General features: G+C 43.6%; 1 protein-coding gene and 1 long non-coding RNA gene across 5 annotated transcripts; one reads left to right on the top strand and one right to left on the bottom strand.

Annotated features, from left to right (window-relative positions):
* Positions 1-10,103: 10,103 nt before the first annotated feature.
* Positions 10,104-51,578, top strand: C3H2orf42 (chromosome 3 C2orf42 homolog). 4 transcript variants are annotated; one of them, XM_060187153.1, is made up of 9 exons: positions 10,104-10,366; positions 13,366-14,199; positions 14,882-14,992; positions 25,688-25,795; positions 34,636-34,740; positions 38,878-38,985; positions 44,649-44,749; positions 47,482-47,644; positions 50,905-51,578. In XM_060187153.1, exons 1-9 carry the CDS (start codon positions 10,321-10,323, stop codon positions 51,111-51,113), a joined length of 1,785 nt encoding a protein of 594 aa, XP_060043136.1. In that variant the 5' UTR covers positions 10,104-10,320; the 3' UTR covers positions 51,114-51,578. The 4 variants fall into 4 exon arrangements, with proteins under 4 accessions (XP_060043136.1, XP_060043138.1, XP_060043137.1 ...); XM_060187155.1 differs by lacking the exon at positions 47,482-47,644; XM_060187154.1 differs by lacking the exon at positions 25,688-25,795.
* A 7,644-nt stretch (positions 51,579-59,222) lies between these two features.
* LOC132537658 (uncharacterized) lies at positions 59,223-61,199 on the bottom strand. Its single transcript, XR_009549121.1, has 2 exons — positions 60,072-61,199; positions 59,223-59,583 (listed from the first exon to the last, which is right to left on the bottom strand). It is a non-coding gene; the product is annotated as an uncharacterized LOC132537658 (long non-coding RNA).
* Between the last annotated feature and the right edge of the window lie 10,411 nt (positions 61,200-71,610).

Below are 71,610 nucleotides of genomic sequence, written 5' to 3' on the forward strand. Positions count from 1 at the left end.
AGCTAAGAAAATATTCAAGAAGTCCAAAGTCCACATTAAGCTACCAAATACCACCATGTGAAGAGATCAGTTTGGAGCTACACCAACAGGAGAGTGCCATAAGGAAGGTAATCTAGTCAAGAGAGTGACCTGTTGCCAGTCCTTGCTTATATGGTCCCTGCACCCACATTCCCTTGTGAGTGTGCTCCTCTCAGGCTGATGTCATTCATATGCTAATTGTCCCAAATTCCTGTTGGAGTCACAACAGATGTTGTTGAACCTGAGTTCTGTATGTCTTTTTTTTTTTTTTTTTTTTTTTGCTTCCAAGGTGATTGCTGGGGCTCCTTGCCTGCACTATGAATCAATCCACTGTTCCTGAAGGTGGCCTCCTCCATCCCTTTTTTATTGCCCTTGTGTTTATCGTTGTTATTGGACAGAGAGAAATCGAGAGAGGAGGGGAGACAAAGAGGGGGAGAGAAAGACACCTGCAGACCTGCTTCACCACTTGTGAAGCGACCCCCCTGGAGTTGGGGAGTCAGGGGCTTCAACCTGGATCCCCTACAAAAGTCCCTGCTCTTAGAGCCATGTGCACTTAACCTGCTGTGCTACTGATGGGCCCCCTTTGTTATGTTTTATGGAAGTGCTGGGGATTTTGAAGTGCTGGGGACTTTGAAGCCTCAGGCATGGGAGTCTTCTTGTATTACTCTACTTTCTTCATCCTCAGAAAGGGTTGTGTGCTGGCTCCTTGGTGCCTTTCAGTATCTCCCAGCTTGTTTTCTGAAACTTGTCATCTCTGAACCCCCTAGTTATTTAACACACCTTTCTTTCTTTTCTTTTTTAAATTTTTAAAAAATATTTATTTTGAATAGAGACAGAGAGACATTGTGAATGGAAGGGGAAATAGTGCGGGAGAGAGACCGAAAGACACCTGCAGACCTGCTTCACCACTCATGAGTCTTTCCCCCTGCTGGTAGGGACCAGGGGCTTGAACCCAGATTCTTGTGCACTGTAATGTGTGCGCTTAACCAGGTGCGCCACCACCTGGCTCCCACACCTTCCTTTCTTGCCTTCCCCAGAAGTCACACATTTGTCCCCCCCCTTTTCTTTAAAAATTATCTTTTATTTTTTTTTATTATTATTTTTTTTTCCTCCTCCAGGGTTATTGCTGGGCTCGGTGCCTGCACCATGAATCCACCGCTCCTGGAGGCCATCTTTTTCCCCCCTTTTGTTGCCCTTGTAGCTTCGTTGTGGTTATTATTGTTGTTAATGTTGTTCGTTGTTGGATAGGACAGAGAGAAATGGAGAGAGATGGGGAAGACAGAGAGGAGGAGAGAAAGACAGACACCTGCAGACCTGCTTCGCCGCCTGTGAAGCGACTCCCCTGCAGGTGGGGAGCCGGGGGCTCGAACCGGGATCCTTACGCTGGTCCCTGCGCTTTGCGCCACATGCGCTTAACCGCTGCGCCACCGCCCGACCCCCCAAAATTATCTTTATTTATATGTTGGATAGAGACAGCCAGATACCAAAAGAGAAGAAGGGGTAGAGAGGGAAAGAGACACTGCTTCACCACTCCTAAAGCCTTCTCCCTGCATTTGGCGACCAGGATCTTGAACCTGGGTCTTTGCTCATTGTAACATGTGCATTCAACCAGGTGCACCACCACCCAGCCCCTATTTACTTATTTATTGCCTCCAGGGTTATCACTGTGACTCAGTGCCTGCACTATGTATCCACTGCTCCAAGAGACACCCCCCCCCCCATTTTTGTTGCCCTTGTTGCTGTGGGATAGTACAGAGAGAAATTGAGAGAGGAAGGGAAGACAGAGAAGGGAAGAAAAGGACACCTGCAAACCTGCTTCACCGCTTGTGAAGTGACACCACTGCAGGTAGGGAGCCAAGGACTCAAACTGGAATCCTTGAGCTGGTCCTTGCACTTCACACAACGTGCACTTAACCCACCGCGCTACCGCCTGGCCTCTTATTTATTTATTTATTTATTTATTTATTTATTTATTTATTTGTTTATTTATTATTTTATTTATTCCCCCCGTATTTATTTATTTTAAATAATTTATTTCTTTATTGGGGAATTAATGTTTTACATTCAACAGTAAATACAATAGTTTGTACATGCATAACATTCCCCAGATTCCCATTTAAAAATACAACCCCCACTATGTCATTCATCATCTTTTATGGACCTGTATTTATTTATTTTTAAGGAGAGCACTGCTCAGCTCTGGTTTATGGTGTTGGTGGTGATGGGGTGGGGGTTAACTTGGGGCTTTGGAGCCTTAGGCACTAGAGTCTCTTTGCATAACCATTATACTATCTACCCATACCCATTCGCCCCTCCCTTTTCATCATACCGTACTCCACTAGTAGTGGGTTCAGTAAATAGTCAATTCTGAAGTCAACCACATCAGCCTTTCTCCAAACTCCTTGTTCTTTCTCCACTACATTGTATTGGCCTCCCATCCAACTCCACATTTAATGTGAAGTGTGTTCGTAGAGGACCATAATGGTGAGAAAAGTTAGTGGATAATTATTGGTATTAGGTAAAAAAGAACTGTGAATATTTGCTTTAATGTTCAAATAGCAGCCTTCAAAAAAGAAGAAACTACAACTCCCATCAGACAACGCGAGTCAAAGTGGGCGGGTAAGCATCGCGCGTGGACAGCCCTGACCAATAACGATCATTGTTACAACGAACTGCTTGGGCCCGTTTGTAAAGGGCCGTGGCAGGCGAAGAGAGAGGAGGTGAGGGTGGTCTTCAGCTTTGGACTTTGGGACTACAGTGGGTGTGTGTGTATGACAATAGTGGCTGTGTGTGTATGTGTGTGAGAGCCTACAGTGGCTGTGTGTGTGTGTGTGTGTGTGTGTGTGTGTGTGTGTGTGTGTGTGTGTGTGAGAGAGAGAGAGAGAGAGACAGTGTCTGTGTGTGTATGCGTGGGAAGAGTCGGGGGGGCACCAGGCAGGTAAAGGGGCTGAGTTGACTTAGCACGGGGGAGGTAGTGGCACAAGTTGTATAGAAGTGGAGATCGCTTTGGAGAACATGTCCAAGAAGCAGGGTGTAGACCAGGTGATGTTTCTGCTTGGGCCATATTTAGGACCGGAAGTGTGCGGTTGCGCGGGGAGCATGTCGGGAAGCAGGTCGCCCTGCGGTATGTCTGCGGGCTGTGGAGACCCGGAAGCGGGGTGGTAGGTACGCGCCCTGTGGGGGCCCCACCGTCTCGCCGTTATTCTGAGGCAGTGAAGGGATAATTAATCACCCTAGACCAGGGCTCTCTAGTTGCAGTTTAGGCCCCGCCCCTTGTAGCTTGGAATTCAGTCGATTTCAAACTTAAGTGAGGTCCCTTGCCGGTGGTGGATGTGAGGCATTTAGCAAACCTCTGCTTTCTGAAGTGGTTTCTTTATCCAAGAGCTGATGATGTCTAAGGTGGGTAAATAGTACCAACTTCACAGGATCGTGATGAGAAAACAATGCCCAAATAATAAGTGTGCGAGATGTCGTCATGCAGAGTGCACTCAGTCAATGTTTTGTTCTTTCTGTGGTGAACATTTCTCTTTACTTACTGTGCTTCACAAGTATAAACAGTATCTACCACACGTGATGGCGTTGTAGTCATAGTCAAATGACATCTGGATGAAAAACCTCCAGATCTAAGGAGCCTTCATGGTTAGTTCCACAGAGAGCACCTGTCCCTTTACACTCTTGATGAATGTTCTCGTAACTTGCCAAGGAGACATTGTTCTATATAAGCAGATTAAAATACAGGTTCTTTACCTGTCATCCTTCTTGATTGTTTTATGCTTTCAGTATAGAATTTGTAATAAATGATAGTAATACAAGTCTAAAGTTCATATAATACAGGGTGGAGGAGATAGCATACCTTTTATGCACAAAGACTCTCAAGTCTGAGACTCCAAAGTCCCAGGTTCAATCCCCCACACTATAAACCATACCTGAACAGTGTTCTGGAAAACAAACAAACAAACAAAACCACATATAGTTCAAGAATAAAATGTTACATCTCCCACTTTCTACTTTTCACGTTCCTTGTATGTCTTTTCCTTTTTCCAAACCAAGAATATCATTCATTAAATACTAGACCTTTTTTTTTTTTACATATATATATATATATATTTTTTTTTTCTTTTTTTAACCAGAGCACTCATTAGTTCTGTCTGATAGTAGTGCTGGGAATTGAACCTGGAACATGGGAACCTCAGACATGGAAATCCTTTTGAATCATGCTCTTTCACCTGGTCGGTGGATAAGGTTTCGGACTCTCAAGCATGAGGTCTCAAGTTCAGTTCCTGGCATCAAATGTGCCAGAGTGATGCTCTGGTTCTCTCTCTCTTTTTTTTTTTTTAGTATTTTATTTATTTATTTATTTATTTATTTATTTTGTTGCCCTTGTTGTTTTATTGTTGTAGTTACTGATATCGTTGTTGGATAGGACGGAGAGAAATGGAGAGAGGAGGGGAAGACAGAGAAGGGGAGAGAAAGATAGACACCTGCAGACCTGCTTCACCGCCTGTGAAACGACTCCCCTGCAGGTGGGGAGCCGGGGGCTTGAACCAGGATCCTTAACGCAGGTCCTTGCACTTTGTGCCACCTGCGCTTAACCCACTGCGCGACCGCCCAACTCCCTTGTTCTCTCTTTTATACATAGGTAAGTTTTTTTTTTTTTTTTGCCTCCAGGGTTATTGCTGGGGTTCGGTGCTGGCACCACAAATCCATTGCTCCTAGAGGCCATTTTTTTCCCCTGTGTTACCCTTGTTGTTTTATCTTTGTTGTGATTATTATTATTGTTGTTGCTGTCGTTGGATAGGACAGAGAAATCGAGAGAGGAGGGAAGTCAGAGGGGAGAGAAAAATAGACACCTGCAGACCTGCTTCACCACCTGTGAAGCGACTCCCCTGCAGGTGGGGAGCCGGGGGCTCCAACCGGGACCCTTACTCCGCATCCTTGCGCTTCATGCCATGTGCGCTTAACCCGCTGTGCTACCGCTCGACTCCCGATAAGTATATATTTTAAATTAGAGACAACTAGAAGTCGAGAGGGGAGGGGAAGATACATAGCGAGGGAGACAAAGAGACACCTGCAACAGTGCTTCACCACTTGCAAAGCTTTACCCCTGCAGGCGGGGATCAGGGGCTGGAACAGGGTCCATGGGCATTGTAACATGTGTGCTAAAATACCTAGGCCACCACCCAATCCCTAAATATTTTTAAAGAATAATAATTATTATGCTGTGGCTGGGGCAATAGAACAACTGGTAGAACATTTGGACTTTCATGCCTGAGGTTCCTGTTTAAATTGCTTGTACCACACATGCCGTAGTGTTGTTCAGCTTTGTCTCTCCTCTCTGCTTTATGTGAAACTCATGTAATAGATAAAATTAATCTGGGGGTCGGACGGTGGCACAACAGGTTAAGCACACATAGTACGGAGTGCAAGGACACTTGCAAAGATCCTGGTTCAAGTCCTCCACCTGTAGGGGAGTCGCTTCGCAAGCAGTAAAGCAGTTTTGCAGGTGTCTTTCTCCTCTATCTTCCTCTCCCCTCTCAATTTTTCTCTATCCAATAAAACAGAAAAAAAAAAAAAGGCCACTAGGAGCAGTGGATTCGTGGTACAGGCACTGAGCCCCAGTGATAACCCTGGAGGAATAATAATAATGAAATTAATATTTAAAAAAGCCAATATGCTATCTTTCCAGCCCTACTTTGTAATATATCTTGATACTACTGTCCCTTAATTTTTTTTTTTTTATTATCTTTATTTACTGGATAGAGACAGCCAGAAATCGAGAGGGAAGGGGTTGATAGAGAAGGAGAGACAGACACCTGCAGCCCTGCTTCACCTCTTACAAAGCATTCCCCCTGTAGGTGGGGACTGGGGGCTCAAACCTGGGTCCTTGTGCACCTATCATGTGCACTCAACCAGGTGTGACATCACCTGGCCCCTTACTGTCCCTTATAAAGTCATATATATCCCATTCTTTTTTTTCTTCTTTACTACCAGGGGTTTGGTGCCTACTGCTCCTAGCATCCTTTTTTTCTCTCTCTCCTTCCTTTCCCTATTTTTCTGATAGAAGCAGAGAAATAGAGGAGCAAGGGGCGGGGGGAGGGGTGGGGGTGGGGAGAGGTAGAAAGGTATTGTAGCACTGTTCCATGACTTTTGTATGTGCAGACTTGGGGCTTGAACCTGGGTCCCTGTGCATGGTATTGTGCACCCTGTCCTGTGCACCACTTGCCCTGTCACATTGTTTATTTATAAGAGAGAGACATCAAAACACCACTCTGTTCTGACATATGAATGCCCAGGGATTAAGCCTGTGCAACCTGTGCCCTCAGGCATGAAAGTTCTGTGCTTTTAATTTACTGAACTATTTTTCTGCTCTGTCTGATTGGTTTTTTGTTTTTTTTTTTTTTGCTTCCAGAGCTTCAGTATTCCCAGTGACTTTTTTTTCTTTCCCTTGTAGAGGGTGAGAAACAGGGAGAGAAGACCAAAAAGAAAAATACCATAGCGCTGCTCCGTCACTGGTGAAGCTTCCCCTTTGCTTAGGGCTCCCATGGGATGGGTGGGTGTTGAACCTGAGGGATCATGCACGGTGAAGTATGCACTCTACCAAGTGAGCTGTCTCTTCACTTCCCTATCTCATTCTTTTTTTTCTTCATCTGCCAGAGCACTGCTTTGCTCTGGCTCATGGTGGTGCAGGGGATTGAACATGGAACTTTGGAACCTCATACATGAGAATCTCTTTGCATAACCATTATGCTATCTTACGCACCTCATTCTTTTTAATGGCTTTATGGTGATATATTGTGTTATACTATAATTGTTTGTTCAACTCTTACACTTTTTGTATTCTTTTTTCTTTCTTTTTTTTTTTTTTAAACAGCTCTGGCTTATGGTGGTATGGGAGATTAAACCTGAGACTTTGGAGCCTCAGGCATGAGAGTCTGTTTGCATAACCATTATGCTATCTACCCTCTGTCCTCTAGTCTTTTTTTTTTTTTTTTTTTAACATTTTTAAAAATTTATTTATAAAATGGAAATATTGACAAGACCATAGGACAAGAGTATATTGCCCAACTTCCCTTTGGAGAAAGGAACAGCCCCTACCATTGTTGATCCACATTGAGGGGAAGGTTCTGTAGGGGTCCAAGAGGGGTCCATTATGTTGTTCCTGATGGAGATGACCGGTGGCACTGGAGAGAGGGATCTGTTAGAGGTCTAGGCCCATCATGTCTGTGTGGGAATCCCAGAACTCCCTGACTAGGCCCCAGGTAATGTGGATTTTTTCTATTCTTTTCCAATATAGATGAACAACTTTTGATTGCATACCTTTATACATACTTCACTGGACTAGCATACTGCTTTGCCATGTGTACAACTCAGATTCAAGCCCATCCCCCAGCACATTGAAGGAAGCTTTGGTGCTGTGGTCTTTCACTGTGTCTATCTCTCTGCCATAAAAAATGTAACCATAATATCTTAAATGTAGATTTACATTTATTTTATTTATACCTCTTTGAAGAAGATGCTGTAGTTTACGCTTCTACCAACCATCTAGGATTCCAGTTTCACTTCATTCTCATAAATACATTTCATGGTAACAGTTCACCAACTATTTTACATACCACTGTTTTCTTTTCTCTCTCTTTCAATCCTTTGGCATGAAATTCTTTTGCACGCCATTATGCTGTCTTCCCTACCCAATACTTTTTTTTTAAGTATATTTTTTAAATATTTTATTTATTTTATTTTTGAGAGAGATGCAAAAGACAGAAAGACTGAGAGAGAAAAACCAGAGCACTGCTCAGCTCTGGCTTATGGTGGTACGGGGGATTGAACCTGGGACTTTGGAGCTTCAGGCATGAGAGTCTCTTTACTTAACCACTATGCTATCTACCCCCACCCTATTTTTCATTCTTTTTTACTTCAGAGATCTAAAGACAGAGAGGGAAATAGAGTCAGAGAGAGAGACATCATAGTACTTCATTTTTAAAATCTATTTTTAATTATTTCCGTTTGTTGCCCCCCCCCTTTTTTTGCCTCCAGGGTTATTGCTGGGGCTCAGTGCCTGCACCATGAATCCACTGCTCCTGGAGGCCATTTTTTCCCCCTTTTTGTTGCTCTTGTTGTAGCCTTGTTGTGGTTATTATTATTGTTGTTGATGTCATTCGTTGTTGGATAGGACAGAGAAATGGAGAGAGGAGGGGAAGACAGAGACGGGGAGAGAAAGACACATGCAGACTTGCTTCACCACCTATGAAGCGGCTACCCTGCAGGTGGGGAGCCAGGGGCTTGAACCAGGATCCTTATGCCAGTCCTTGTGCTTTGCGCCATGTGCGCTTAACCTAACCAGATGCGCTACCGCCCGACCCCCTCCCTTTTTTTTTTAATGTTATAGTTATTTTTGTTGTTGTTTTTGGATAGGACAGAGAGAAATGAAGAGAGGAGGGGAAGACAGAGAGGGGGAGAGAAAGACACCCGCAGACTTGCTTCAGCGTTTGTGAAGTGACTCCCCTGCAGGTGGGGAGCCAGGGCTTAAACCAGGATCCTCAAGCCGGTCTTTGCGCTTAGTGTCACCTGCGCTTAACCACCTGACTCTCATCATAGTACTTCTTTGCCATAAGTGGGGCCTTGCATGCAGGAAAGTGAGCCCCACCCTAGAGGTTCCAGTACTGGGGGAAATATAGTCTTCATAGAGGAAGCGGGAGGTTCCTGCTGTTTTAGGATTTAAGAAGACAATAGATAGTTATTGCTATAATCACATTATTTGGAAATTGGGTTAACTTTGAAATAAATATTCCTTTGTTAGGATTTGCTGTATCATACACAACACCACTGTAATTTATGTCCTTTGACATTATTTGTATAAATCTGTGCTGCCAGTTGCTTCTGTTCTTCTTGGTCTAAGCTTTTAACAGAGTCAACATATCAAAGACTCAGCCTATGTATTAAAAAGACTCAGTCTGTGATTTTAAAAGTTTGAGACAATCAATTTTTCCCCTCTCATTAATTAGAAAGTAATTAATCTGACTACAAATTGATAGGAGTGTACATAAACAACATTCCCACCACCAAAAGACTGTGTCCCATCCATCCCCCCATCCTCCCCCCTCCCATGAAGCTGAACATCCACCTTCACACTCAACCCAGGGTTTTTACTTTGGTGCCCTACTCCAATAATTTTTTTTTAAGTTAAAAAATAAAAAAAAGAAAGAAAGAAAGATATGGTGGTCTGGGAGGTGGCGCAGTGATAAAGCATTGGATTCTCAAGCATGAGGTCCTGAGTTCGATACCTGGCAGCATATGTGCCAGAGTGATGTCTGGTTCTTTCTCTTTCCTCCTATCTTTCTCATAAATAAATTAAATCTTTTTTTAAAAAAGAAAGATATGAGGAGAACATGAAAGAACCAGTCACTCTGGTACATGTGCTGCTGGGGATTGAACTCAGGACCTCATGCTTAAGAGTCCAATGTCTGGGAGTCGGGTGGTAGCACAGTGGGTTAAGCGCACGTGGTGCAAAGCATAAGGACCAGCATAAGCATCCTGGTTCGAGCCCCTGGATCCCCACCTGCAGGGGAGTCACTTCACAGTAGTGAAGCAGATCTGCAGGTGTCTGTCTTTCTCTCCCCCTCTGTCTTCCCCTCCTCTCTCCATTTCTCTCTGCTTGTCTAACAATGACGACATCAATAACAACAACAATAATAACTATAACAACAATAAAAAAACAACGGCAACAAAAGGCAAAATAAATATTAAAAAATAAAAGAGTCCAATGTGTTATCCACTGTGCCACCTCCTGGACCGCCCTATTCTGATTTCTTAAAAAGGGGGGAGAGAAAAAAAATAAATAAATAAAAGGGGGGAGAGAAGAATCAAAGTATCACTGTTGCACATCTCAGTGCCTGGGATTGAAGCTGGAACCTCATGAATTCAAGTCCTGTGCTCTAATACTGAGCAATTTCCCTGACCTTTAATCTTTCTGGTTTCTTGGCGCCACCCCCAATCTTTCTGGTTTCTAAGAGTTTCCGATTATCCAAACTTTGCATAAGTTTAATTTTTTTTTTCTCTTGCTTTACTTATAGACTGCAAGATCTTCACTGAGGGCAGTGGGAATCTTCTTCCACTATGGAATGTTGAGCCGGAGCTTTACCATTGGTTGGCCCAGGAGGTAGCAGAATGTCTGCATTGTTACACCATAGAGTTCAAACTTCAACAGACACGAAGTTAAGGAGTATCATTTACTTCGCAAATGAGTATGCCTTCGCCTGTCATCTGTGATCATCACAAACTAATGAAATATCTTTTAGATTTTACATGTTCAGATTATACTGTTTTGGACATGCTGTGGCAGCTGATACAGGTAGGAGTACACTGAGTTTTATGAGAAATAGTGGAAGGAGAAACATCTTACCTTTCTTACTTTCTAATTTTTACTCAAATTAAACGTGTATGTAAAGATTAATTTCACTAGTCTAAGGTAGGGGTAGATAGCATAATAGTTATGCTAAGAGACTCATGCCTGAGGTTCCAAAGCCCCAGGTTCAGTTCTCCCACACCACCATCAGCCAGAGATGAGTAGTGCTCTGGTAAATACAGTATATTTAAAAAGAAAACATAACTACTTTGACCTATTTCTCCCCTTAAATGAATCTGTTGAATGATAATAATAACCCAGGGTGTGGGAGACAGCATGATAGTGATGCAAAATGATTCTCATGGGAGTCTGGTGGTAGCACATGTGGCACAAAGCTCAAGGACCCGAGTAATGATCCCGGTTCGAGCCCCGGCTCCCCACCTGAAGGGGAGTCGATTCACAAGAGGTGAAGCAGGTCTGCAGGTGTCTTTCTCCCCCCCTCTCTGTATTCCCTTCTCTCTGTCCTATCCAACAATAATAATCACGCTAACAAGGGCAACAAACTGGGGAAAATGGCCTCCAGGAGCAGTGGATATGTGGTGCAGGCACCAAGCTCCAGTGATAACCCTGCAGGCAAAAAAAAAAAAAGACTGCTTCACCACTCATGAAGCTTCCCCCCTGCAGGTGGGACCAAGGGCTTGAACCAGGGTCCTTGTGCACTATGATGTGTGTGCTCAACCAGGTGTGACACCAACTGGCCCCCTGAAGTGCTAATATCCCTACACCACAATCACTGGCTGCCTTCACCTTTTCAGCCTCCTTCCTCCCCTGATAAGTTTTTTGCAGATACAGTTTGAAAGTAGTGGATAGTCTGTTTTTTGTTTGTTTTTAATTTGCTAGGGCCCATACATGTACCACCACTGAGCGAACTCCCTGAACCAGTTCTTTCATTACTTTAAAGAGAGTGAGAAACAGAAAGAAGGGTTCACCACAGCACTGCTTCACTATGCATGGAGCTCCTCAGGTGCCAGCAGTAGTGTTTTTGCCTTTTTTTCCCCAGACAGGCAGAGAGAAAGTAAAAGTTCATAGCACTGAAGTTTCTTTCAATGCAGTTAGGACCAAGCTTGAACCTGGGTTGCACACATGGTAAAAAAGCATGTTATCATGGTCCCGGAGGTGGTGCAGTGATAGAAGCTTTGGACTCTCAAGCATGAGGTCCTGAGTTCAATCCCCTTTAGCACATGTGCCAGAGTGATATCTGGTTCTTTTTCTCTCCTATCTTTCTCATTAATAAATAAATAAAATCTTTAAAAAAAAAAAGCATGTTATCAGAGGCCAGGTGGTGGTACACCTGCTTAAGCGCACATAGTACTAAGCACAAGCACCTGAACAAAGATCCTGGTTCAAGCCTCTGACCTCCACCTGCAGGGGGTATGCTTTAGAAGCAGCAAAGCAGATCTGCAGGTGTCTTTCTCCCTCTGTTTTTATTTACTTATTTATTTTTAATTTTTTTGTATTATCTTTATTGGATAGAGAAAGCCAGAAATCAAGAGGGGTGGAGAAGATAGGGAAGGAGAGAGACAGAGAGACACCTGCAGCCCTGCTTCGCCACTTGTGAAGCTTTCCCCCTGCAGGTGGGAAATGGGGACTTGAACCTGGGTCCTTGCACACTCTAATGTGAGTGCTTAACCAGGTGCGCCACCACCTGGCCCCTTTTTCTCTCCCTCTGTATCTCCCCTTCCTCTTTGAATTTCTCTCTGTCCTATCCAATAAAAAAATTTTAAAAAGATGGTCACCAAGCCTGTCTCTCTCTTTCCCTAGTGGAGCAGGGCTCTGGGGAAGCAGGGCTCCAGGATGCATTGGTGGGACCATCTGTCCAGGGAAGTCCAGTGGGCATCATGATAGCATTTGGAACGTGGTGGCTAAAAAAGAGTTAAGACTGAAAGCAGAACAAATTGTTGACTAATCATGAACCTAAAGGCTGGATTAGTGCAGATGAAGATTTGGAGGTCTCCATTTTGTAGATAGTTAGTAGGCCTATTTTAGTTATATTCCAAAGGGCCCATGACTATACTGGTGGGTTTTTTTTTTTCTGAGCCTGACCTCTGATGTGCAGGTGGACCCATGTTATTGTCTGGAGAGATGATATCATGGCTGGAAAAAGGGCTAGAAAGCTGGATCAGGGAAGAGAGTAGCTCCCAAATATGGGAAAGGTGTGTAAACGGTGTTGACTGTAAACCCCATCGATTTGATCTGATCCGGGGCCCATATTCAGCTTAGGAGCCTATGTGACCTCTTTTGATTTTATTTTATTTTGCCTCCATTGTTGTTGCTGGAGCTTGGTGCCTTCACCATGAATCCACTGTTCCTCGAGGCTATTTTTCCCCCTTTTGTTGCCCTTGCTGTTTTATTGTTGTATTTATTATTTTGTTATTGATGTCATCGTTGTTGGATAGGACAGAGAGAAAAGGAGAGAGGAGGGGAAGACAGAGCGGGGGAAAGAAAGAGAGACATCTGCAGACCTGCTTCACCACTTGCGAAGTGACTCCCCTGAAGGTAGGGAGCCATTGGCTTGAACCGGGATCCTTACTCGGGTCCTTGCACTTTGCGCCACCTGCGCTTAACCCGCTGTGTTACTGCCTGACTCCCAAGGACCCAGTTTCAAGGTCCTAGTCCTGCAGTGGGAAAGCTTCACAAGTGTGAAAGCAGGGCTGCAGGTGTCTTTCTGTCTCTCTCCCTTTCTGTATCTCTACCCTTCTCAATTTCTCTGTTCTCTATCCAATAATGAAGATCAAAATTAAAAAGAGAGAGAGAAAAGGAGAGCACCAGGGGCTTGAACCTGGCTCCTTGCCCACTGCAGTATGTGCACTCAACCAAGTGTGCCACCACCCCGCCTCCCCTTAACTTCTTTACCCTCCACTCTGTATACTTGAATGTGGTATGTGACTTAACTGTGCATATGCGGACATGTATATTGATACTAATGAGCTTATTGCGTTTTCTAGGACCCTTGAAAATGGAACCAACCTCCCTGAGGACTAAAGTCCCAGCTTTCTTATCTGATCTGGGGAAAGCCACACTAAGGGGAATCAGAAAGTGTCCCCGATGTGGCACATACAATGGGACCCGGGGACTCAGCTGTAAGAATAAAACATGTGGAACCATATTCCGTTATGGTGCACGGAAGCAACCTAGTATTGAAGCTGTCAAAATCATCACAGGTTCTGATCTGCAGGTTTACTCAGTACGGCAAAGAGATCGGGGCCCTGATTACAGATGCTTTGTGGAATTAGGTGTTTCAGAGACAACAATCCAGACTGTGGATGGCACCATCATCACTCAGCTAAGTTCTGGACGGTGTTATGTCCCCTCATGTCTGAAAGCGGCCACCCAGGGTGTTGTGGAAAACCAGTGCCAGCACATCAAGCTGGCAGTGAACTGCCAAGCAGAGGCCACCCCTCTGACCTTAAAGAGCTCGGTCCTGAATGCAATGCAGGCCTCCCCAGAAACCAAGCAAACCATCTGGCAGTTGGCCACGGAACCCACAGGTCCTTTGGTACAGAGAATCACTAAAAACATTTTGGTGGTGAAATGCAAGACAAGCCAGAAGCATAGTTTGGGATATTTGCATACATCCTTTGTGCAGAAAATCAGCGCCAAGAGCTTGTCTGAGCGCCGCTTCTTCTGCTCCTGCCAGACTCTGAAATCACATAAGTCGAATGCCTCCAACAATGAGGCCGCCCAGAGATGCATTCATTTCTTTGCTTGCATCTGTGCCTTCGCCAGTGATGAGACATTGGCTCAGGAATTCTCAGACTTCCTAAATTTTGATTCTAGCGGTAGGTGGTATGGTTGACACTGTTACTGTTTTTCTGAAAAGGCAATGAAAGATTATGGATGGCATTTGGAGATTATCCTTTCTAGCAAGCTTCAGAAGCAGTTGCTAGATAACTCAAATGAAAAACATTTGTTCTTTTTAAAAATTAATTAATTGATTAATTCCCTTTTGTTGCCCTTGTTTTATTGTTGTAGTAGTTGTTGGAAAGGGGTGGAAAAGGCAAAAGGGGCTGGGAAGGTAGAAACTTCCTTAGCAACTGTTGTGAGGGTTTTAACTGGTAGGATTAATGATACCCTGCAGGCAGGGAGGGTCTTGAGGGTAGAAAGAAGATAGATCAAAGGAATGGAATGGGAGGGGATCTTTCAGGCAAAGCAATGATTATGTAGATAGGCCATAGTATCAGGAATGCAGGGTGGAGCAGGGGGAGCTGGCTTAATGCTTTGTGAGGCTCCTCACAATTTCCCCGACAGATAAAAGCTTCCAACATTTGAGCTTTACATTGGCGTTACATGGCAGTTGAGTCTTCTGTCAGTAGTAGAGAAAAACATGTTTTGGAACTTACTTCAAAGCAGTCACTTCATAATTTTGTTTGTGTTTGACTTTTTAAAATTAACTTTTGCTTAGGTAGGAGCCATGCTTATTCTTGGATAGAATCAATAATTTAAAAATCTGTTATATTTTAGGTCTTAAAGAGATTGTTGTGCCTCAGTTAGACTGCCATTCAGAATCAACAGTGTCGACTTGTGAGTCTTCTGCCTCTAAATCAAAGAAGAGAAAAAAAGATGAAGTATCTGGTGAGAAGTTGTTGGCTTTTTTTTTTTTTTTTGATAGTTTTATGTTTAGAGATTGTTTGACTATGCTTTATGGCTTTTCCTGATTTTTAAACATTACAAGAAATAGTTTTCATTTTCATGTGTGTTTGTGTCTATATGTGTATCTATATGTGCACACACACTCACACACATGTTACTAGGGCCTCATGCATGTGTTAATTCACTGCTCCTGGTTACCTTTTCAATCAAAGAGAGATAGAAACAGAGAGAGGAAGAGACACCATAGTTCTATATGATATGGTACTGGAACTTAACTCTGGGTTGTATGCATGGCAGGGTAGACATCCTATCTGGTGAGTCCCCTCTCTGGGTCAAAATCAATTTTTTGTTATTTTTTTTTTCTTGAAAAGTTTATTATTATTATTATTATTATTATTTTCATTTACTTGATAGAGACAGCCAGAAATCAAGAAGGAAGGAGATGATAGGGAGAGAGACACTTGCAGTCCTGCTTCATCACTTGCAGGTGGGAACTAGGGGCTCGAACCTGGGTCCTTGCAAACTATAACATGTGCATTCAACCAGGTGTGCCACCACCTGGCCCCTTGAAAAAATTTTTATATTCTGTTGATGATTTCATTATCCGGACAAGCTAAGAGTTGATATTATGGCCAAATATCAAATTCAACCAAGTTCTTTTATTGTGTATGGTTTATTTATCCCTTAAACATTTAGACTAGTCTTATTATACACTGTCTTAGAAGGGTGTTAAGAAATAGGGTTGGGGGTTCAGGCAGTGGGGCACCTGGTAGTGCAAATATGTTGCAATTTCCAACCCCCCTGGTTTAAGCCCCTGATGTCCAGAGAGAAGTTTCACGAGTAGTAATGTAGTGCTGCAGGTGTCTCTTTCTCAATCATTTCTCTATCAATTTCTCTGTCTATATCCAATAAATAAATATTTTTTAAAAATAATATAGAGGGGCTCGGGCGGTAGCACAACAGGTTAAGTGCACATGGTACAAAGTGCAAAGACTGGCGTAAGGATCCCGGTTTGAGCCCCCAGCTCCTCATCTGCAGGGGGTCACTTCACAAGTGCTGAAGCAGGTCTGCAGGTGTCTGTCTTTCTCTCCTCCTCTGTGTCTTCCCCTCCTGTCCATTTCTCTGTCCTATCAAATAATAATATCAATAATATCCACAATGTTAAACAACGAGGGCAGCAAGAGGGAAAAAATATTCTCCAGGAGCAGTGGATTCGTGGTTCAGGCACCGAACCCCAGCAATAACCCTGGAGGCAAAAAAAAAAAAAAGTAATATAGAGTCAGAGAAGGGTAGATATTGTAATGGTTATGCAAAGAGAGTCTCATGCCTGAAGCTCCAAAGTTCCAGGTTCAATCTGCTGCACCATTATAAGACAGAGCTGAGCAGTGCTCTGGTTATAATTTTAAAAAAGAAGTAATATAGTGTTTTAAAAATATATGATAGTGATTAATTTATTATATATATATATTTAGATTTTTATTTACTCATATTGATAGAGACAAACTGAGAGGGAAGGAGAGAGGTAGGGAGACAGAGATAGCTGCAGACCTGCTAGACCACTTGTGAAGCTTTCCCCTGCAGGTGGGTCCTTGTGCACTGTAATGTGTTTGCTTAATCAGGTGTGCCAGTGCCTGGCCCCATGATTAATTATATTTTCATACTTACTTAGGAATATAACTTCTTAATTATATTTTCAAAATGTGGTACCAAATATATATATGATATATATATATACTGGCAAACTAATTTTTGCAAGGAGGGAAATAGTCCAGAGGCAGAAACAATGTTCAGACCTACTTCCTTGTACCTTTGTTTTAGGGAATATTTACACAGGTAGGAAGAGGGGCTTGAAACTTCTATTTTGTGTCTTTCTTTATAAACAAGAGGGGGCCAAAAACAAAACAAAAAAAGATGAAGAAGAAAGAAAAAAAGCAGAAGGGGGTCAGAGAAATAGCTCAATTGGATAGTGTGCTGCTTTGCCATGTTTGCAAGCCAGGCTCAAGCCTGGCCCCCACTACATTGAGGGAAATTTGCCCACCGTGTCTTTTTCATTATCTCTCTGCCTCTCTGCTTTCTCTGTCTGTATCTAAAAACAAACCAAAACACCAAAGCAGGAGGTAGCTATTAGGGTAAGTAGGATAAGACCTTAAGGCTGTCAAGTCACCTGGCTTTCTGAATTTTCTGTGTATTTTTCCCACTATAACAGGTGTAAAGCTCCTGATTGCCAGGAAGATATCCTTTTTCATTTCTTTCTTTTTATTTATGTATTTTAATAAGAAAGAATCAGCATCACTCAGATGTTCAAACTCTGGACCTCATGCTTACAGATTTAACACTTTATCTGCTGTGTCACCTCCTGAACCACTGTTGTCCTTTCTTTGCAGTGTATTTTTTTAAAGTGGTGAGGTCACAGATAAAGATGAAATCACAACTTTCTGGCATAACTAATGTGATATAAGTTGCTGTAACTCTTCATAAAAGTAAAAAAAAGTAATTGCAGTTTCTGTTAAGATTGATTATTCTGGGGAGTCGGGCGGTAGCGCAGCGGTTTAAGCGCATGCAGCACAAGGGCCGGCGTAGGGATCCCGGTTCAAGCCTCCGGATCCTCACCGGCAGGGGAGTCGCTTCTCAGGTGGTGAAGCAGGTCTGCAGATGTCTATCTTTCTCTCACCCTCACTGTCTTCCTCTCCTCTCTCCATTTCTCTCTGTCCTATCTAACGGCGACAACAGCACTAATAACAACAATAACTACAAAACAGTAAAAAAGGTCAACAAAAGGGAAATAAATAAATAATAATTAAAAAAAATGATTATTCTGGGCTGGGAAGATAGAATCATGGTTATGTTCAATGCCACAGGTTCAATCCCCAGTACCACCATAAACTAGAGAGAAGCAGTGCTCTGGTAAATAATAATAATTAATTATAATTAATTAATTAATTAAAAAGAGAGACCAGGCAGAAGCACACTGGGTGAAGTGCACACATTGCTATGTGCAGGTGCCTGTGTTCAAGCCCCCTGTCCCCACCTGCAGGGTGGTGAAGCAGTGCTGCAGGTGTCTCTCCTCTTTCTCTCCCCCTTTCCCTCTCTTTAAAAATTTTTTTTCTGTTCCTTTTTTCTTTTTTTTTTATTATTTATTTAATATTGGATAGAGACAAAGAGAAATTGAAAGGAGAGGAGGAGACAGGGAAAGAGACAGAGAGACACCTGCAGCCCTACTTTACCACTCATGAAGCTTTCCCTTTGCAGGTGGGGACCAGGGGTTTGAACCTGGGTCTTTGAGCATTGTAATGTGTGTGCTTAACCAGGTGCGCCACCACCTGGCCCCTAATTTTAATTTTTAAAAATTATTTATTTATTTTCCCTTTTGTTGCCCTTGTTTTTTTTTATTGTTGTAGTAGTTGTTGTTATTGATATCATTGTTGTTGGATAGGGCAGAGAGAAATGGAAAGAGGAGGGAAAACAGAGGGGGAGAGAAAGATAGACTCCTGCAGACCTGCTTCACCGCCTTTGAAGCGACTCCCCTGCAAGCTCGACCTGGGATCCTTAAGCCAGTCCTTGCACTTTGCACCATGTGCGCTTAAACCCCTGTGCTACCGCCTGACTCCCTTTTTTTTTTTTTAATAATTTTTTTATATTTATTTTATTTTATTTATTCCCTTTTGTTGCCCTTGTTGTTTTATTGTTGTAGTTATTATTGTTGTTGTCATTATTGGATAGGACAGAGAGAAATGGAGAGAGGGAGGGGAAGACAGAGAGGAGGAGAGAAAGATAGACACCTGCAGACCTGCTTCACCGCCTGTGAAGCGACTACTCTGCAGGTGGGGAGCCAGGGTTTGAACCGGGATCCTTATGCCGGTCCTTGTGCTTTGCGCCACCTGCGCTTAGCCCGCTGCACTACAGCCCGACTCCCTGACTCCCTATTTTTTTTTTTAAATATTTATTTTATTTATTCCCTTTTATTGCCCTTGTTGTAGTTATTATTGTTGTCATCATTGTTGGATAGGACAGAGAGAAATGGTGAGAGGAGGGGAAGACAGAGAGGGGGAGAGAAAGAAAGACACCTGCAGACCTGCTTCACCGCCTGTGAAGAGACTCCCCTGCAGGTGGGGAGCCGGGGGCTCGAACCGGGATCCTTATGCCGGTCCTTGTGCTTTGTGCCACCTGCACTTAGCCCACTGTGCTACTGCCCAACTCCCGACTCCCTATTTTTAATTTTTATTTATAAAGAGGCAACAGTGACAAAAACCATAGGATAAGAGGGGTACAACTCCACACAATCCCCACCACCAGAACTCTGTATTCCATCCTATCCCCTGATAGCTTTCCTATCCCTTATCCTTTTATTATTATTATTATCTTTATTTATTGATTGGATAGAGAGTCAGAAATCAAGAGGGAAGGGAGGGAGAGAGAGGGTGAGAGACAGAGACACACCTGTAGCACTTGTGAAGCTTTCCCCCTGCAGGTGGGGACTGGGGGCTCGAACCCAGGTCCTTGCACATTGTAACATGTGCGCTTAACCAGGTGTGTTACCACCCAGCTCCCTCCTTATCCTTCTGGGATCATGGACCCAGGGTCATTATGGGGTGCAGAAGGTGGAAGGTCTGGCTTCTTTAATTGTTTCCCTGCTGAACATGGGCATTGACAGGTCAATCCACACTCCCAGCCTGCCTTTCTCTTTCCCTAGTGGAGCAGGGCTCTGGGGAAGCGGGGCTCTAGGACACATTGGTGGGGTTGTCTGCCCAGGGAAGTCCAATTGGCATCATGGTAGCATCTGGAACTTGGTGGCTGAAAAAAAAGTTAACATATAAAGCCAAACAAATTGTTGACTAATCATGAACCTAAAGACTGGATTAGTGCAGATGAAGATTTGGGGGGGGTCTCCGTTTTGTAGATAGTAGGCCTATTTTAGTTATATTCCAAAGGGCCCTTGACTATACTAGTTTTTTTTTTTTTCTGAGCCTGACATCTGATATGTAGGTGGACCCAAGTTATTGTCTGGGGAGATGATGTCATGGCTAAATAAAGGGCTAGAAAGTTGGATCAGGGGAGAGAGTAGCTCCCAAATAAGGGAAAAGTGTATAAATATTGTTGAATGTAAGTCTTATCCATTTGATCTGATCTGGGACCCATATTCAGCTTAGGAGCCTAAGTGACCTCTGCATCCCTGTAGATCTGAGCTCACATTCTGTGGTCATGTGTAAGAACATTCCAAGCTGCCCCAATTTCAGGAACCATCTTCCACAGGTGGTAGATAGAGTATGTTATCCAGCCTCTTTTTGGAGGATGGAACATGCTCTACTGCTGTTGATCCACATTGAGGGCAAGGTCCTGTGGGGCCCACAAAGGGGTCTATTGTGTTGTTCCTGATGGAGATGACTGGTAACAATGGAGAGAGGATCTATTCGAGGTCTAGGCCCATCATGTCTGTTTGGGCTTTTTTTTTTTTTTTAATGTTTTCATTTTATTTTATATTATTTGATACAGAGAGAAATTGAGAAGGGAAAGGGAGAGACAGAGAAACAGAGCCCTGCTTCACCACTTACAAAGTTTCCCTGTAGGTGGGGACCAGGGGCTTGTATCTGGGTCCTTGAGCATTGTAATGTGGGTGCTTAACCAGGTGCACCACAGCCTGGCCCCAAGATTTTTTTTTTGTTAATATATATTTTAAATTTATTTTTCCTTTTGTTGCCCTTGTTGTTTTTTTTATTGTTGTTGTGGTTATTGTTGTTATTGATGTTGTCGTTGTTAGATAGGACAGAGAGAAATGGAGAGTGGAGGGGAAGACAGAGAGGGGGAGAGAAAGAAAGACACTTGCAGATCTGCTTCACCGCCTGTGAAGCGACTCCCTTACAGGTGGAGAGCTGGGGGCTCGAACTGGGATCCTTATGCTGGTCCTTGTGCTTCGCACCACATGTGCTTAAACGCTGCGCTGCCGCCCAACTCCCTTTTTATTTATTTATTTACTTATTTATTTTATCCAGAGCAGTGTTCTGGTTTATAGTGGTATGGGGAATTGAACCTGGGGCTTTGGAGCCTCATGCATGAGAGCCTCTTTATATAACCATCATGTTATTTATCCCGCCCTTCTCTCTCCCTCTCTGTTTCTCCATTCCCTATCACTTTCTGTTTCTATACAAACAAAAGTAAAAAAATTCTACCCAGGGCTGGGAGATAAGTCATTTGGTACAGCATATACTGTAGCATGTGTGAGAACCATGCAGAGGGGAAGCTTCCAGGTTTTTAACTGTGCTGTCGCTTCATTCCTCCACCCCATTCACAACCCACACAAACTTGTTCTGCCTTCACTTTGTGGGGTGAGGGGGACGGACAGTTAATCTTCCAGGAGCAGTGGAATCATGCAGGCATGAAGACCTAGCAGCCAATAAATCCTGCCCAGCCAGTGAGTGAGGTCACTCAGTCTGCTATGTGTGAGTCCTTGGGTTTGATCCCTGGCACCACATTAGCACAGCAAAGACAAGTCTGAGCTCCATAGATAATTAATGGAGCCGTGCTTTGTATTAATTTTCACTTTCATAAAAATGGAATATAGGGACCGGGCAGTGGTGTACCTGGTTAAGCACACATAGTACTAAACGCAAGGACCCACACAAGGATCCGGGTTGAAGCCTCCGCTCCCCACCTGCAGGGGGAATCTTCACAAGTGGTCACTAGTAGTGAAGCAGATTTACAGGTGTTTACCTTTCTCTCTCCCTCTCCCCCTCCCCCTCTCTCAGTTTCTCCCTGTGTTATCCAATAAAATGGAAAAAATGGCCACCAGGAGCAGTGGATTTGTATTGCAGGCATGAGCCCCAGTGATAACCCTGGGGGTAAATAATAATAATAATATAGAGGCTTGGGAGATAGCATAACTGTTACACACACAAAAAAAATATGCTTGAGGCTCCAAGGTATTAGGTTCAGTCCCCAGCTCCACCAGAAGTCAGAGTTGAGCAGTGCTCTGGTCTAAAATAAATAAATAATATTCAAAAATCGGACCAAGATATGTCTCAGTAGGAAAGCATATCTGTGAGACCCTGAGCTTATTCTCTTAACACAGAATTTAAGAAAGCAAACAAACAAAAAAGTTAAACAAAAAAATAGAGAGAGAATAAGAGAGAGAGACCTGTAGCCCTGCTTCACCACTTGTGAAGCTTTCCCTCTGCATATGGGGACTGGGGACTTGAACCCAAGTCCTTGCACATGGTAATGTGTACACACTCAACAATACCCATAAGGGGTGTTGATGGAAGTGAGTTGGGGTTCAGAATTTTTGGTGCTAAGAAACTGGAGAGGGGCCAAGTGGTGGCGCAGTTGGTAGAGTACACATGTTACAGTGATACAGAACCAGGTCCAAGCTCCTGGTCCCCATCTGCAGGGGGGATACTTCACAGGTGATGAGGCAGCGTTTGAGGTATCTCTCTTTTCTCTCATTCATTATTTAATAAATCAGATATTAAGAAATTAGAGAAGGTTGGAGAAACAATGTGAAATAAGTCTGGTTTTGAGAAGTAGTTTTTTTAATTATTATTTTTATTTTATTGTATAGAGACAGAAATCAAGAGGGAAGGGGGAATAGGAAGAGACAGAGAGATACCTGCAGCACTGCTTCATCTCTTGTGACGCTTTCTCTTCTGTAGGTGAGGGACCAGGGATTTGAACCTGGCTCTTTCTGTATTATAGCATGTGTGATCAACCAGGTGCACTATTGCCTGGCCCCTGAGAAGTAATTCTAGTAGCAATATGAGACAGGGAATCTTGTAAAAGGTTTACTTAATTGTTCTTTCTTAGGAAAACTTAAAAGTTTCTTTTGACTTAGCATCTCCACTTGTAAGTAATCTGTGACTCCCCCACTCGCCCCCCCCCCCCGGCCCCCTCACTCCCTCTCTTTTAACTAGAGCACCACTTAGCTCTGGCTTAGGGTGGTGCAGGACTTTAGAGCCTCAATCATGAAGATCTTATTTATAACCACTATGATATCTCCTTTTAATCTAAATAATCTCTTTAAAGGATATAATGCTTATAATGAGAAAAGTTTTTTTGTGTGTATGAGATGCTCTTTTGTGTGTATGTGTGTGTTTTATATTTTATTTATTTTTTAAAGGAAATTTTTTCTTAATATTTTTTCCCTTTGTGGCCCTTGTTGTTCTATTGTTGTAGTTATTATTGTTGTTGTTATTGATGTTGTCATTGTTGGATAGGACAGTGAAATGGAGAGAGGAGGGGAAGACAGAGAGGAGGAGAGAAAGATAGACACCTGCAGACCTGCTTCACTGCCTGTAAAGCGACTCCCCTGCAGGTGTGGGGAGCTGGGGACTCGAACTGAGATCCTTACTCCCAGTCCTTGTGTTTCACACCATGTACACTTAACCCACTGTGCTACCGCCCGGCTTCCTATATTTTATTTATTTATTTTCCCTTTTGTTGCTCTTATTGTTTTCATTGTTGTAGTTATTGTTATTATGATTGATGATGATGTTGTTGGACAGAGAGAAATGGAGAGAGGAGAGGAAAACAGAGGAGGAGAGAAAGATACCTGAAGACCTGCTATACCGCCTGGTGAAGCGACTCTCCTGAAAGTGGGGAGCCGGGGGCTCGAACTGGGATCCTTACGCCGGTCTTTGTGCTTTGTGCCATGTGCGCTTAACCCTCTGCACTACTGCCTGACTCCCCAGAGATGCTTTTTTATGGCTATTGATGATAATGAAAAATTATCAGTAGAAACAACTAGACTCCAACTACTGGTGTTACTTAAGTAAACCATGGTAGATCCACTTCATAGTCTTATCAAGCAGCCATTAAAAGGAATTAGAGGGGGCCAGATGTTAGCTAGCAAGTTAAGTGCACATGGCATGAAGCACTAAGACTGGCCTAGGGATCCTGGTTCGAGCCCCTGGTCCCCACCTGCAGGGGGGCCACTTCATGGGTGGTAAAGCAGGTCTGTAGGTGTCTATCTTTCACTCACACCTCTGCCTTTCCCTCCTCTCTCGATTTCTCTCTGTCCTGTCCAACAATTACAACAATAACAACAACAAGTGCAACAAAAATGGGGGTGGGAGGATGGAAATAGCCTCCAGGAGCCGTGGATTTGTAGTGTAGGCACCAAGCCCAGCGATAACCCTGGAGGCAAAAAAAAAAAAAAAGGAATTACAGGGGAGTTGGCCGGTAGCTCAGCGGGTTAAGCATACATGGCGCAAAACACAAGGACCAGCATAAGGATCCCGGTTCCAGCCCTTGGGTCCCCAGCTGCAGGGGTGTTGCTTCACAGGCGGTGAAGCAGGTCTGTAGGTATCTATGTTTGTCTTCCTCTCCTCTCTCCATTTCTCTCTGTCCTATCCAACAACAATAACTACAAAAAAAAAAAAAGGGCAACAAAAGGGAAAATAAATAAAATTAAAAAAAAAAAAAAAGGAATTACAGTGGTCTGGATGGTAGCACAGTAGATAAAGCACTGGACTCTCTAGCATGAGGTCCCGAGTTTAATCCCTGGCAGGACATATATCAGAGTGATGTCTGGTTCTTACTCTCTCTCCTCCTATCTTTCTCATTAATAAATAAATAAAATCTATTTTTATTTATTTATTTATTTATTTTTCCCTCCAGGGTTATTGCTGGGCTCGGTGCCTGCACCATGAATCCACTGCTCCTGGAGGCCATTTTTCCTCCTTTTTGTTGCCCTTGTTGTTGTAACCTCGTTGTGGTTATTATTATTGCCATTGTTGATGTTGTTCATTGTTGGATAGGATAGAGAAAAATGGAGAGAGGAGGGGAAGACAGAGAGGGGGAGAGAAAGACAGACACCTGCAGACCTGCTTCACTGCCTGCAAAGCGACTCCCCTGCAGGTGGGGAGCCGGGGGCTCTAACCGGGATCCTTCTGCCGGTCCCTGCGCTTTGCGCCACATGCGCTTAACCCACTGCGCCACCGCCCGACCCCCTAAAATCTATTTTTAAAAAGGGAATTACAGAGAATTTTCTAAGGGTGGCATCAGTGACACAGTCCAGGTGGTCTCAGAGCTGGGGTGGGGGATCTTGTGCCCAGAAGTGATAAATTGCATGCAAGTCCTGCACTCTACCACTGAACCACTCACTTGATTAAAAGTGAGGAGTTGTGTGTGTGTGTGTGTGTGTGTTTCCAGTTAGGTAAATATTTAGATAATTCAGATAGATAAAGTACAGAGTGCATTGTTAAACTTGAATTTTAGATAACAGTGAAACACTTTAATATAAGAATCTCCTGTGCCATATTTGAAATGTACTAAAAATCATGCATTTATTTGCAATTTAATTAAAAAAAATTTTTTTTTTGCTAAGTCTGACAACTGGAGTCTAATCATAGCTATTTGACACCACAGAGTCAACAAAACAAACTATTCACAGAAAAGGACTTACCAGAAAAGTAATAGTGCTTGTAAGATGTGGAAGCAATGGATACATTTCTTTTCTTCCTCTTACTTCAGATTTTCCCCACACCCAATTTTCTGTAGAGAATATAAGAAACTTGAAGTATTATGTGTAAAGACTTTTAACTTTAGCCTTTATGCTTAACACTAGCCTTCTAGACAGTCAGGTTGACTTAGAAATTAGTAGGCTTTTATATGTTTTAGACTTCAGGAATGAATGTTAATCAATTGATATTTTGTAGACATTATTAAATTCAATGATTTGTGGTTTAGGTGCAGAGACGAAGAGTTCACTGTTGCCTCAAGATGCATTGAGCAGTAGTAATCTAAGGAAAAGTGGCCAGAAAAAGCCTGTGGTTGCTTCTTCATTAAAAAGGCAGGGTAAGTTTTCCTTTCCCAGACTAGGCTAAAGAGGTGGAAGAGCATCCCAAGAAAGTGCAGCTGAGTAGTTATCTCAACTCAGAGTGTGAGACTTGCATGCCTGAGGCTCCAGGTTCAATCTCTGTAGACGCATGTGTCAGAGTGGTTCTCTGGCCACCCTCCCTCCCCATTTGAAATAAATAAATCCTCGAAAGAACAACAATAAGGGGGCTAGGTGGTAGTGCAGCGGGTTAAGCACACATGGTGTGAAGCAAAAGGACCGGCGTAAAGATCCGGCTCGAGCCCTCGATCGGGTCCCTACCTGTAGGGGGGTCACATCACAAGTGGTGAAGCAGGTCTTCAGTATCCACTGCGCCAACTCCCAGGCTCTGAGAGTGCTGCTCAGCTCTGGTTTATGAAGATGCTGGGGATTGAACCGGGGACCCCAGTAGCCTTAGGCATGAAAGTCTTGCATAACCACTCTGCTATCTCCACTTTTTTTTTTTTATATATAATTGTCACCATGGTTCTCGCTTGGTCTCAGTGCTGGCACTACAAATCCACTTCTCCCAGTGGTCATTCCCCACCCCCTCTTTTAAAAAAATTTTTTTAATAGTTATTTATTCCTTTTTGTTGTCCTTGTTTTATTGTTGTAGCTATTATTGTTGTTGTTGATTATGTCGTTGTTGTTGATAGTACAGAGAAATGGAGAGAGGAGGGGAAGACAGAGAGAGGGAGAGAAAGATAGACACCTGCAGACCTGCTTCACCGCCTGTGAAGGGGTCTTGAATCGGGATCCTTGAGCTTTGTGCAACCTGCGCTCAGCCCGCTGTGCTACCACCCGACTCCCGCTTTTTAAATTTCTTTTTCTTTCTATATTATTTCATAGAACAGAAAGTGAGAGGAGAAGGAGAGGGGTCCTTATGCCTGTCCTTGTGCTTAGCGCAATGTGCACTTAACTCCCTGCTCCACCACCCGGCTTTCTTTTTTTTTGTATGATTTAATAGTGATTGACAAGATTGTGGGAGTCAGGCAGTAATGCAGTGGGTTAAGCGCAGGTGGTGCAAAGCGCAAGGACTGGTGTAAGGATCCCGGTTTGAGCCCCCAGATCCCCACCTGCAGGGGAGTCACTTCACAGGCGCTGAAGCATTTCAGCAGTGTCTGTCTTTCTCTACTCCTCTCTGTCTTCCCCTCCTCTCTCCATTTTTTTCTGTCCTATCCAACAACAGCGACATCAATAACAATAGCAATAATAACTACAACAATAAAACAACAATGACAACAAAAGGAAATAAGTAAATATTTTTTTAAAAGACAAGATTGTAGGATAAGAGGGGTACAATCCATTCCCACCACCAGAGTTTTGTATCCTATCCCCTCCATTGGAAGCTTTCCTATTCTTTATCCCTTTATGAATATGGACCCAGAATCATTATAGAGTTCAGAAGGTGGAATGTCTGGCTTCTGTGATTGCTTCTCCACTGGACATGGCCATTTTGCAGGCTGATCCATACCCCCAGCCTGTTTCTATCCTTCTCTAGTGGGGTAAGGCTCTGGACTGGCCCAAGGTTTGTCTTTTAAATAACAAGTGCAACAAAAATTAAGGCCATGTCTTATATTTAATCTCTCTCTTTAATTTTATTTCTTTATTATTGGATAGAAACAGAAATTGAGAGGGGAGGGGGGAGAGAGAGAGACCTGCAGCCCTGCTTCACCACTACTGAAGCTTCCCCCCTGCAGGTGGGGACCAGGGGCTTAAACCAGGGTCCTTGCACACTGTACTGTGTACACTTAACCAGATACTCCACCACCTGGGCCCTCTCTCTTTAATATTTATTTATTTACCACTGGATAGAGACAGAGTTTGAGAAGGGAGGGGGGAGATAAAGAGGGAAAGACACAGACAGACACCTGCAGCCCTACGTCACCACTTGTGAAGCTTTCCCCTTGCTGGTGGGGATCAAGGGCTTGAACCTGGGTCCTTGTGCACTGTAATATATGCATTTAACCAGGTGTGCCACTGCCTAGCTCACTTATTTTTTTAATGTTTATTTTATTTATTCCCTTTGTTACCCTTTTTTTTTTTTATTGTTGTAGTTATTGTTGTTGTTGTCATTGGATAGGACAGAGAGAAATGGAGAGAGGAGGGGAAACAGAGAGGGGGGAGAGAAAGATAGACACCTGCAGACCTGCTTCACCACCTATGAAGCGACTCCCCTGCAGGTGGGGAGCCAGGGACTCAAACCAGGATCCTTATGCTGGTCCTTGTGTTTTGCGCCATGTGCGCTCAACCGGCTGCACTACCGCCCAACTCCCCCTTTTTAATTTGTTTTCATTTCTATATTATTTGATAGAACAGAAAATGAGAGGAGAGGGGGAGGATTGAGAGGGAGAAAGAAAGATGCATCTACAGACCTGCTTTATTGCTTATGAAGCATTTCCCCTGCAGGTGGGAAGCAGGGCTTGGACTTGGGGGGTCCTTGCATATGGTATTGTGTGCATTCAACTGGGTGTATCACCACTTTGCCCTCTTTAATGTATTTTTTAAAAAGGTTTTTTATATTTATTTATTTTCCCTTTTGTTTCCCTTGTTTTTTATTATTGTTATAGTTATTATTGTTGTTATTGATGTCGTGGTTGTTAGATAGGACGGAGAGAAATGAAGAGAGGAGGGCAGACAGAGAGGGGGAGAGAAAGATAGACACCTACAGACCTGCTTCACCGCCTGTGAAGCGACTCCCTTGCAGGTGGGGAGCCCAGGGATTGAACCGGGATCTTCCCGACGGTCCTTGCATTTCACGCCACATATGCTTAACCAGCTGCACTACTGTCAGACTTCCCTTTAGTGTTTGTTTTATTTATTTATTTTTTATTTATTTTCCCTTTTGTTGCCCTTGATGTTCTTTATTGTTGTTGTAGTTATCGTTGTTGTTGTCGTTGTTAGATATGACAGAGAGAAATGGAGAGAGGAGGGGAAGGCAGAGGGGGGAGAGAAAGACAGACACCTGCAGACCTGCTTCACCGTCTGTGAAGAGACTACTCTACAGGTGGGTAGCCGGGGACTGGAACCGGGATCCTTATGCCGGTCCTTGTGCTTAGCGCCACGTGCACTTAACCCGCTGCATTACCACCCGACTCCCCCTTTAGTGTATTTTTATAGTTATTCAGTTATAAATATTTATTGAAAAAGACAGATATAGTCTGTTCTCCAAAGTTAGTGAAATTTGAACAATTAAACCTAAAAATAAAAAACGGCAGGACTAATGTTCTGAAATTTATGGGTCAGAATAACTTAATGTGATTTTTTTTTTTAAACTATAGCCCTAATTGGACCTGGGACCTTGGAACTTCAGGCATGAAAGTTATTTATTTATTTTTTTTACTAAACAATTTTTTATTACCTTTTTAATTTATTGGCTAGAGACAGCCAGAAATCAAGTGGGAAGGGCAGATAGACACCTGCAACACTGCTTCACCACTCACAAAGCTTTCCCCCTGCAGGTGAGGACGAAAGGCTCAAACCTGGGTCCTTGCTCTTTATAACATGTACACTCAGCCAGGTGACCTCCACCCAGCCCCATGAAAATCTTTTACTTAAGCACTATGCTATTTCCCTGGTCAGACAAATATTTCTAAATATTTCTACTCAAAACAAACTTGTAGGGATGGGCATAGATAGCATAATGGTTATGCAAACATACTGTCATGCCTGAGGCACCAAAGTCCCAGGTTCAATCCCCCGTACCACCATAAGCCAGAGTTAAGCAGTGCTCTGGTAAAAAAAAAAATACTTGTACATTTGGACATAAACTTTTTTTTTTCATATTATTTATTCCCTTTCGTTGCCCTTGTTGTTTTATTGTTGTAGTTATTATTGTCGACGTTATTGGATAGGACAGAGAGAAATTGATAGAGGAGGGGAAGACGGAGCAGTGAAAGATAGACACCTGCAGACCTGCTTCACCGCTTGTGAAGTGACTTCCCTGCAGGTGGGGAGCTGGGGGCTCAAACAGGGATCCTTACTCCAGGTCCTTTCACTTTGCGCCACCTGCACGTAACCCACTGCGCTACCACCCGACTCCCACATTTAAAATTTTTATTTATTTATAAATATTTATTTTATTTATTTATTCCCTTTTGTTGCCCTTGTTTTTTTTTTTATTGTTGTAGTTATTATTGTTGTTGTCGTTGCTGGATAGGACAGAGAGAAACGGAGAGAGGAGGGGAAGACAGAGAGGGGGAGAGAAAGATAGACACCTGCAGACCTGCTTCACCGCCTGTGAAGCGACTCCCCTGCAGGTGGGGAGCCGGGGTTCGAACCGGGATCCTTATGCCGGTCCTTGTGCTTTGCGCCACCTGCGCTTAACCCGCTGCGCTACAGCCCGACTCCCTATTTATTTATTTTTTACCAGAACACTGTTCAGTTCTGGTTTATGGTGGTGCAGGGGATTGAACCTGGGATGTTGGAGCCTCAGGTATGAGAGTCTCTTTGCATAACCATTATGCTGTCTACCCCTGCCCCACATCTTTTTTTTTAAACTTTATTTTATTATTTATTTTTATTATTGAATAGAGACAGAGAAAAACTGAGTGAAGAAAGTACAGAGATAGGGAAAGAGAGAGAGACACATGCAATCCTGCTTCATCATTCATGAAGCTTTCCCTCTGCAGGTGGGACCAGGGGCTTGGGACCAGGGGCTTCAGCTCATACTCTTATGCACTGTGGTGTGTGCTCTTAACCACCTGGCCCATCAACATTCTTCTTCTTTAAATATTTATTTTTTCCCTTTTGTTGCCCTTGTTGTTTTATTGTTGTAGTTATTAATGTTATTGTTGTTGGATAGGGCAGAGAGAAATGGAGAGAGGAGGGGAAGACAGAGAGGAGGAGAGAAAGATAGACACCTGCAGACCTGCTTCACCGCCTGTGAAGCGACTCCCCTGCTGGTGGGGAGCCGGGGGCTCGAACCAGGATCTTTACACTGGTTCTTGTGCTTTGTGTCACCTGCACTTAACCCACTGTGCTACCGCCCGACTCCCCATCAACATTTTTTTAAAGGTTTTATTTATTTATTTTTAATGATTTTATTTATTTATTAATGAGAAAGATAGGAGGAGAGAGAAAGAACAAGACATCACTCAGGCACATCTGCTGCTGGGGAATCGAACTCAGGACCTCATGCTCAAGAGTCCAAAGCCTTATCGCTGTGCCACCTTCCGGACCACTTATTTATTTATTAATGAGAAAGAAGAGGAGAGAGAGAAAGAACCAGACATCACTCTGGTACATGTGCTGCTGGGGATTGAACTCAGGACCTCATGCTTGAGAGTCCAATGCCTTATTCACTGTACTACCTTCCAGACCACCATCAACATCTTTTTAAAACTCATATGATATAGCTTAATGATTATAAAAAACTAGATGTCTTGGCTAGGGAGGTAACTCACTGATTTGGAAGAGCACAGGCCTTGTCTGCATGAAACACATTTGATCCCCAGCATTGCATATACTGAAGTGGTACCATGGTAACTATCTCATAAATATATAAATCTAAAAAAATTTAGATATCATCATTTTTTTGTGGTACAGGAAAATAAAATGAGGACCATGTGTATCAATGATGCCTTCCCTGCCCAAATTTTTGGTAAAGATTTATTTTTATTATTTATTTATTTTTATTTAATTAGTTATTTTTGCCACCAAGGTTATTGCTGAGTATTGGTACCACAGGATGACTCTACTGCTTCTGGGTGCAATATTTTGCTCTTCCTCCTCCTCTTCTTCTTCTTCTTCTTCTTCTTCCTCTTCCTCTTCCTCTTCCTCTTCCTCTTCCTCCTTCTCTCTTCCTCCCCTCCCCTCCCCCTCCTCCTTCTCCTTGTTCTTCTTTTCCTCTACTGATGAACACAGAAGTAGTGAGAGAAATAGGGGGCCAGGCTGCCAGGCTAGTGTCACAGGCAGGAGACCAGGAACTCGTGGTGATGTGGTAATACAATTATTTATTGATGTGGGAGCCCCAGAGTCGGGTGTGAGCACAGCAGGTAAAGTCACGTGGTGCCAAACCACAATGGCCGCCTCCAGGTCAGCACACCATCCCTTCTCTAGGTTGGGATGTGGGAGAGAAAAGAGAGCAAAATCAGGAACAGAAGTGAGTTTTATGGGATAAAACCGGAAGGAAGTAGCAAGTCATAACGGAGATGGCTAGGAAAGGGAGTAGAGAAAAGAAAAAGGCACGCTGGGAACTTCCATAGCTACCCTTGGTATGGTTTTAGTTGGTGGGAATTAGCAATATCCTGAGGGGATAACGGTGGGGAGGAGACCTCTAGTCATTTATAAGACAAAGCAGAAGATTGGTATGTTGATAAAGGGACTGGCCATACTAGCATAGGGTGGTTTGTGGGCCCTGCCAAGCTTGACCACATCTGCACAGTTTCCCAGCACCAGGCAGTAGTGTAGTGGGTTAAGTGCACATGGCGCGAAGTGCAAGTACCCATGTAATGATTCTGGTTCAAGCTTCCAGCTCCCTACCTGCAGGAGGGTCACTTCACAGGCAGTGAAGCAGGTCTGCAGGTGTCTGTCTTTCTCTCCCTCTGTCTTCCCATCCTCTCTTGACTTCTCTTTGTCCTATCCAACAACAACAATGGCAATGGCAACAACAACAATAATAAACAAGGGCAACAAAAGGGAAAAAATAGCCTCCAGGAGCAGTGGATTCGTTGTGCAGGCACCAAGTTCCAGCAATAACCTTGGAGGGAAGAAAAAAAAAAAAGAGAAGAAAAAGAGAAATACTGGCAGTACTGCTCCATCTTTTGTGAAGCTTCCCCCACAGCTGATGGGGATTGGGAACTTGAATCATCATATGTGGTAACTTTCCTTCCTTCTATTCTGTGCACCTAGAAAGAGAAAGGAAGGTAGGACAAAAGGAGAGAAGAAAGGCAGAGTCAGTGAAAGATATTTATCAAGGTCCGCACTCCAAGTGCTCCCTAGTGGTGTTAGAATTCAAACTCAGGATTTCACAAGACATTAAGGTGTTTGTTCTACCTGCCATATTCTCATTTTGAAGACAAGACCAGTGCATCAGTAGCAAACAACGTCAAACAAAATCTTACTTAACTAATTAGGAACTTTTTTTTTTTTTGCCTCCAGGGTTACTGCTGGGGCTCGGTGCCTACACTACAAATCCACTGCTCCTGGAGGCCATTTTTCCCATTTTTTTGTTGCCCTGGTTGTTACCCTTGTTGTTGTTATTACTGTTGTCATTGCTGTTGTTGTTGGACAGGACAGAGAGAAATCTAGAGGGGGGAGAGAAAGATACCTGCAGACCTGCTTCACTGCTTGTGAAATGACCCTCTGCAGGTGGGGAGCTGGGGACTCGAACCGGTACCCTCATGCCAGTCCTTGCACTTTACACCCTGTGCACTTAACCGCTGCGCTACTGCCTGACCCCCTAATTAATAACTTAAATATTTTAGGAGTAAATGTTTTTGAAGATCAAGAAGTAAACACATCAATACTATACAGAAGGTTTTTTGTTTGTTTAGGATTTATTTTTCGTTATTTCACAAGAGATAGAGATTTACTTGGATAGAGAGAAGTCAGACCACCACTATAGTACATGTGGCACCAAGGATTGAACAAGGAGTGTGGGCATGCAGTTCCCACGCTCTGCCTGTTGACTATTACTCTGGCCACCAGGTAAAGGATTTTAAACAAATTCCTCAACTTCCTTTGCTGCAGTGAGAATAAGAAAATAGATTTTTCGGGGGCCGGGTGGTAGCTCAGTGGATTTAGCATGCATAGTGCAAAGCTCAAGGACTGGCCTAAGGATCCTGGTTTGATCCCCCATCTCTCCACCTGTGGGGGCGTCGCTTCACAAGTGGTGAAGCAGGTCTGCGGGTGTCTTTCTTTCTCCCTCTCTGTCTTCCCCATCTCTCTTCATTTCTCTCTGTCCTATTCAACAACGGCACCAAAAAGGAAAAAATGGCCTCCAGGAGCAGTGGATTCGTAATGCAGGCACCGAGCCCCAGCATTAACCCTGAAGGCAAGGAAAAAAAAAAGATTTTTGTCCGAATTATAGCTATATGCATTTTTACCTACAAGAATCTTAATTTCAAATGGATAGAAGTTCTGACAGCATTATTTTTTTTATCTCAGTCATATAAAATTGTTTCAGGAGAAGAAATAGAATATAGAATGGTATTACCTTTGAGTACATGGACATATTCATTACTAATATAGCCAATTTATAGATCTCTAAAATAGTCATTACAAGGCTATTTTTCAGTTTGTTCTTAAGTATTGAATAATTATAGACTGTTTAAATGCTTAATCCCACTGACTCACAGATTTGCTTCATTTTTTTGAAATGGATTTTTTTTTTTTCCTCCAGAGTTATTGCTGGGGCTCAGTGCCTGCACTACTAATCTACTGCTCCTTAAGGCCATTTTTCCCATTTTGTTGCCCTTGTTGCTGTTGTTGCTGTTGTTGGTTAGGGCAGAGAGAAATCAAGAAAGGAGAGGAAGACAGGGGGGAGAGAAAGATAGACACCTGCAGACCTACTTCACCACTTGTGAAACCACCCCCCCGTGCAGGTGGGGAGCTGGGGGCTCGAACCAGGATCCTTACTCAGGTCTGTTCACTTCACCCCATGCACACGTAACCTGCTGTGCTACCGCTCGGCTCCTCTTGAAATGGATTCTTTAAGAAAAAATCCAGAATCTTCCATTTTACTTAATTTACTTAATTTCTTTGAATTTCAGCCACATACCCTTCAGCTTTTTAAAGTTTCATTTCATTGTTCTTCCATCCATTGTAAGAAAAATCAACGTTACTAAAGAGGGTCTTTATTTTGTTTTTGTTTTTCTAGCCTGTGGTCAGCTGTTAGATGAGGTTCAAGTGACCTTATCCTTCCAGGACTGGCTGGCCAGTGTCACAGAGCGCATCCATCAAACCATGCACTATCAATTTGATGGTAAGTATTGGTCAGCCGATTGGGCTGCTGCTGAGCAGAAAAAATTAAAATAAGGGGGCTGGCGTAAGGACCCTGGTTCGAGCCCTCGGCTCCCCACCTGCAGGGGAGTCGCTTCACAGGCGGTGAAGCAGGTCTGCAAGTGTCTTTCTCTCCCCCTCTCTGTCTTCCCCTCCTCTCTCCATTTCTCTCTGTCCTATCCAACAACGAACATCAACAATGGCAATGATAATAACCACAACGAGGCTACAACAAGGGCAACCAAAAGGGAAAAAATGGCCTCCAGGAGCAGTGGATTCATGGTGCAGGCACCGAGCCCAGCAATAACCCTGGAGGAAAAACAAAAGTAAATTTTAAATAAAGGGTGTGGGCAAAATGGACAGAGGCAGTACAATCAAATGGCATGCACATTTTTACATATGTGAATACCTGTGTTCAAGCCCCAGAAATCACATGGGCGCACTCACTGTGCTCTAGTGAGTAGTAGAGTAGTGACGTGGTGTCTTTGTTTCTTCCTCCTCCCCCTCCTCCTCCCCCCTTCCTTCTTCTTCTCTCTTTCTCTCTCTTTCTCTCTCTCTCTCTCTCTCTTCCTGTGGTCTCTTTATTTTTTTATTTTTATTTTATTTTATTTTTTCTGGTCTCTTTATTTTGTATTGCCACCAGGGTTGTAGCTGGGACTCAGTGCTGATACAGTGAATCCATCTATCACTCACAGTGGCCTCTTTTTTCTCTTTTCTTTCTCTTTCACCCTTTCCTCTCCTTACCTTTCCTTTCTCTTTTGCTTGATAATATAAAGAGAAATTGTGAGGGGAAAGAAAGAGAAACAGAAACAGAGACACCCGTAGCACTACTTCACTACTTGTGAAGCACCCCTCCTGTAGATAGGAGCTGGGGTTTGAACCTGGTAGAGCACACATTTTTTTAAAGATTTTTAAAATATTTATTTATTTATTCCCTTTTGTTGCCCTTGTTGTTTTATTGTTGTTGTTGTTGTTGATGATGCCCTCGTTGTTGGATAGGACAGAGAGAAATGGAGAGAGGAGAGGAAGACAGAGGGGGAGAGAAAGACACCTGCAGACCTGCTTCACTGTGAAGTGACTCTTCTGCTGGTGGGGTGCCGGGGGCTCGAACCAGAATCCTTACGCTGTCCTTGTGCTTGGCGCCATGTGCGCTTAACCCACTGCGCTACAGCCCGACTCCCAGAACACACATTTTAGCATGAATGAGGCCCTTGGCCACCACATCGCAACACCTCCACAAGGAAGCTTCACAAGCAGTAGAATAGTGCTGCGGTGTCTCCTTCTCCTTGCCCCTCTATCCCTGTCTATCTGTTTCACACCCTCTATCTAGGGGGGAAAAGTATGCTAAGAATAGAGGAATCACGCAGGTATAGAACCTTAGCAATAAACCTGGTGCCAAAAAAATAAAATGAAAATACCTTACAAGGAATATATGCTAAGGGTTTAGCAGCCCAGCAGGTGGCGTAGTGGAGAAAGCATTAGACTGTCTAGCATGAGGTCCCTAGTTCAGTCCCCAGCATCACATAGTAATTCTCTGGTTCGATCTCCCTCTCATGCTTTCTTTCTTTTTCTTTATTAAAAAATTAATTAGTTAATTAATTAATTAATTCCTTTTGTTGCCCTTGTTTTATTGTAGTTATTGTTGTTATTGATGTTGTTGTTGGATAGGACAGAGAGAAATGGAAAGAGATGGGGAAGACAGAGAGGGGGAGAGAAAGATAGACACCTGCAGACCTGCTTCACCGTTTGTGAAGTGACTCCCCTGCAGGTGGGGAGCCGGGGCTTGAACCGGGATCCTTGTGCTTTGCGTGGCGCCACGTGCACTTAACCCACTGTGCTATCACCTGACTCGCTCATGCTTTCTTTTTAATAAATAAAAAACTAGCTTAAAAAAAAAGTTTTTTTATGTTTTGCATTTTATTTGATAGGACAGAAACTTAGAGGAAAGGAGGATAGAGAAGAAGAGAGGCACCTGAAGCGCTGCTTCACTACCCGCGAGGCTTTCTCCCTGCAGGTGGGGGCTGGGGACTTGAGCCCAGGTCCTTATACACTGCCATGTGTGCTTAACAGATGCATTCCTATTCTTTTTTTTTTTTAATTATTTTTAAAAAATATTTATTTTCCCTTTTGTTGCCCTTGTTTTTCATTGTTGTTGTAGTTATTATTGTTGTTAGATAGGACAGTCAGAAAAGGAGAGAGATGGGGAAGACAGAGAGGAGGAGAGAAAGACAGACACCTGCAGACCTGCTTCACCGCCTGTGAAGCGACTCCCCTGCAGGTGGGGAGCCGGGGACTCGAACCGGGATCCTTAAGCTGGTCCTTGCGCTTTGCATCACATGCGCTTAACCCGTTGTGCTACCGCCCGACTCCCGCATTCCTATTCTTGATCATCTGAGTGAGAACATGCATATTACTTTGCTTAGACAGAAATGATTAGGCATAACTGCTGAGGGTTAGCTAGGAGTAAATCAGAATGTCACTAATCCTTCAAAAGTAGGGTTAATGACTTGTTTGATTCACAGATGTCATATTTTTGCCCCGTATAAGGAAAACTCAGGGTATTTTTTTTTATTAGGAGGAGTTAATGATTTACAGTCAACAGTTGTTAGTTCATGTATAAAATTTCTCAGTTTTCTGCAAAACACTAACCCCTTACCCAGGTCCTCCTCCTCCATCATACACCAGGACCTGAACCCCCACCCCCCTGCTGATTCCTTAACTTTGCTACAGTACACCAAACCCAGTCCTGGTTGTGCTTTGTGTTTCCCCTTTCTGTTCTTCTTTCTCAACGTCTGTCTGTGAGTGAGGTCATCCTATGTTCATCCTTCTCTTTCTGGCTTATCTCACTTAACATGATTCCTTCAAGCTCTACCCAAGATGAGAGGAAGAAGGAGAATTCATCATTTTTCATAACTGGTAGTATTCCATTATATGTCTATATACTACAATTTTCTTTTTTTAATATTTATTTATTCCCTTTTGCTGCCCTTGTTTTATTGTTGTAGTTATTACCGTTGTTGTTATTGATGTCGTCGTTGTTGGATAGGACAGAGAGAAATGGAGAGAGGAGGGGAAGACAGAGGGGGAGAGAAAGATAGACAGCTGCACACCTGCTTCACCGCCTGTGAAGCGATTCCCCTGCAGGTGGGGAGCGGTGGGGCTCGAACCGGGATCCTTACGTTGGTCCTTGCGCTTTGCACCACCTGCGCTTAACCTGCTACGCTACTGCCTGATTCCCATGCTACAGTTTTCTTAACCACTTAACTGTTGTTGGACACCTGGGTGGCTTCCAGGTTTTGGCTATTACAAATTGTGCTGCTGTGAACATAGGTATTCACAGATATTTTGAATGGGTGTGTTTGGTTCCTTATGATATTTCCCTAGAAGGGTCATAGGGTAGGACAATTTCTAGCCTTCTGATAATTCTTCTTCTGATAATTTACTAATGTAAATTAGTCCAACAGAAGTTGGACTAATTTACATTCCTACCAGCAGTGCAGGAGGGTTACTTTGTCCCACAACCTCTTCGTCATTTGTTTTTGCTATCATTTCTGGTATAGGTATTTTTAAAATATTTAACTATGAGAGAAAAGGGGTGGGGGGTGGTGGAGAACACACACCAAAGCATTACTCTATTACCTGCGATGCCTGGGAATAGAACTCAGGACATCATGTTTGAAAATCCAGTGCTGGGAGTTGGGCGGTAGTGCAGCGGGTTAAGTGCAGGTGGTGCAAAGCACAAAGACCGGCTTAAGGACCCTGGTTTGAGCCCCCAGTTCCCCACCTGCAGGGGAGTCGCTTCACAGGCAGTGAAACAGGTCTGCAGGTGTCTTTCTCTCCCCTCTCTGTCTTCCCTTCCTCTCTCCATTTCTCTCTGTCCTATCCAACAATAATGACATCAATAACAACAAAAATAATAACTACAGTGGCAACAGAAGGGAATAAATAGATAAATAAATATTAAAAAAAAAAATCCAGTGCTTTATTGACTGTACCACCTCCTAGGCCACACCTCAGTGGTATTTATTACTACTGCCTCTCCATACTGTTACTTCTATCTCTCCATACACATCATAAAGCCCTCTGAGTTTCTCTAAGTGAGTTTTTTTTTATATTATAGGTAAACCAGAACCCCTTGTGTTCCACATTCCTCAGTCTTTTTTTGATGCTTTGCAACAGAGGATTTCTATAGGAAGTGCAAAGAAACGGCTCCCCAACTCCACCACAGGTATGGGATATTTTCTAAAGAATTGCAGTCGATGTTGTGATCTTTGAGAATTGTATTTGGAAAAATCATGGGAATTTTCAGAATTAGGACTTACAGTCACATGTCCAAAACATGAAGGCTTAACCAGTCAACTTTGGGAAGAATCACTCTTTGACAGTTCCATAGTCATTCCATTAAGCATTCACAGATTCAGAATGTGCAGACTTTGTAAAAGAACAACAAAATTGTCCACCAATCAACTGGTCTTTTTCTGCTGCAGTGAATATAATTCAGCTGTAGAGCTGACATGCCTGAGTCTCTTTCTTCAATCCCTAGTACCCACATATGCCAGAGTGGTGGTGTAGTTTCTTTTTCTCATATGAAATAAATGAATCTGTTTTTTTCTATAAAAGTCTGATTTGGGGAGTCAGGCGGTAAAGCAGTGGGTGAAGCACATGTGGCGCAAAGCGCAAGGACCGGCTTAAGGATCCCTGTTCAAGCCCCTGGCTCAACACCTGCAGGGGAGTCACTTCACAAGCAATGAAGCAGGTCTGCAGGTGTCTTTCTCTCCCCCTCTCTGTCTTCACTTAATGTCCCCATTTCTCTCTGTCCTATCCAACAACGATGACAACAACAATAATAACTACAACAATAAAACAACAAGGGCAACAAAAGGGAATAAATAAATAAATATTTTTTTAAAATCTGATGTTTTTTTCTACATATAAAACAAGTCCAACAAAAATATTTCAAGCATCAAATGCCACTTGGACTGGTTTCTTAGAAACATTACAGTATGTATCAAAAACAACTTTTTTTCCCCCCAAAAGCAACTTCTTAAAAGATTAATGATCCAGGTGGTGGCATACCAGATAGAAAGCACATGTTAGGGAGTCGGGCTGTAGCGCAGCGGGTTAAGCGCAGGTTGCGCAAAGCACAAGGATTGGCATGAGGATCCCGGTTCGAACCCCGGCTCCCCACCTGCAGGGGAGTCACTTCACAGGCGGTGAAGCAGGTCTGCAGGTGTCTATCTTTCTCTCCCCCTCTCTGTCTTCCCCTCCTCTCTCCGTTTCTCTCTGTCCTATCCAGCAACGACGACAACAACAATAATGACTACAACAATAAAAAAACAACAAGGGCAACAAAAGGGAATAAATAAATAAAATTTAAAAAATTAAAAAAAAAAGAAAGCATATGTTAAAATGTGTGAAGACCTGGGATTAAGTCTCCACTTTGCACCTGCAAGGGGCAAACTTCACAGTGAACCAAGGCTGTGTCTCCCTCTTTGTGTCTCTGTATTTGTTGAATGAATAAAATATATTTTTTAAAAACTTAATTTGAAGGGAGTCGGGCTGTAGCGCAGCGGGTTAAGCGCAGGTGGCGCAAAGCACAAGGACCGGCATAAGGATCCCGGTTCGAGCCCCGGCTCCCCACCTGCAGGGGAGTCGCTTCACAGGCGGTGAAGCAGGTCTGCAGGTGTCTATCTTTCTCTCCTCCTCTCTGTCTTCCCCTCCTCTCTCCATTTCTCTCTGTCCTATCCAACAACGACAACAACAATAATAACTACAACAATAAAACAACAAGGACAACAAAAGGGAATAAATAAAATTAAAATATATATATATAAAAAAAAAACTTAATTTGAGGGCAGTAGTGCAGCAGGTTATGCGCACGTGGTGCAAAGCACAACGACCGACGAAAGGCTCCTGGATCAAGCCCGAGAGTCGCTTCACAAGCGGTGAAAGAGGTCTGCAGATGTCTTTCTCTTCCCCTCTCTGCCTTCCCCATTTCTCTTCATTTTTCCTAGCCAACAACGACAGCAATAACAACAAGAGCAACAAAGGGGGAAAAAATGGCCTCCAGGAGCAGTGGATTTGTGGTGTAGGCACCGAGCCCCAGCAATAACCCTGGAGGCAAAAACAAAACAAACAAAAAAAAAACACCTTAATTTATTTATGATAGAGAAAAAAAAAATCAGAGCATCGCTCTGACTACTGCATCACTTCTTAGCCACAAAACATTTTTTCTATACTTCTCTATTTTAAATACTTTGTTCATTTTTGACATTTTTATCATGAAAAAAAGTATTTTTAATGAGAGAGAAAGACAGTGAAAGATGACAGCACTGCTCAGCTCTGGCATATAGTGGAGGTGGTAGTTGAACCTGGGATCTCACAGCCTCAGGCATGAAAGTGTTTTGTGTAACCATTATGCTGTCTCCCCAAACCCATTCCCAGTTCGTTTTTTTTTTTAACATATTTATTTATTTATTTATTTATTTTTCCTGTTTGTTGCCCTTATGGTCGTCATTGGATAATACAGAGAGAAATCAAGAGAGGAGGGGGAGACAGAGAGGGGAGAGAAAGATACCTGCAGACCTGCTTCACTGCCTGTGAAGCAAACCCCCTGCAGGTGGGCAGCTGGGCGATCAAACTGGGATTCTTACGCTTGTCCTTATGCTTCGCACCATGTGTGCTTAACCCACTGCACTATAGCCTGACTCTCAATTCTCGGTTTATTATGGAAAAAAAAAATTACGTTTATTGTAGCTCATAGGATTGGAACTTTTTAATTTTTTTAAATATATATATGTGTGTGTGTGTGTGTGTGTGTGTGTGTGTGTGTGTGTGTGTATTTATTGTTGCCCTGGATGTAATTTTTATTTTTTTAACCAGAGCACTGCTCAGCTCTGGTTTTTAAAAATTAAGTTACTTTTGTTGCTCTTGTTTTTTATTGTTGTAGTTGTTACTGATGTCGTCATTGTTGGATAGGACAGAGAGAAATGGAGAGAGGAGAGGAAGACGGGGAGAGAAAGATAGACATCTGCAGACCTGCTTCACCACTTGTGAATCGATTCCCCTGTGGTTGGGGAGCAAGGAGCTCAAACTGTGATCCTTATGCAGTGTGCTTTGCGCTACCTGCACTTAATCTACTGTGCTACCGCCCGACTCCCTTGTTCATTACGCCAGGTCTGCTGCATTGCTTCATGCTGTGGTCTATTTACATAATCACTGTCTTGCCTGAGACCCGCCCTGCCTGCAGGGTATTGGTTTAATCCCCATTGGTTAGATGGAAGCTTTCTTTCTATGTTCTGTTCGTGCTCTTTTTTTGCTCCGCTCCTTCTCCTAGTCATTTCCTTTCCCTTTGCCACTTCTGGTGAAGGGATACATAAAAGGCGATGTATCTGATCAATAAACGAGGGCATATTGCGTTCCTCGGCTTTGAGTTCCTGGTCGTCTCTCTCCCGCCCGCAAAGCTAGCCCGGCATCTGGCGCCTGAACGGGGACCAGCATTCCCTCAAACTTTTTAATTTTTTTTAGATAGAGGCAGAGAGAATGAAACAGCACAGCAGCAAAACTTTCTTTTCTTTTTCCTTTTTCCTTTTTTCTTTACCAGAGCACTGCTCAGCTCTGGCTAATGGTACAGGGGATTGAACCTGGGACTATGGAGCCTTAGGCATGCTTGTCTGTTTGCATAACCATTATTCTATCTACCCCCAACCCCTAAAACTTTTTCTAATATGGTGAAGGGTGGTCTTGGCCTGGGTTAAGCACATGGCAAAGCATCACATTATCCAGTGAGCTATTTCCTGAGCCCAGCATTGGAACATCATTTATTTATTTAGTTCAGATGTTCAGATAGAAACAGAGAAATTGAGAGGGAATAAGGAGATAGAAAGGAAGGGAGAAAGAATAACACTTGTAGCACTGCTTCACTGTTTCTGAAGCTTTCCCACTGCAGGTGGGGACTGGAGGCTTGAACCTGAGTCCTTATGTATTGTAACATGTGCACTGGGGGTGGGGGGGAGATAGCATAGTGGTTATGCAAACTGACTCAATGCTTGAGGCTCCCAGGTTCAATTCCCCGCACCACCATAAATAAGCCAGAGCTGAGCAATGTTCTGGCAACAAACAAACAAACAAATGTCTGCTCTACTAGGTGTATTAGCACGCAACCATCTAGCCCCAGAACAGCTTTTTTCACTACAGGTCTGCTCAGCTCTGCATATGGTATTTCTAGGAATTGAATCTGAGACCTTTGGTATCTTAGTCATGAAAGTCTTTGTGTAATCATTATGGTATCTCCCCAGCACCACCTCTAACACTCTTAAATTATATTATTTTTATACTTTTTTTAATGTAGTGTGTGTGTGTGTGTGTGTGTGTGTGTGCAGCATCTTTCTACTAGAAATTTCAAGATACTTACTAAATAGTGAAAAGGAAGAAGAAGGAGAGTCCAGAGAAAAGGAAGAAGAGGGAGTCGTGTGGTAGCGCAGCAGGTTAAGCGCACGTGGCACAAAGGGCAACGACCGTTCCAAGGATCCCGGTTCGAGCCCCCGGCTCCCCTCCTGCAGGGGGGTCGCTTCACAGGTGGTGAAGCAAGTCTGTGGGTGTCTGTCTTTCTCTCCCCCTCTCTGTCTTCCCCTCCTCTCTCCATTTCTCTCTGTCCTATCTAACAATGATGACATCAGTAACAACAATAACTACAACAACAATGGGAAAAAAGGGCAACAAAAGGGAAAATAAATAAATATGAAAAAAAAGGAAGAAGAATGTCTAGTGGCAAATAGTCCAAGAATAAGTGTATATATAGTTAGAAATCAGCGCTATGAGTGTCAGAGATAGCATAATGGTTATGCAAGCAGACTCTCATGCCTGAGCACAAGATCCAAGGTTCAGTCACCTGACCACCGTAAGCCAGAGCTGAGCAATGCTCTGGTAAAATAAATAAATAATAAGTATTATTACTAATACATATATTTTTTTTTCTAGTATAAAACTATACCCCTAGGGCCAGGTGGTGGCACACTTGGTTAAGTTATTAACAAAATAACTAGAAAGTGGGCAACATCTACAACTCAAGAGGGGCTGGGTGGTGGTGCACCTGGTTGAGCACACAGGTCACAGTACACAAGGACCTGGATGTGAGGGCGATCCGGCTGCGACATCTGTCACCCTAATGATCGCCAGGGTTGATTGGGCTGATCTGGCTGGCTAGGCAGGTGTCCCTTTCCTCACTCACGGATTCATGTGCGTCCCTCCCGAAGCTGCATGCTTGGTCAAAGAGGGCAGCCTTGCCTGAATAGAGAGGGACTAGAGACGGACAGGTCTTCAGTTAAGGGTGTTAAGAGTAGCTGCGCTCCTGTGCTCTCAAAACACAAGGACCTGGGTTTGAGTCCCCAGTTCCTACCTGCAGGGAGAAAGTTTTTCAGGTGGTGAAGCAGTGCTGCAGGTGTCTCTCTGTCTCTATTTATTATTATTAATTATTACTATTATTTACCAGAACACTGCTCAGGTCAGGCTTATGGTGGTGCAGGGGATTGAACCTGGGACTTCAGAGTCTCAGCCGTGATTCTCTTTGCATAACCATTATGCTATTGACCCTTGCCGTCACTTCCTCTCTCCCTTTTTTTAAATTTTCTTTTTATGATTTTTTTTAAACCAGAGCACTGCTCAACTCTGGCTGCTGGTGGTACAGGGGCTGGACCTGGGACTTTAACCATTATGCTACCTACCCCTGCCCCATCTCTTCCTCTCTATCTCCAGCTTCCCTCTTGATTTCTGACTATCTCTAGCTGATAAATAAAGATAATAAAAAAGTAAAAAAAAAAAAAATACAGGGCAAGAGTAGATGTTTTTTTTTTTTTTTTTGTCATCTAATTTTGTCCCATTTTTACTTTGAAGCTTTCGTTCGGAAAGATGCCTTACCACTGGGATCCTTTTCAAAATATACTTGGCATATCACTAATATCCTACAAGTTAAACAAATCTTAGATACCCCAGAGGTAAGTGTTTATGTCTATTATTTGTGTGTGTGTGTGTGGGGGGAACAAGTGGAGGAAATATATTTGTACCAATTTCTTGCTTTATGAACACTAAAATTTTTTCCAAAGTAAGTATTCAGAAATGCCATGGCTTTATAACTCAGACTCGATTTTTTTAAAAAAGTATTTTTAGATTTATTTTTATTATATTTATTCAATAGAGACAGCCAGAAATTGAGAGGGAAGGGGGAGATGGAGAGGGAGAGAGACAGAGAGACACCTGCAGCCCTACGTCACCACTCCTGAAGTTTTCCCCCTGCAGGTGGGGACCAGGGACTTGAACCTGGGTCCTTGCACACTGTAATGTGTGCAGTTAACCAGGTGTGCCACCACCTGGCCCCTTTTTAAAGCTTTTATGTATTTATTAATGAGAAAGATAGTAGGAGGAGAGAGAAAAGAACTCAGCATCACTCTGACCCATGTGCTGCCGGGGATTGAACTCAGGACCTCATACTTGAGAGTCCAAAGCTTTATCACTGTGCCACCTCCCGGACCACAGACTCTGATTTTAATAGATGTTCCCTGTAGCTTAAGACAGAAATTTAAATAGGCATATACTTTTTCTCTGTCCTTGAGGTCAGAAAACATGGATTTTTTCTTTTTAAATAAATGATTCCCTACTAGCTTTAGAGAATCCTAGATAACTGGCAGCTAGAAATAATTTGAAATTATATACTATTTGTGAAGTCAGTGGGTCCAGCATAATGAAACTTCCCCAAATTTCAATGTAGTTGTTCTTTTTCTTTCTTTCTTTTTTTAATCAGAGCACTGTTCAGCTTTGATTCAAGATGGAGCTGGGGGTTCAACTTGGGACCTCAGAACTTCAGAGAGGAGTGAAATCCTCTTTCTTTCTTCCCTCCTTTCTTTCTTTCTTTCTTTCTTTCTTTCTTTCTTTCTTTCTTTCTTTCTTTCTTTCTTTCTTTCTTTCTTTCTTTCTTTCTTTCTTTCTTTTCCAGAGCTCCATTCAGGTCTGGTTTATGGTAGTGTGAGGGATTAAACCTGGGACCTTGTAGTCTCAGGCATGAGGATGTCTTTACATAACTGTTAGACTATCTCCCAGACCCATGAAATTTACTTCTCATTAGAAAATGTTTGTTTAGCTCATATTGTTTTTCAGAAGGCAAGTAGTAACTTTTTTTTCTTTTTTTGCCTGAAAGGTTATTTGCTGGGGCTTGGTGCAGGCACTGCGAATCCACAGCTCCTGGCAACCATTTTACTTGATAAGACAGACAGAAATTGAGAGAGGAGGGGGAGATAAAGGAGAGAGAAAGATAGATGGGGGTAGATAGCATAATGGTTATGCAAAGAGATTTTCATGCCTGAGGCTCCAAAGTCACAGGTTCAATTCTTCCCAGAGCAGTGCTCTGGTAAAAAAATAAATAGATAAATAAAAGAGACTTAAATGCACATGGCGCAAAGCACAAGGACCAGCATAAGAATCTGGGTTTGAGCCCCTGGCTCTCCACCTGCAGGGGGGTCGCCTCACAAGGCGGTGAAGCAGGTCTGTAGGTGTCTGTTTTTCTCTCCCCCTCTGTGTCTTCCCCCTCTCGATTTCTCTTTGTCTTATCCAACAATAATGACAGCAATAACAACAGTAATAACAACAATGATGAACAACAAGGGCAATAAAAGGGAAAAAATAGCTTCCAGGTGCAGGCACCGAGCCCCAGCAATAATCCTAGAGGCAAAATAAAATAAAAGAGACAAAAAGGAAAGTCATGAATGATTTTAGGGAAAAAGAGCAATTTTTCTAACGGAAGTTACTTGAAAATTAAAAGGGGAGACTTTAGGGGCTGGGTGGTAGTATACCCAGTTGAGCACATATATTACCATGCTCAAGGACCAGGCTTCTAACCTTCAGTCCTCACCTGTAAGGGAGAATTTCTCTGTCTTATCAAATAAAAGAAGGAAAAGAGGGCTTTCACGGGAACGCAGTGGGTTAAGCACTAGGATAAGATCCGGGTTGAGCCCCAGCTCCAGGGGAGTCGCCTCACAAGCAGTGAAGCAGGTCTGCCAGTGCTTATCTTTCTCTCCCCCTCTCTGTCTTCCCCTCCTCTCTCCATTTCTCTCTGTCCTATCCAACAATGATGACATCAATAACAACAACAATAATAACTACAACAAAAACAAGGGCAACAAAAGGGAAAAAATAAAATTAAAAAGGAAAAGGAAAAAAGGGGTGAGAGATACCTGCTAGAATCAGTAGATTCAATGTAAAGGCACGCAGTGAGTCCCAGCAATAACTTCAATTAAAAGAAGATGGGGAAGTACTAATTAATTTGAATTACTTAATAGATAAAAGATCTGTTGTCTGCTTTGAAAGTTTTTCTTTTTCTTTTTTGCTTCCAGGATTATTGCTGGGGCTCAGTGCCTGCACTGCAAATACACTACTCCTGGAGGCCATTTTTCCCATTTTGTTGCACTTGTTACCTTGTTGTCATTATTGTTATTGTTGGATAGGACAGAGAGAAATAGAGAGAAGAGGGGAGACAGAGAGGGGGAGGAAAGATAGATACCTTCAGACCTGCTTCACCACCTCTGAAGCGACCCCCCTGCAGGTGGGGAGCCAGGGGCTGGAACCGGAGTCCTTGCACTTCATGCCACGTGGGCTTAACCCGCTGTGCTATCCATCCAGCCTCCTGAAAGTTTTTCTTTTTTTCTGATTTTTTTTTCATTGGTATTTCTGTGTACAGATGCCCTTGGAAATTACCAGGAGTTTTATCCAGAACCGTGATGGCACTTATGAGCTATTTAAATGCCCCAAAGTGGAAGTTGAAAGTATAGCAGAAACTTATGGTCGTATAGAAAAGCAGCCAATACTTCGACCCTTGGAACTCAAAACCTTCCTCAAAGTTGGTAAGTGAATGATAGTTTCAGTGGTGCATCTTCCTTTGGAGGTCATCATTGTGCAGGGCTCCTTAATGAGGACATGGAAGTCGGGAGGTAGTGCAGTGGGTTAAGCACATGTGGTGCAAAGCACAAGGGCTGGCTTAAAGATCCCGGTTTGAGCCCCCGGCTCCCCATCTGCAGGGGTGTCACTTTACAAGAGGTGAAGCAGGTTTGCAGGTGTCTTTCTCTCCCGTTCTCTGTCTTCCCCTCCTCTCTCCATTTCTCTCTGTCCTGCCCAACAACAATGACATCAATAATAATAACAAGGGTAACAAAAAGGGAATAAATTAATATTTAAAAAAAATAGAGGGGAGTTGTTGGGCTTGCGTTGCGGGCAAGAGAGAGAGATGATCCAGGAACCAAGCTCTTGGCGGTAGCAATACAAATCTTTATTCATGCCGGAGCCCCAGAGTTGGGCGTGAGTGCAGCGGATTAGGCCAGGTAGAGCCAAAAACCGAAATGGTTGGCGTCTGCCTCCCCTGCACACCTGCCCTCCTCTAGGTCTGGACGAGGAAGAAAGAAGAGAAGAGAGAGAAGCCAGAAACAGAAGTGGCTTTTATAGGATAAAACTGGAAGTGGCAAGATGGAAATGGAAATGGCTAGGAAAGGGGGTGGAGAAAGGCAAAAGTTTCCTTAGCAACTGTTGTGATGGTTTTAGCCGGTGGGATTAATGTTACCCTGCAGGCAGGCTGGGTCTTGAGATAGAAAGAAGATAGATCAATGGGTGGGGATCTTTCAGGCAAAACAATGATTATGTAAATAGGCCATACTATCAGCAATGCAGGATGGAGCAGGGGAGCTGGCTTAATGCCAGACAGGGAGTTGAGAGCTAGTAGCGCAGCTGGTTAAGCGCACATGGTGTGAAGCTCAAGGACCAGCATAAGGATCCCGTGGTTTGAGCCCCCACCAGCAGGGAAGTTGCTTCACAGGTGGTGAAGCAGGTCTGCAGGTATCTATCTTTCTCTCCCCCTCTCTGTCTTCCCCTCCTTTCTCCATTTCTCTCTGTCCTATCCAACAACAACGACATCAATAACAACAACAATAATAACTGTAAAAACAATAAAAAGCAACAAGGGTAACAAAAGGGAAAATAAATAAATGTAAAAAAAAGATATACTCATGAAGTGTTTGATAGCAGTAATAGGATAAGGTGTTTTGTTTCATTTAATCTCGTTTTTTTTTTTTTAAAGATTTATGTGGGGCATGGTCTGGGAGGTGGCAGAGTTGATAAGTCATTGACCTCTCAAACATGAGGTTCCGAGTTCGTCCGCAGCAGTATATGTACCAGAGTCATGTCTGGTTTTTTCTTTTTCTTATCCTATATTTCTCATAAATAAATAAATAAATACAATCTTAAAAAAAAAACAAAAAAAGATTTATGTGGAGCGATGCTGGGGTCCCACTAGGTGGGGGCGACAGACCAGAGCATCACTCTTATCCATACAATAACAGGGATCAAACTTGGAACCTCAAGCTTGAAGGTCCAATGTTTCATCCACTGAAATCACCTCCTGGGCTGCTTCATTTTTAACTTACCAGTTTGATTCTCAGCTCTGGCTTATGATGGTGCTGGAGATCCAGTGCTATTTTTTTTTAATATATTTTATTTATTTATTTATTTATTTATTTATTCCCTTTTGTTGCCCTTGTTGTTTTATTGTTGTAGTTATTATTGATGTTGTTGGATAGGACAGAGAGAAATGGAGAGAGGAGGGGAAGACAGAGAGGGGGAGAGAAAGACACCTGCAGACCTGCTTCACCGCCTGTGAAGTGACTCCCCTGCGGGTGGGGAGCTGGGGGCTGGAACCAGGATTCTTACACTGATCCTTGCGCTTTGCACACGTGCGCTTAACCTGCTGCACTACCGCCCGACTCCCCCAGTGCTATTTTTTAAGAGTTATTTATTTATTTTTAAATTTTTATTTTATTTATTTTCCTTTATGCCGGTCCTTGTGCTTTGCACCACCTGTGCTTAACCTGCTGCGCTACCACCCAACCCCCAAGAGCTATTTATTTGTGGGAGGGGGAGGGGAGCAGGGAAGGAGGGAGACTTAGAGAGGGAACCAGAACATCACTGCAGCACATAGCATGGCAGGAACTCAACTCAGGACTTAATACTTGCTACTGTTTTTACCTCTTGAACTGCAATATAGTGTTTTGTTTTGTTTTTTGCCTCCAGGGTTATCACTGGGGCTGGATGTCTGCACTGCTATTCCACTGTTCCTGGAGGCCATTTTTTCCATTTTGTGCTTTGTTGTTATTGCTGCTGTTGTTGGATAGAACAGAGAGAAATCAAGAGAGGAGGGGAAGACAAAGAAGGGGAGAGAAATAGACACCTTCACCACTTGTGAAGCAACCCCCCTGCAGGTGGGGAGCTGGGGGCTTGAACCAGGATCACTGAGCCAGTCCTAGCACTTTATGCCATGTGTGCTTTACCCGATGCCCTACTGCAAGCCCCCTTCTGTCCAGTGCTTTTAAAACAAAACTATCGTGGTCCAGGAGGTGCTGCACATCGATAAAGCTTTGGACTCTCAAGCGTGAGGTCTCAAGTTCGATCCCCAGCAGCACACGTGCCAGAGTGATGTCTGGTTCTTTCTCTCCTGTCTTTCTCATAAATAAATAAAATCTTTTTAAAAAAAAAAAACTATCTTTGAGAGATGGGAGGGTGGAGATACAGGAACTTTGGTGTTAGTGTGGGTTGGAACTAACTATATATCATAGTCTTAAAATATTGTAACCCACTATTAATCACAAATAAAAATGGGGAAAAATTATAAGGTGGGTGGGAGTAGATAGCATAATGGCTATACAAAAAGACATCTCCTGTCTGAGGTTTTAAGGCCTCAGGTTCAATGTCCACCATAAGCCAGAGTTGAGCAGTGCTCTGGTAAAAAAAAAAAAAATGATAAGGGCTGGGCAGTGGTGCACCCAATGGAGTACACACATTGCTATGCTCAAAGACCCAGGGATCTAGGTGGTGGCACACCTGGTTGAGAGAACATGTTCCAGTGTACAACGATCCAGGTTCAAGCCCCCGATCTGCAAGTGGTGAAGCAGGGCTGCAGGTGTCTTTCTGTCTCTTGCCCTCTCTATCTCCCCCTCACCCCCAGATTTCTCTCTGTCCTTACCCAAATAAATTTAAAAAATATTTTTAAAAAGAAGTAAAGCCTGTCCAGACTGAAGTTTTAGAATTGTACTAATTCAATATTCCCTTCTTTTCTCATCAGGAAACACGTCCCCAGATCAAAAAGAACCAACACCTTTCATTATTGAGTGGATTCCAGATATCCTTCCCCAATCCAAAATTGGTGAATTGCGGATCAAGTTTGAATATGGTCACCACCGGAATGGGCATGTGGCAGAGTACCAAGAACAGAGGCCTCCCCTGGAACAGCCTTTGGAACTTGCCCCTCTGACCACCATCACTTTCCCTTGATGTAAAACCAACTATTCTTTTGCTGCTAAATTTGCACATCCCTACCCTTTGACTTTAAATTAGGCACTTAATTAGTCCTGTTCATTAATGAACTGCTCTTAGCTAACATGAAATTTTTCATATAGTCATGTGGATTCTGTTGGAGAAACACTCTTATAAATAGTCTTTTTGGTGCTGCAGTGTATAGTCTTCATTATAAATTGGGTGGTATTTTTGGCTAGAATTTTAAAAGGAACAAAAAGAAAACTAGCTGGCTTTCCTTCTTAAAAGACTCATCTTTAGAGTTTGTTTATATCTTTTTCTAACTTTCTAAGAGGTTAGCAGCATTTCACCCCAGACCAATAGTGATGGAAAGTTAACAATCTTCTTGCTAGGGCAGAATGTTAAAGATCATTGGGCAGAGTTACAGTTTTGCGCTTTGCTTCTATTCTGAAATAAAGTACAATGTCTCTATTTTTTTCTAAATTATATCTTGTGTTGACTGGTTATAAAATTATAGACCCTTTGGAAAATTTAGATGATACTAAAATAGGAAAGAGAAGGTCCAAGTGTCATGAGAATATTGGCATTTAAACAATGTTTATGGTTGCCTACTTACTTGGTATTCAGTTCCTTATTATCCAAAAGGTTTAAAGGTAGTAAAATTTGATTCCTTTTTCGAAGCTCATTAATCACAGAATAGAGATACTAGAAGTCACTAAAGTAGAAGTCTTCTCTCAAAGAAAAAGAAAAGGAGAAGGAGTAAGAGGCACAGGGCTGGGTGGAGGTGTACCTGATAGAGCCGAGGACATTATAGTACCCAAAGACCTGGGTTCAAGCTCCTGGTCCCTACCTATGGTGGGTAAAGAAGGGGTGATGAAATAGCACTGCAAGTCTCTCTATCTCCCTTTCTCTAATTCCTCTCTCGCTATTCAAAATATATAAATATAAAAATAAAATGTTAAGGAAGAAAGGCAATATGTCTACTATGTGTCAAGCACTTCCATTTACATTCTCAATCATTTTTCTCTTTCAGTTCTCATTGTTATTTGAATTTAACTATTACCTCTTTGGGGGCTGAAGAAAACTCACCAGGCAGGTTATCTGTCTTGCCATGCCTTTAGGCTCAGGTTCAAGTCCCAGCACAAGAGGGGCTAGAGTTAGCACCAAAGATAGCTTTTGTTCTATCGTGCTTCTCCCTGTTTCTCTCTGAGTGAAAAAAAATATACTCTCTGAGTGAAAAAAAATATAACAGACTGGAGCAGTGAAATTGCAGATGTCTGAGACCCCAGATCCATAAGAAAAGTATTTTTCTTTTATAAAGTTAAAATAAGGGTGGAGGTAGATAGCATAATGGTTATGCAAAAAGACTCTCCAAAGTCCCAGGTTCAATCTCCTGCACCACCATAAGCCAAAGCTAAACTATGTTCTGGTAAATAAATAAGCAAACAAAGTTAAAGTAATAGCCTCTCTGAAGTTATGTTTCTTACTGGAAATAGCATTAAAAATGAAATTTCAGGGGCCGGGTGGTAGTGCAACAGGTTAAGGTCACATGGTGGGAAGCGCAAGGACCCGCATAAGGATCCTGGTTTGAGCCCCCCCCCCACCTGCAGGGGGTCTGTAGATAACTATCTTTCCCCCTCTCTTCCCCTCCTCTCTGGATTTCTCTGTCCTACCCAACAAGAACAAAAGCAATAACAACAACAACAGGGGCAACAAAAATGGCATCTAGGGGGCGTGGATTCGTTGGGTGGGCACTGAGCCCCAGCAATAACCCTGGAGCAAAAAAAAAAAAAATTTGTTTTCATCTAATTCCAAGGTACATGTTTTTTCTACTACTTATCTTGCTTTAATATCAATTCTATTTACTCCCCTTTGACTTCGGGAAGACAAGAAACATATAAAGTAGGCCATGTATATATATATATATATATATATATATATATATATATATATATTTTTTTTTTTTTTCCCCCCAGAGCACTGCTCAGCTCTGGCTTGGGGCTGGGGGCGGGGGGTGTTTAGCCTGGGACTTTGGAGCCTCAGGCACAGAAGTCTTTTTGCATAATGGTTATGCTATCTTCCCCACCTTTTATTTATTTTTTATTAGTGACTTAATACTAATTTATAAAATTATAACAGGTATAATTCTACACTGTTTCCACCACCAGAGTTCTGTATTCCTATTCCCTCCATTGGAATCAACAGCAATTCTCTCAAGGTTGCAGATATGGGTTAACTATTATTTCTACAACAGTCTATATTTGCCTATTTTTCCCCCCATAGTACTGTCTTGTCTTCCAAGTCACACCTACACCTATTACTACTTACAAATGTCCTTCCTTATTGCCTCTTGTCTCCAGGTCCTGATGGAGTTGGGAGTTCAGAGCCCTCTGGACTTTTTCCCCCTATTATTTCTCCCCCGCTGGGAGCATGGACCAAAATTATTTTTGGGGTGGATCTTTTATTTATTTTTAAAGAACGAATTATTTTTTAAAAGAATTGATTGATTTATTCATGAGAAAAAGAGAAAGAAGCAGACAGACATGACTCTGGTACATGTGCTGCCAGGGACTGAACTCAGGACCTCATGCTTTAAAATCCATCACTCTGCTTTATCTTATGCCACCCCCCAGACCATAGAATGAATTATTTTTTATGAGAAACAAGGACACTGTTGAGTTCTGGTTATGGTGGTGCTGTGTGCTCTAACATGCTAAGCTATTTCCCTACTTTATTTTTGAACTTACTTATTGTCACCAGGGCTATTACTGGGACTTCACATCTGCACAATTCCACTGCTCTGAGTAGACTTTAAGTATTTATTTATCAGAGGAAAGGTAAGGACAGACAGCACAACACTATTTGTGAAGCTTCCCTGGTGCATGATGCTCCTATGTAGTGGTCAGGGCTCAAACCTGGGTCATTGCACATAGTAAAATGTACACTACCAGGTGAGCTATCTCCCAGCCACCGTGTCTTTTTTACTTTTTATTTGTTTATTATCTTTATTAGATAAAGAGAGGGAGAGAGACAGACACCTGTGGCACTTCACCATTTGCAAAGCTTTCCCCCTGCATGTGAGGACTGGGGGCTTGAACTCAGGTCCATGCTCAACCAAGTATGCCACCAACTCTACCCTTGTTGTTCTTTTAATTGCGGTCTGGAGTGTGGCACAGTGGATAAAGCATTGGAGCCTCAAGCATGAGGTCCTGAGTTCAATCTCTGGCAGCATATGTACCAGAGTGATGTCTAGTTTTTTTTTTTTTTTTTTTTGACCTCCAGGTTTATCACTGGGGCTCAGTGCCAGAACTACAAATCCACTGCTCCTGGAGGCTATTTTTCCCATTTTGTTGCCCTTGTTGTTATTGATGTTGTCATTGTTGGATAGGACAGAGAGAAATGGAGAGAGGAAGGGAAGACAGAGGGGGAGAGAAAGATAGATACCTGTAGACCTGCTTCACTGCCTGTGAAGTGACTCGCCTGCAGGTGGGGAGCTGAGGGCTGGAACCAGGATCCTTGTGCTGGTCCTTGCAACTGTGCACTTAACCGTAATGTCTAGTTCTTTCTCTATCCTATCTTTCTCATAAATAAATAAAACCTGTAAAAATGAAAATAAGGAAAAGTTAACAAAACCCAACTTTAAGAGCAAAAATGGGAAATAGCTGATTTCATCATGAGACATTTAGCTCTGCTAGAGCAGGGCTGGGCAACTACTGGGGTGGAGCAGGAGTGTTGCCAGGCCTCAACACCCCTCATAAAGTAGCTCATGTGGTTTCCACTATTCTCTCTGATCCAAAGGGGGAAGAAAAAAAAAAAGATTATGGTTGGCCTAACATGGAAGTGGCAGTATTTTTGGTAAAAGGGGATGCTGTATGCCTACAGTGGAGGATGGGGAGGCAAAATAAGTATTCTGTGTGATTGAAGGTGCTAGCTTGTATGGATACCTCTCAAGCAAAATCCTAAAAGGAAATCCACAGAGAACTTAGAACTTTCACTGGGCTTTAAACGAAAGGAAAGGTCTGAGTGTGTGTGGATAAGAGACCAGGCCTGAAACACACTCAGTGGACACATTGGCTGGCCTATTCTGTGCCAGGCTAGTGTGGGGGTGCCTCTTCCCAGGTGCATACTCTCTGGGTTGGAGAAAATTCGACTGGAGCCAGCCTGGACTGCTACTCACTCAGCCATGTGAGGGAGATGACTCAGGAACCAAGCTCGTGGCAGTGGCAAGGCAATGCAATATCTTTATTGATCAGAGAGCCAAAGCTTTTAAAGGGCAGACCTGGAAGTGGCTAGGAAAGCGGTGAAGAAAGGCAAAAAGGGGTTGGAAAGGTAGGAACTTCCTAAGCAACTGTTGTGAGGGTTTTAACTGGTATGATTAATAATACCCTGCAGGCAGGGAGGGTCTTGAGGGTAGAAAATAGATAGATCAAAGAGATGGAATGGGTGGGGATCTTTCAGGCAAAGCAATGATTATGTAGACAGGCCATAGTATCAGGAATGCAGGGTGGAGCAGGGAGAGCTGGCTTAATGTTTTAAGGAATGCCAGGCTCCTGGAGGCAGAAAAATGCAGGGTGCTTTGTGAGGCTCCTCACAATTTCCTGACAATTCTGAGAAACCCTTCACCTGCGAATCTGAGGACATCATAGCTTTTTGACCAAGACAAAACTGGAGGACAGGCAAAAGCTTAGCGCAGAAGCATTATAGTGACTAAAAAACACAAGACCCGGGAGTCAGATGGTGCCGCACCCGATTAAGTGCACATAGTACTAAGCCCAAGGACCTGCACAAGGATCTGGTTTCAAGCCCCTGACCCCACCTGCAGGGGGCATGCTTCACAAGTGGTGAAGCAGGTCTGCAGATATCTATCTTTTTCCTTTCCCTCATCTCTCAATTTCTCTCTGTCCTACCAAATAAAATGATGGGGGAAGGGGCCACCAGGAGCAGTGGATTTGTTGCACTAGAACTGAGCCCCAATGACTGGAGCCAAAAATAACCCAAAAACACGAATCTAGCAAATGACACCCAAAGAGGCCTCCAAGACCATATGAAGACTAAATCATATGGTCTTCATCCAGGACAACCTCAACCCACTATCATAACCCATTAAATTCTGAAATAGAGTTCAGAATTAACACTGTCCCCTTTTTTTTTTTTTTTTTTTTCTTCTTTCCTCCTCCAGGGTTATTGCTGGGCTCGGTGCCTGCACCATGAATCCACCGCTCCTGGAGGCCTTTTTTTTTTTTCCCCCTTTTGTTGCCCTTGTTGTAGCTTCGTTGTGGCTATTATTATTGCCCTTGTCGACGCAATTCGTTGTTGGATAGGACAGAGAGAAATGGAGAGAGGAGGGGAAGACAGAGAAGGGGAGAGAAAGATAGACACCTGCAGACCTGCTTCACCGCCTGTGAAGCGACTCCCCTGCAGGTGGGGAGCCGGGGGCTCGAACCGGGATCCTTATGCCGGTCCCTGCGCTTTGCGCCACATGCGCTTAACCCACTGCGCCACCGCCCGACCCCCTACTGTCCCCTTTTTCTAACAAGACACCCTGTCTCCCAGGTCCAGCATGGGTCTAGGATAACCAGTTCAGGGCTGCTGCACTCATTTCCATTGACTGGCATTAAGATAACAGTGGGAGTTGGGCGGTAGCGCAATGGGTTAAGTGCACATGGTACAAAGCGCAAGGACCAGTGTAAAGATCCCAGTTCAAGCCACCAGCTCCCCACCTGCAGCGGAGTTGCTTCACAGATGGTGAAGCAGGTCTGCAGGTGCCTCTCCCCCTTTCTGTCTTCCCTGTCTCTCTCCATTTCTCTCTGTCCTAACAACGACGACATCAATAACAACAATAACTACAACAACAAAAACAAGGGCAAAAAAGGGGAAAATAAATAAATTTAAAAAAAAGAACATAGTGTCCCCAGCCATAACCTCATGACAGATTTACCCCCACACTGCTAGAGTGACGCTAGATCCACCCATGCTTCCACAGAAGTGTTCTTCAGGCCCTGTATCCCCCCTGCCTCTCCACCATCTACATCCCCATCTGCATTGTTCACTGCATATCCTATTGTCACTTGTACCTCCCATTTATTTTTTAACATTTTTTAAATCTATTATTGGATAGAGACAGAAATTTAGGGGGGAGGAGGAGATTGAGAGAGGGAAAGAGACACCCGCATTCCTGTTTCATCACTTGTGAAGCTTTCCCCCTGCAGGTGGGGACTGGGAACTTGAACCCAGGGCCTTGTGCATGGTAACATGTGCACTCAGTCAGGAGCACCACTACCCAGTTTCCAAAATTCCCATTTTGAAAGGCAGACCAGCTGCTGCCATTCCATGTCACAGTCTCCCTCTTCTGGAGTGTCTGATATGGATGCTGCCTAACAACTCCAGACAACATGACTGGGCCCCTAACATTGTGGAAATTATGAGAACAATTTGCTACTCCTCCACCCAAGACAATTTGGTTCTAACCTATCATGTCCCTGCCTCTAACAGAACTTCTGTCAATTCAACAGCTTGCTAGTACTAGAAGAATGATAGGTCACTTGGAGACCTCTAGACAGTCTAACTCCAAGAACCACCCACTAAGTGAAGGTCTGTAGGCCTGCCACCTGGCTCTTTGAAGGTACCAGATGCCATCAGCCCTGTGACCTTCTGGACTCAGTACTTTCCAGTCACTTAAGTTACCCCCATCTTTCACTGACTTCTGTTGTGTTTGCTTGCCAATAACCCCTCCAGCCCGTGTGTGTGTGTGTGTGTGTGTGTGTGTGTGTGTGTGTGTGTGTGGAGGGGGGCGCACAAGAGTTAACTTTTTTTTAAGTTGAATTCTTATTTATTTCCTTTTTGTTGCCCTTGTTTTTATTGTTGTTGTTGTTATTGTTAGTGATGTCGTCATTGTTGGATAGGATAGAGAGAAATGGAGGGGAAGACAGAGAGGGGGAAAGATAGACACCTGCAGACCTGCTTCACCACTTGTGAAGTGACTCCCCTGCAAGTGGGGAGCCAAGGGCTCGAACCAGGATCCTTATTCCAGACCTTGCCCTTTGCACCACGTGCGGTTAACCAGCTGCGCTACCGCCAGACTCCTATAGTTTACTTTTAAAGAGAAAAGGCAAGGGTTAATTTCTTAGCTGAAGAAAACTGCAGCTGGCAGTAATCCCCCTCCCCCTTTCTGTCACCATAATAGTCTCAGCATAAATAGAGCTTTCTACTGCTGTAATCCAAGTGGCCTATTTGGTGACCTTAGAATCTACTTCTGCCCAAAGATCTGTAGATAACCCTAACAAGTTGTACTCTCTGTATAAAAAAATAAATAACATGTTAAACTTATTGCTGTAAATTACTATGGCAAAGTTGATAGTTGGAGGCCCAGTCTTTTGTGGATACAAATCCAACTGTGTCTGCTAATAATAAAAAAATAATAATAAACACTGCTTCCTGCATTAAATACGCAGTGTGTTCCATCACCCTGCCTGAGAATCCGGTGACAAAACACCTCCAGCTTTGAACACCTAGAGTTACAGGGGGGACAAAAATCTCCCATCCTGGGCCAGGGAGATTTTGCATAATGGTTATACCAAAAAAAAAAAAAATTCATACATACCTGAGGCTTAAAGGTCCCAGATTCAATCCCTGACATCACCATTAGCCAGATTTGAGCTGTGCTCTCCTTAAAAAGAAAAAAAAAAAAGGGGGGGGGAGGGTGTTCTGTAACCACATACATTTCCTGATTTCTCCCCAGTCTTTTTAAAAAAAATTTTAATATTTATTTATTTATTTTTACCAGAGCACTCATCAACTATGGTTTATGGTGGTACAGGGGATTGAACTTGGGACTTTGGAGCCTCAGGCTTGACAGTCTGTTTGCATAACCATTATGCTATTTACCCCTGCCCAAATAAATTCTTTAAAAAAAAAAAAGATGGTGTGAAAAGCTCATTAAATACTAGTGTTGTCCTTTCACCTATTGCTTGCATTTCTTTCCCTTGTACTGCATTCTTCTAACTTAGCCTAACGGCCCAAATGGTGCCGTTTAAGCCTTCTCTAGCAATACCACTGATTTAGAGCAAGATAACAACTTTGTTGAACTAAAATCCAGAAGTAAGCATGATGAAAAGGGAAGACGAGGAGTACTGGAACTCGGTTTTATTTTAATTTTTCTGTAACAAGTAATATTTTGATAAATTCAAAATATGACAGGACTATAAATTGAAATAAACATAAAAACCAAGCCTCCACACTGCCACAAAGGGGAAGACGAGGAGGCGGAAGAGAACGACGTGAGCGGATGGGCAGGCCACGCCGGTCACGCAGCAGTCGCCCCCTCGCCTCCATGAGATGACGTCAGTCACGTTCCCCTCGCACCCGCGCCGCGGCTTCCGGGCGTCTTGGCAGCTTTTCTCCCACCAGGCGGCGCTCCAGGACGTTCAGTTGTCGAAACCCTTTGCGCAGCCGCATTGTACTCCGACACGTCATCACATTCGAGTCTTTTCTGGAGAGCGCGGGAAGGCGAGTGCTGGGGTGGTGACGTCACTGGGGTTCCCCGCGTGGTTCGCCGGGGCGGGCCCGAGACGTGGCGCGCGCAGTCAGGAGGGGCGGGGAAGGAGCGCGAGCGCAGTTCCCGCCGGAGCCGCACCCGCCTCGTGATCCGCGGCGCGGCAGGGCCGGGGCCGAGCCCGAGCCAGGCTGACGGGAAGGTGCAGACGAGCCGGGCTCGGCGGGGAGGGGCGCTGGCGCCGGGGGGCGGCGCTGGCGCCGGGGGGCGAGGCCCTTCCGGGGCTGTAGCCGGCTCGGCCGCCCCGCAGTCGGGCCCCAGGTGTCACGGGCGCCTGTGGGCGACTTCCTGGCACTCGGTGCGGCCGCACCCTTCTGCGGGGGAGGAGGCCGTGCAGCCCTGGACTCCGGCCTGCGAGTCCCCGGGGCAGCGGGACGGGGCAGCCTTCAGCCCCCGCACCCCCCCACCCCCGGTATCCGACCAACCTTCCCGCCTGGTTGTACCTGCCGGGTGACTCGAGAGAACGGATGTGGGATCCGCGGCTGAATTCTGTCCCACCGCAGTGTGTCTGCCTTGAGCGAGTCATTTTGTTTTTATATCTTAATTTTTTATTTACTTATTCCCTTTTGTTTTCCTAGTTGTTTTATTGTTGCAGCTATTATTGTTGTTGTTGGATAGGACAGAGAGAAATGGAAACAGGAAGGGAAGACAGAGGCGGGGAGTGAAAGACAGACACCTGCAGACCTGCTTCACCACCTGTGAAGCGACTCCCCTGCAGGTGGGGAGCCAGGGCTCGAACTGGGATCCTTCCGCCCGTCCTTGTACCCGCTGTGATACCGCCCGACTCCCCTGTGTTATTTTATTTTTCTTTTTTAAAGTAACAGAGATAGAATATTGCCTACAAGTGATAATATTTATAGGGTAGACAAAGCCAGAAATTGAGAAGTTAGGGGAAGAGACAGACACCTGCAGCCCTGCTTCACCACTCGCAAAGCTTTCCCCCTGCAGTTGGGGACCTGGGGTTTGAACCTGGGTCCTTGCTCACTGTAACGTGTGCATGCGCTCAACCAGGTGCGCCCCCACCCGGCTCTGTCATTCTGTTTCTCCCAAGACAGTTTCCCCTTTGTAAAATAATGGAGCTAGCTCCGTTACAGACGTCAGTCAACATCTAAAACTTCCTCCACCTGCCAGGTTCTGGTTTGCAGGGTCATTAATATTAATCCCTGTGTGCTTCTTGAAAGGTTTTGTCTCATTCTTTGTCTTGTGCATTATTATCATTGTTGATAATATTTTGACCAGAGAGCACTGTTCTGCTCTGGTTTCTGGTGGTGCCAGGAGTTGTACCTGGGAGCTTCGAGCCTCAGGCCTGAAAGTCAGTTGCATAAGCCACTGTACTATCTCCCTGCCCTCTGTACTGTTTTTTCTCCTCTTACCAGAGTACTGCTTATCTCTGGCTTATGGTGGTGCAGGAAATTGAATCACAGATCTTTTTAAAACATGAGAAAAAGAGAAGGGAGACGGGGAGAGCCAGCACACCCCTCTAGTTTATGTGGTAGTGGGGATGGAACTCAGAGACTCACGCTTGAGTGAGTCCAACACTTTATCCTTGTCACCACCTGGATTGCTGTGTATGTGTGTGTGTGTGGGGGGTGTAGGCTTTATTTAAATAAGCACACACAAAAAAACCCCAAAACATCACTCTTGCTAGGTAAAGATACAAACAGGTGGGGGTCGGGTGGTGGCGCAGCGGGTTAAGCGCATGTGGCGCAAGGCGCAGGGACCGGCGTCAGGATCCCGGTTCCAGCCCCGGCTCCCCACCTGCAGGGGAGTCGCGTCACAAGCGGTGAAGCAGGTCTGCAGGTGTCTTTCTCTCCCCCTATCTTCCCCTCCTCTCTCCATTTCTCTCTGTCCTATCCAACAACGAACAACATCAACAATGGCAATAATAATAACCACAACGAGGCGGCAACAAAAGGGGACAAAAATGGCCTCCAGGAGCAGTGGATTCATGGTGCAGGCACCGAGCCCAGCAATAACCCTGGAGGAAAAAAAAAAGTCTTAAAAATTTTTTTTTAAAAAAAGATACAAACAGGGAGTCGGGCTGTAGTGCAGCGGGTTAAGCGCAGGTGGCGCAAAGCACAAGGACCAGCATAAAGATCCCGGTTGGAACCCCGGCTCCCCACCTGCAGGGGATGTTGTTGTGGTGGTCTGGTGTCCGTGCAGGGCTGCACCGCGGAGAAGAGAGCGGATGTCCAGAGCAAAGGGGTACACAAATCTTTATTATAGGATGGGGGGGGGTTTGGTTCAGACCACGTGGAGCCAGCCGGCAATGGCCGACCACCGGGAAGAGAGACCTCAGAGAGGGAGAGCTGAGGGGGGGGGTGAGGGGGCTTTTTATTGGGCAACCAGGGGTGACGTGTAGGGCCAGGATTGGTTGAAGGGGGCAATGCTAGGATTTCGCAGGGCGTAGTGAAACCTGGTGGCGGACTGCATCAGAATAACTCCTCAGCAACAAGGGGAGTCGCTTCACGGGCAGTGAAGCAGGTGTGCAGGTGTCTGTCTTTCTCTCCTCCTCTCTGTCTTCCCCTCCTCTCTCCATTTCTCTCTGTCCTATCCAACAACGACGACAACAACAATAATAACTACAACAATAAAACAACAAGGGCAACAAAAGGGAATAAATAAATAAAATAAAATAAAAAAGATACAAACAGGTGGGAGTCCTGCGGTAGCAGCGGCGCACGTGGCACAAAGCTCAAGGACCAGTGTAAGGATCCTGGTTTGAGTCCCCGGTCCAGCCGCTTCACAGGCGGTGAAGCAGGTCTGCTGGTGTCTGTCTTTCTCTCCCCATCTCTGTCTTCCCCTCCTCTTTCCATTTCTCTCTGTCCTGTCTAACGACGACAACAATAACAGCAATAACTACAACAACAATAAAAACAAGGGCAACAAAAAAGGAAATATATATATATATATTTTTTTTTTTTAAAGAAACAGGCTAGGGGTGTGGATCGACCTGACAGCACCCATGTCTACCTGAAAAGCAATTATAAAAGCCAGAACTCCCACTTTCTGCATCCCCAAAAGGATTTTGGTCCATACTTCCAGAGGGAGAGAACTATTAGGTAAAGATGACCAGAGGGCTCTGAACTCCCAATTCCATCAAGACGAGGAGAGAAAAGAAAAAAGGAAGAACATTTGGAAGTAGCAATAGGTGTAGGTATGACTTAAAAAAAAGAAGGAGGGCTGGGTGCTGGCGCTGGTTGGCACATGTGCTAATGCACAAGGACCCAGGTTCAAGCCTCTGTCCCCTCCGTACATGGAGAAAGCTTCACAAGTGGTCAAGAAGCAGGGCTGCAAGTCTCTTTGTAGCTTTCTATCTCCCTCTTCCTCTCAATTTCTGGCTGTCTCTATTCAAATAAATAAATAAATAAATAGAATTAAAAAAGAAAGAGAGAAGGCAGGACCATAGGGAAAAAAAGGATATATATATTCAACCCATATGTGTGACCTTGGGAGAACTACTACAGTTTCTAATGGAGGGAATGAAGACAGAACTCTGGTGGAGAGAATGGTTGGAATTATACCTCTCTTATCTCAATTTCGTAAATCAATATTAAGTCACAAATGAAAAAAAGTTTTGGGAGTCGGGTGGTAGTGCAGCGGGCTAAGCGTACTGATCGGAGTAAGGATCCCAGTTCGAGCCCCCGCTCCCCACCTGCAGGGGAGTCGCTTCACAGGTGGTAAAACAGGTCTGCAGGTGTCTATCTTTCTCTCCCCCTCTCTGTCTTCCCCTCCTCTCTCCATTTCTTTCTGTCCTATCCAACAACGACACCATCAATAACAACAATAAAACAACAAGGGCAACAAAAGGGAATAAATAGATTAAAAAAAAAAAGTTGAATCTGGGAGCTGATCAAATTTAGGGAGGGATGGCTACTAGAATTTTCTCTAGACACCAGTACCTATAAAACCACTTACTAGAGACCATTGAATTTCTTGCTGGGAGCCCTGTCTAGGGCACCCTGCCTTGGGGCACCCTTTCAATTGGCTCTTTCCTCATGCCGTTTCCCAGAATCTTTAACCTCATATTACACTGCTATGGCCAAGTCATCTTTCTTGGGATGTCCTGAGTTCTCAGGACAAGTAAGCCTCTAGTTACTTACACACAGCTGGTATAACATAGTATACAGAACAGAAGACTTGGGTAGGGAGTAGATAGCATAATGGTTATGCAAAGACTTATGCCTGAGACTTCAAAGTCCTAGGTTCAGTCCCCTGCACCACCATCAGCCAGAGCTGAGCAGTGCTCTGGTAATAAAAAATTAAAACAAAAACAAAAACAAAAAAGCATAAGACTGAAGCCCAGTGAAGGCCCACTACCCAGGGGTGCAGAAAACAAGATATCATGACACCAGCTTTATTAAGAAAACAAACAAACAAGAAAGGCAGTGTAAGATGGTAGTGATAGAGAAGATGAAACTAGGGTCCTTCCAGTGGGAAGAAGCTAGGAAGTCTTTTTTTTTTTTTTTTTAAAATAGACTTCGTAGCTTCTTTTAAAAAATATTTATTTATTTTTGTTATCCTTATTGTTTTATTGTTGTAGTTATTAATGTCGTCGTTGGAGAGGACAGAAATGGAGAGAGGAGGGGAAGCCAGAGGGGAGAGAAAGATAAACACCTGCAGACCTGCTTCACCGCCTGTGAAGTGACTCCCTTGCAGGTGGGGAGCTGGGGGCTCAAACCAGCATCCTTACGCCGGTCCTTGTGCTTTGTGCCACCTGCGCTTAACCTGTTGCGCTACCGCCCAACTCCTGGAAGTCTATGTCCCAAAGGGCCCATATATATTCATACTTAGCACAGGAGCCTGTATAACCTCTGAGTGACTGTCTGAGTTCAATGTCTAAGCTGCTACCATGCTTCCCTTGGCAGACAGCCTCACCAATGTGTCCCAGAATCTAACCTCTCCGGGTGGGGGTGGGTGAGTGGGGAGAATACAGGTCCAAGAAGGATGACAGAGGACCTAGTGGGGGTTGTATTATTATATGGGAAACTGGGGAATGTTATGCATGTACAAACTATTGTATTTACTGTTGAATGTAAAACATTAATTCCCCAATAAAGAAAAAAAAAAAGGAATCTCACCTCTCCATAACAAGGGCAACAAAAGGGGGAAAAGAAAGAAAGAAAGGAAGAAAGGAAGAATGAAAGAAAGATAGAGGCTGGGGGTTATGGATTGACTTACCTATGTCCATATCTAGCAGAGAAACAATTACAGAAACGAAACCAGACCTTCCACCTTATACACCACAAAAAGAGTTTTGGTCCATACTCCCAGAGGGATAAAGAATAGGGAAGCTTCCAATGGAGGGGATGGGACATGGAACTCTGGTGGTGGGAACTGTATGGAGTTGTACCCCTGTTATCTTATAATCTTGTTAATCACTATTAATCACTAATGAAAAAAAGGAAAAATATTTATAGTCACTTAAGCCTGTAATGGAGGTAGGAGTAATTACAAAAGTCAGCCTCTGCATGCCTTTGTTTTATAGAATATTTACGTAGATAACAGCAAGAGCTGGAAACTTCTATCTTGTCATTTTCTTTTTAAGATTTTTTTATCTTTATTTTATTTTATTTTATTTTACCAGAGCACTGCTCAGCTCTGGTTATGGTGGTGTAGGGGATTCAACCTGGGACTTTGGAGCCTCAGGCAAGAGAGTCCCTTTGCATAATCATTATGCTATCTACCCCCACCCTTTAAGATTTTATTTATTCATGAATAAGAAAGGCAGCAGAGAGAGAGAAAGAACCAGACATCACTCTGAAGCATGTGCTGCCAGGGATTGAACTCAGGACCTCATGCTTGAGCTACTTTATTCACTGCACCACCTCCCAGACCACTCTTGTTGATTTCTTAATAAATGGGAGATAGGTTTTGGAACAAGTAAGACCAGTCTTTGAGGTGATCTAATTATCTGAGCTTTCCTTTGTAATAGATCTTAAATTACTTGTTTATATCTCTTTTATCTTTCATTTGATAAGAAAAGGGGAAATTGAGGGAGTAATGGAAATATTGCTGAGGTCTGACTCCCTGCCTACAGAAAGAACTTATCTCACTAAAGCAGACTGAGGGTGACATGGGGAAGAGTTGATTTCCGTGCCTTCATAGGGATAACTTAGCTTATTCCTGCCTGCTTTGGATATATCCTGGAGATTCCTTGAGGCTCAGTCTTCCCAGGAAACCAGAAATATCCCTGAATACATCATAAAGACCACCAGTCTTCCCATACCACTGAAAATAGCCTTGAGCCAAGACCCTATATAAAGCCCACCAGCCTGTCCCAGGGTGAGCTCTTAAGCTCCCCCCAGCTGGGCCCTCAAGCTCCCCACCTACTCTAGTGGGGCTCTCAAGCTCCCCCTAGCCAGGGCACTTTACCCTGGCAGGGGGACCACTCTCCCAGATGCTCCAGCCAGGAGGGTTGCCCTTCTTTTTTTTATATATATATTTTTATCCTTTTCGTTTTTATTTATTCCTTTTGTTGTCCTTGTTGTTACTGATGTCGTTGTTGTTGGATAGGACAGAGAAATGGAGAGAGGAAGGGAGGACAGAGAGGGGGAGAGAAAGATAGACACCTGCAGACCTACTTCACCATGAAGTGATTCCCCTACAGGTGGGGAGCCGGGGGCTCAAACCCGGATCCTCATGCCGGTCCTTGTACTTTGTGCCACCTGCGCTTAACCCGCTGCCCTACCGCCGGCTCCCTGGGGTTGCCCTTCTTAATCTGCCTGATTAAAACTTAACTTTGTCTGCTCACCTGACTCTGCTTGTATCATGGGTTTCTCACATTTTTAATGGGGAGGTAGGGAGAAGAGAAAGAAGCTTGCAAACCTGCTGACTCACTTCACTGCTCATGAAGCTTTCCCCCCTGTAGGTGGGGAGTGAGAACTCAAATCCCAATCCGTGTCTGTTCAATGGGGTGTACCACCTTTCAGCTATATTTGTTTCTCTTTTAAAATATTAATGATAGAGAGTGAATCAGAGCACCACTGTGATATATCAATGCCTGGCATCAAACCCATTACCTCATGCTTGATAGTCCACTGCTTTATTCACTTATTCACTGTGTAATCTCCTGGGCTGAAGATCTTAAGTTTTTTTTTTTTTTTAATAATTTATTTCTTTATTGGGGGAATTAATGCTTTACATTCAACAGTAAATACAATAGTTTGTACATGCATATGTTTGTTTGTTTTTAATGATAGGAGAGAGAGAGAGATTGGGGAGAGGGAGGTCAGGGGTTAGATAGCATAATGGTTATGCAAACGGACTGTCATGCCTGAGGTTCACCACCATAATCAAGAGCTGAGCAGTGCTCTGGTCAAAAGGAAGGAGGAGGAGGAAGGAGAGGAAGAGGAGGGGATGTGAGTCTTTAGATTAACAAATTGTCTGGATGGAATACTACTCAGCTGTAAAAAATGGTGACTTCACCGTTTTCAGCCGATCTTGGATGGACTTTGAAAAAATCATGTTGAGTGAAATAAGTCAGAAACAGAAGGATGAATATGGGATCATCTCACTCTCAGGCAGAAGTTGAAAAACAAGATCAGAAACGAAAACACAAGTAGAACCTGAAATGGAATTGGCATATTGCACCCAAGTAAAAGACTCTGAGCTGGGTGGGTGGGGAGAATACAGGTTCATGAAGGATGATAAATGACATAGTGGGGGTTGTATTGTTAAATGGGAAACTGGGGAATGTTATGCATGTACAAACTATTGTATTTACTGTTGAATGTAAAACATTAATTCCCCAATAAATAAATAAATAAATAAATAAATAAAATAATAATAAAAGGGAAAAAAAAACAAATTGTCTGGCTTTCTAGATCTTGATGGGCCTTCTTCCTCCAAATAGTGTCTATAACAGAACACTAGGAAGTTCATATATTCGGGGGTCATGGTTTCAAGATTATACCATGGAACACATAATTCTGGGTCCCTGCTTTGTTCCAGGGTACAAGTCTTGGTTCCTCTTTTGGTCCCACAAGTGTCTCTTCTCTGCCTCATTGCCTTCACTTTGGCTCCTGCTAGCTAAGAGGCCTGGGCTCCACTTTGCCCCTTTGGGGACCCAGAAGGAATAGAAGCATCTGTGGTCTTGGGGATGGGAGAGAGACCCTCCTCATGGACATTTCTTATGCCCCCTTCTCAGGATTAGTTACCACAAAAGCTCAGCCCTCTCCCCAGCTCAGCAATATCTGCCAGATGCCCCTGCAGTTTGAATTTCCATGGACTCCAGGTAATGTTCACTATTGGTAATAAAGTAGCATTGCAAACATCTGTGTCAATGGGGGAAAGATTATGTCACTGAAGGAAGAAAATGATGTATCCTGAAGTGCTTGTTTAGTATATGTGAGGGACTGGTGGGTTTTTCCACACACACATTTATCATTTGATCCCCACAACTGGTCCTGTGATCGAGGTGGGATTAGCATACTATTATTATTGTTATTATTATTATTACCTCCAGGGTTATTGCTGGAACTTGGGGCCTGCACTATCAATCCACTGCTCCTGTGGCCATTTTTCAATTTTTTGGATAGAACAGAGAGAAATTGAGAGGGGTAGGGGGAAGATAGAGAGGAAGAGAGAAAAATAAGACAATTTCCGACCTGCTTCACTACTTGTGAAGCAACCCTCCTGCAAGTGGGGAACCAGGATCCTTGTGGGGGGGTCCTTGCACTTCATACTACGTGTGCTTAATGCAGTGCGCTGCTTCCTGGCCCCGACTAGCATCCCTTTATGCAGAGGAAACTATGGTCCCGTAAGTTAAGTGGCACACCTCAGATCTAATAGCAAGGATATAGCAGAGCCAGGGCTGGGGGTGGAGGTGAGGTTGGGGTTGGGGGTTGGGGTTCTATTGCAGGGCTCTGAACAAAGGTAGAACCTAGTTAACCCTTCTCTGAGGTATGAGATACCCATTGTCATCCTAGAGGTTATTACACTGTGGACCTATCCTTTGATTTCCCTTCCTTGACTATCCCTGCCATCCTACCAAGGCAAAACAGATAACGGCTGACAAATTAGCTCCCCTGAAGAGTGTACTTGCTTTGGGGACAGGTGGTGGTACACCTGCTTGAGCACATATGTTACAATGCACAAGGACCTGGGTTCGAGCCCCCAGTCCCCACCTGCAGGGGGAAAGCTCTGCAAGTGGTGAAGCAGTGCAAGTGTCTCTCCGTGTCTATCAAATAAGTAAAGGTAAAAATAATAAAGAAGAAAAGATGTACTTGCTTTGCCGACGTGTATGACCCTGTTCCACCCTAGTCCCCAATTTGAGGAAGCATAGGTGCTGTGATACTTCCACTTATCTATTTGAAAAAGTTTGTCTGCACTGATAATGACCCAGAAAAAATAAAAATAAGTGATGGTCAAGAACAGCATTTGGGCCTGTAGATACTACAAAAAACAAAGGGCAGTCCTAGCATCCTTTGTTTGCCTTGGCAGTGGATTGGTTAATGGAAAGATTCCTGTGTGTCAAACGTGGGCCTTTTTTAGTACCATCTGGCATGAGCCACCTCTCCTTGCACCTGCTGCTCTTACAAACTTGCTCATCTGCCAGTCAGCAGTGTAAAAGGCAGAAATGTGGTGCCTGTGTAATTTAGGTTCAGTGCCCATGAGAGGCAGTGGTGTTCTCTGTACTATGTCATGAGAAGGACAACCCACATACACTGATGAATTGCAGATGAAATGCAGGAGACAAGACAAAGGCAATAAAGTTATAAACTGTGTGTGTGTGTGTGTGTGTGTGTGTGTGTGTGTGTGTGTGAGCTTTGCTTTCTGGTGGTGCCCAAGATTAAATTTGAGATCTAGGAGATGATGTCTCAGGCATGAAAGTCTTTTTTTTAAAATATTTATTTATTTATTTATTTTACCAGAGCACTGCTCAGGTCTGGTTTATGGTAGTGCAGGGGATTGAACGTGGAACTTTGGAGCCTCAAGAATAAGAGTTTTTTTTGGCATAACCATTATGTTATTTCCCCCTATCCAAAAATCTTTTTGTGTAACTATTATTCTATCTCCCTAGCTTGGTTTTTGTTATTTTATTTTATTTTTTAAAAAAGATTTTATTTATTTATTAGTGAGAAACATAGGAGGAGAGAGAAAGAGCCAGACATTACTCGGGTGCATGAGCTACCGGGGATTGAACTCAGGACCTCATGCTTGAGAGTCCAGTGCTTTATCCACTGTGCCACCTCCCAGAACATTTTATTTGATTCTATTCTAGTTTATTTGTAGGATAGAGAATAAGAACCAGAACATTACTCTGACTTATACAGTGCTAGGGCATCAAGCTGGGCTTTATGTTTGCAAATTGGTCATTTTGCTTGAATTCCCAGGATAAGGCAAATTGATGTGTCTATGTATTTTAGTGTAGGTGTTTAAAACTTTGGGTTTTAAGAGGTTGGGCAGTGGCCGGGCTAAACGCACACAGTACAAAGCATAAGGATGCATGCAAGAATCCCAGTTTGAGTGAGCCCCCAGCAACCCACCTGCAGAGGGGAATACTTCACAAGTGTTGAAGCAGGTCTGCAGGTGTGTGTGTGTGTGTCTCTCTCTCCTTTTCTACTTCCCCTTCCCCTCTAAATTTCTCTCTATCCTTTCAAAAAAAAGGGCACAAAAGCAATGGATTTGTAGTGCAGGCACCGTGTCCCAGAGATAACCCTGGAGACAAAAACAAACAAACAAACAAACAAATACCTCATGGTTTTAGGTAACAGACTCCTTGGTCATGAACAATGAATGTGGTTTCTTTCTTTTTTAATATTTTATTTATTCATTCATGGGAAGTGATAGGAGGAGAGATCAAGAACTAGACATCACTCTGGTACATGTGCTGCTGGGGATTGAACTCGACCTCATGCTTGAGAATCCGATGCTTTATCCACTGTGCCACCACAGGAAAGTAGTTTCTTTTTTTTTTTTTTTCCTCCTCCAGGGTTATTGCTGGGCTCGGTGCCTGCACCATGAATCCACCGCTCCTGGAGGCCATTTTTCCTCCTTTTTGTTGCCCTTGTTGTAGCTTCGTTGTGGTTATTATTATTGCCCTTGTTGACGCAATTCGTTGTTGGATAGGACAGAGAGAAATGGAGAGACGAGGGGAAGACAGAGGGGGGAGAGAAAGATAGACACCTGCAGACCTGCTTCATTGCCTGTGAAGCGACTCCCCTGCAGGTGGGGAGCCGGGGGCTCGAACCGGGATCCTTACACCGGTCCCTGCGCTTTGTGCCACATGCGTTTAACCCACTGCGCCACCACCCAACCCCCAGGAAAGTAGTTTCTATATTTCACATAGAACAAATGAACCTAGTTGAGCAGAAACACTTTAAATGGAGAATAAGTCTTCTTCTACTTTGGTGTCAAAGCATTGCTTCCTATTTTGTTAGTAACAGATTTATTGAAACCTACAAGGAATGAGTTCTCAAGTGCTTATGCTAGTTTCTAATTGAAGAAATGTCTTCTGTACTCAATATAGTCATTATTCCTAAGTGACAGGAAGTGTTTGCCTTCAGATCAGAAAACTCCACATGCAAAATAATTTTTTAAAAAAATCCACATGGTGGCCATGTTGCACTGTGCCAGGACCTGGGTTTTTAAACCTCGGGTACCCCTGCAGGGGAAAAGTTTTACAAGTGGTGAAGCAGTGCTGAAGGTGTCTCTCAGTCTCTCTCCCGCTCTATCTCCCCATCCCCTCTCAATTTCTGGCTTTCTCTATCCAATAAATAAATAAATAATAACTTTTTTTTTAAAAGCCCATCTTGTTTTAAAAATATATCCATATGTAATAGATGATTAACTATCCATTAAAATAAATCTAGAAATTGTAAGTGTGGTGCCTATAAATTTGAGAACACTTTACACACTGATAAAATGTCTAGAGCAATGTCAGGGAGGAAAAGCTTGAAAATTGATTTTTTAAAAAAGATGTATGCATTTATTAACACGAGGGAGGAGAAAGAGAACCAG

This window comes from Erinaceus europaeus, chromosome 3 (assembly GCF_950295315.1).
Source record: "Erinaceus europaeus chromosome 3, mEriEur2.1, whole genome shotgun sequence".
Lineage (NCBI taxonomy): Eukaryota > Metazoa > Chordata > Mammalia > Eulipotyphla > Erinaceidae > Erinaceus > Erinaceus europaeus.

What these genes read in the sequence shown, in the direction of transcription:
- C3H2orf42 (XM_060187153.1), top strand. Translation starts at nt 10,321, where the DNA reads ATGTTCAGATTATACTGTTTTGGACATGCTGTGGCAGCTGATACAG. An exon ending in GCTCCCCAACTCCACCACAG is followed by an intron (nt 38,986 to 44,648) that starts GTATGGGATATT and finishes TTTACTTTGAAG; the next exon opens with CTTTCGTTCGGAAAGATGCC. An exon ending in CAAAACCTTCCTCAAAGTTG is followed by an intron (nt 47,645 to 50,904) that starts GTAAGTGAATGA and finishes TTTTCTCATCAG; the next exon opens with GAAACACGTCCCCAGATCAA.